At 39.9% G+C, this 59662-nt stretch overlaps 3 protein-coding genes across 4 annotated transcripts; 2 read left to right on the top strand and 1 right to left on the bottom strand.

The window, feature by feature from the left end:
• Positions 1-15132: 15132 nt before the first annotated feature.
• On the top strand, positions 15133-17194 carry LOC115801113 (C-X-C chemokine receptor type 4-like). The gene is made up of 2 exons (XM_030758832.1): positions 15133-15241; positions 15587-17194. Exons 1-2 carry the CDS (start codon positions 15224-15226, stop codon positions 16709-16711), a joined length of 1143 nt encoding a protein of 380 aa, XP_030614692.1. The 5' UTR covers positions 15133-15223; the 3' UTR covers positions 16712-17194.
• A 3330-nt stretch (positions 17195-20524) lies between these two features.
• On the top strand, positions 20525-51010 carry dars1 (aspartyl-tRNA synthetase 1). The gene is made up of 18 exons (XM_030758159.1): positions 20525-20666; positions 23466-23568; positions 26585-26614; positions 26979-27036; positions 29232-29324; positions 30565-30667; positions 35822-35924; positions 36644-36724; positions 38434-38493; positions 41903-42014; positions 43958-44092; positions 45699-45846; positions 48070-48216; positions 48517-48559; positions 49573-49653; positions 49996-50107; positions 50266-50337; positions 50468-51010. Exons 1-18 carry the CDS (start codon positions 20644-20646, stop codon positions 50557-50559), a joined length of 1596 nt encoding a protein of 531 aa, XP_030614019.1. The 5' UTR covers positions 20525-20643; the 3' UTR covers positions 50560-51010.
• Positions 50997-55357, bottom strand: LOC115800672 (protein lifeguard 3-like). Of its 2 annotated transcripts, XM_030758161.1 has the most exons (11): positions 55102-55357; positions 54931-54998; positions 54748-54812; positions 54587-54640; positions 54451-54501; positions 54297-54336; positions 54050-54087; positions 53844-53931; positions 53387-53482; positions 53199-53252; positions 50997-51494 (listed from the first exon to the last, which is right to left on the bottom strand). In XM_030758161.1, exons 1-11 carry the CDS (start codon positions 55355-55357, stop codon positions 51345-51347), a joined length of 960 nt encoding a protein of 319 aa, XP_030614021.1. In that variant the 3' UTR covers positions 50997-51344. The 2 variants fall into 2 exon arrangements, with proteins under 2 accessions (XP_030614021.1, XP_030614020.1); XM_030758160.1 differs by having other exon boundaries at positions 54931-55269.
• Between the last annotated feature and the right edge of the window lie 4305 nt (positions 55358-59662).

Genomic DNA, 59662 nt, shown 5'->3' on the forward strand with positions numbered 1-59662 from the left:
TGGCAAAACATTTTGTCCGGACATTTGCTTGCAGTTTGAAGACCATCTGTTTACGCAAAAGAAAACATAACACGAGTAAACTGCCGTACCGACTTTCCTCACTGCAGATCAATTCGATAAGTTTCCTCTGTGGATAAGTGTGGGTTAGATATACAAATGTTTTGAGAGTTTCAAAGAACAGAAGAGAGACAAGTCGAAGATGGATCAGAGGAGCCGTGAGAGTTATGCATTATATAAGCAAACATAAAATAGATTCTTTTAAAAACTTGATTTATGACATCTTGTTGCCGCAAGTGTTACAAAGCCAGTGTACTATCATTATCTATGTAGGAGAAAAAGAAAAGCCCTGCAGAGGATTTAGAAGCTTGATGATGGAAAAAAACGATCTTTCTTAGTGTATTATGATGGCAGCCGCCGGGCTTTCAAATGCAGTAAATGTTATGAATCATGGAGAATGAGAAATAAGAAAAAGTTGATGTGCTTGGCATACCAGGATGAAATGCAGTAGGTGTTGCGTGAGTCACCATTACCGGAGCTCTGTTGGAGGCCACATACATGGTGAGTAAGATTAATAATACGTCTGAACAAGAGAAAGGTGAGTAAGATCAACTTACAGGTGCTGGAGAAAGGTTGTTTACCTTTGCATTTCATGCTATCAGAGGGCAGGATTATACTCAAAGCATAAGGTTCTCTTAAGAGATCAACATCTTACATGATAAAGTGCTGATCTGATTATAACCACTTAATAATCCTTATTGCCAACTCAGATGTAACCAAGATATTTGCTCAATAATAATGAAATACCATAAGTCATAACTTAGAAATAACTTGGGAGGCCCTCTCTTCTCACAGCAAGAGTGTTAGAAGCCACTGGAGCCTTGGAGTCTGCATGCTCTCCCTTTACCTGCATGGATTCTCTCTAAATACTCTGGCTTCTTCTCATAGTCTTGCATGTCTTTGGACAGCCCTGGCTCTGTCTACAGATATGCATGTTAAGTTAATTGGTTATAGGTGTGATTTATGAGCATGAATAATTGTTTGTCTGTCTGTCGATAGATGGGCCAACACAGACAGACAGACACCCATCCAAGGAGTCCCCCGCCTTTCACTGAATGACAGCTGGGACAGGCTCCAGCACTGCTTCCACTCTGACTTGGATAAGTGCTCAAGGGAATGAATGGCTAGATGGTTTGACATGTAGGTAAATAAAATTTCTTTCTGCAGAAAGATAAATGAACAAATAAATGATTAAATCAATAACACTCTTGTGTCTATGCCCTCCCGCCAAACATAGTTGAAACAATGATGTCAAAACTGGCCGTGGAATAATGACAAAAAGTCAGTCGCAGATAAACACGTTGATGTTGTTCCCACGTATGATAGAGGTCCAGTCAGACAAAGCCAGCACTATTGATGCAATTGTTGCAATGAAGAAATGAAATGCATATGTCTTTGTTTTGTTTCATTTTGTTCAAACTGATAAAAGAACGACCCAAAACCATTTTTGAACACCATTGTTTTTCTTGCTGGAAAGACTAACAAGGACGTCCAATTGGCGTTCATCATGTCAAGTCAACGGGCAGACGTACGTGTCTGATGTCAGCACAACTTTCATTTTGGAACTATTTTTCAGCCAAGACAAGACATCAAGCAACAGCAGCCGGCTGATGGTTATTCAACCTGAAAATTGCACCTAAAGGGCAATTAGTCGAGGTTAGCATGACAGCTTGAAGCAGTGGGAAATTCTAGCCTGGCTCTGTCCAGTGATTAAAATAAATAAAAACCTAACACTCCCTCTAAAGCTGAGTTACTGACACATCAAATACTGTTAGAGTGAACAACTGTGGAGCACGCTGCTCGTTATTAAGGTCAGTTACCTGGGGGGGCTCAAGATTGAGGTGATTATTCTCTATAGGTCACTAAGAGCAGTCCTTTTCACATGGATTGCATTCAGTTCTTACTTACAGCCATCAATTTAAAGTGCGTGCACCAATGATTAATGCATTGGAATTTGTCAAGATTTTGCTGATATTCTGCAAACAAATTTAAAACTCATGTCATTTCAGTGCTTTAAGCCCATATCTTGGCATTTTGGTCTAACAGAGAAGAAGAATTCAAATAATTTTCTTATAAAGATTAGCAATAAATGTTTGACAAACACCACTTAACATGTTTTATTTAAGTAAATTGTCTTAAGTACAGCAGTGAGACAAGTTGCTATGTAAAAACAGGAAGATTTGTACATTTTGTGTGGGCAATGCAGTTTTTAGGAGGATAATGCTCCCCAAAAATGTGTTGGTCCAGCATCAAAAATCAGTAAAGACACTTTATCAGGTTTATTTTCATAGAATTTTAACAATAGTGCTTGTGTCACTTGTATGTAAACCTGTAGACTCTTTATATTGTTATATTGTCTTCCATGGTTTATGCAGTAGATTAAAAAAAAGGCAAAAGACGTGACCTTCAAGGTTCTCTGTAAAACATTTTTGAAAAATGAATGTCACATGTAATCTTGTGACATTCTCCGGAGAGGACATGGAAAGGTTTTTTATGAAGAAATGGGAAGTGATGTTTTTGTTTATTAACATCATATGGTTGAGAAATGTGTGAGACTGCAATACCACATCAGCACTTTTACTCCCAACAAACAAAGCCACAAATTTAACCAGAAAATGCCAAGTCATAGACATGAGACGTGTTTCAAATAAATGACATAATCATCTCTGAAGTTTAAAAGTGTCCTACGTGACAAATCTTAAAACCTTATGGTGATACTTGAAAAGAACTTCTTCTCTACAGCGGTCTGTCTCAGCATCCAATATTCAAAGTCACCTAATTTTGTCAGATAACATATATAACCAGATGGAAGGCTCCCCGGAGGGAGAGGGGCCCTCATTAATTCTATTATGCTGTGTCTACACACACACACAGACACACACACGCATCAGCCTTAGACATAAGCAGCTTGTTGATACCATAGAGAGTAGTTCTTACAGATCTAAAGCTGCCCTGAAGGAAAGAAGCCGTGATGGATCACGCATTGATTTGATTTAAAGTGAGGGTGAAAGCCGATGTCCATGCCCTCTGCCAGAGAGGTGAACCATGATTGAGCAATGGCTGTCCAGAGGGTTCACTCAGGAAACTGTAAGTGGACAGGCTGGACCTGCTGCCAACAATCACCTTTTGTACAAATCAGCTGGAAATGAATTGTTGATTCACAGAGTGGAACAATAAGCGAATTCCAGCTGCAAGCTATTTCACCACACCATCTCTGAGGTGTCACTTCTTGGAGACAAACAGAAAAAATTTTATTATTTTTTTTTAATTGGCAGCCATTAAATATTCAGTGTTTCACATGCAAGGAATGTGCCCAACCCTTACCTGAGATTCTTCTGTTTACACATAATAAAAATTCTGGTGCTGGCTGGGTTACTCGTCTAACGTCTTTTCCACCTACACACAGCGGTGAATCACGGCTTTGAAATCGAAATCTATGTCCTTATCAGCAGTGAAGAGTAAAAGAAAATGCCCACCACACTGAGAGCTGTTGTCTCTTTTGTTCATTTTTCGCACAAAATAGATAAGCTTGTCACACAGAGCTTGCACTGTTGGAAATAGAATTCAAGTCATTTTGTTATAAAGACAAGCAATAAATGTTTGACAAACACCACTTAGCACATTTTATTTAAGTAAATGGTCGTAAGTAGAGCAGTGTAACAAAGTGCTATGTAAATGCTATATATATATATATATATATATATATATATATATATATATATATATATATATATATATATATATATATATATATATATATATATATATATATATATATATATATAATGCACAGTGTATCAGTATGATTATCTATAACTTTTACCATTTACCAGCATTAACTGCATACCATCACATCTTATGATCTTCATAATCTAACATCTAAATCCTAAAGGTGAAGCAAAGAAATTTGGTTACAGTCACTACAAAGCACAAAAATTCCCTCTTGCATTTCAGTGACGTAGAAGCATTCAGCAAAGTGGCAGTAAATAGGAATGATGTGGTTCCACAGAAATGTATGAAGCACTATTGTAGCTGAGCGTATTTTCATTTCACTGCTCGTTGTTTACTTGACGCGTTTCATTTCTGAAACACGCCGTGTTGTTACTCTCATTTCTGCCAGTTGTCAAAAGCTTTTACTGTTCGACATACTTCAGGGAAACCCCTGTGATACACAGGAACTGATGTGATTTGCAGCTGCAATTAGGCTAAAATAAACAGAAGATAAAACAAATGCTTGAAGAAAACAAGACTAAAGAATGTCTGTACTTTCCATAGAGCTTGACTGACTGATAATAACATTGGAAACCTAGTGAAGAGTTCCTTAGCAGCCAAGAGTGGGACAAAATAAACACAGAGATTTAATAGACTATCACGTGAAAAAAAGTCGAGTGTGGAGTTTTCCAGTAGAGTCCAATAAACACTTCAAAATACACAAGGTTTATCTAGGTACAAGACAAAAGTAAACAGTGAATCACAGCAAGACATGACACCAACCGAAACACACATCCTGCCTCACTGTCATACAGATGTTATTGATGATAACCCAGAAGCTTTGTTGACACCCCTGATAATGACACTTTCTGCCACCTGCCTGGGGGCAGTCCTTTCTGGCCACCACAGCTCAAAGCAAATATCTAAGTGTCTCACTGCTTGACAGATAATAATCAGTCTAAACAATATGAGTTCAGAGGAACTTGCTTCCACCTGGGGCCTGAAAAACCTCTGTCTGTCTCCAGAAAAGCAACATTTTATCACATCCTGCTCTTCAAGCTCATGTGCAGTATTGACCTGTTACTAATAATTCACTGCTGTTTGTCAGAAGAAAATGTATTTTGACCACGCGGACCCTCTAACACTGAGGGGAGAGCAGATTAAAATTTTCAAAAAATAAAAAAGAGAGCAAGCACTAAAACAAACATCATCTGTCATATCCTGATCCATAGCCTTCCTGTGGGAATGCGGTGCTATTTGTATGCTGATAAAGTGACCAGTACCTATCCTATATCCTGTCATATACAATTCTGAAGCATGGTACTGCTAAATAATCAAAGTCCAAAGACCGGATGCTGGTCTAGGCACAGCAAATCCAGATGTATTATTTACTCTTTACTTTTGTTTACACAAAAACACAATAATCCTCACAGATTTGGAGCAGTAGGTGGCCGGGGAGGCCCACTATCAGTGGAGGGATCTGTGGTCTTTGCAGTTTTTAGAAAAGAAAAGAATTCAATTGTGCTGAGAAAATAAACCCAAAGGCAGCTGAGCACAAAGATCCTTGACTCCCAAGCGAGCACCTTTAGGAATCAACCGAAGAGTTGGTTTGAGGAGGAAACTATCATAGGGCCGAGGGAGTCCTGAGGGTTGGTATGTTTAGCTATAAATTCTGTTTTTTTTTTTTTTAATTCACAAGGGGCATGCCCAGTCTGCTTTAGTACAAACATGAGTAGAAACAGTGTATGACTCCTTTCAATAACAATATGGTGCTTCTTTCTGAAATAATACACATTTCAAAGTAAGTGCTTCCTTTGTTTCCATATCCTTAGTATTAGCTGAAAAGCTTTGACATCACCAGCACTATGGAAAACACTCAACAATTTCCCCCATGTTTATTTCAGGTGAAACAGGAAAATTGGCACATCATTGGTATTGCTTCACAAGAGGCTCCAATGTGATCGGGAGACTGTGACTCATAAAGTGAGAATGAAATCAGAAAAACAAAAATTTTTTGTTTTTTTAAAACCCACTGCCCTTTCCTGGAGACAGCAGGAAAAAGAACATAAAACAATTATTTGCTTTGTGTTAGCTTCAAGCAGTTAGTGTAGACAGTGTCATTTTTAAGACAGGGTTGTACCATGTGGGCAATGAAGCATCCCTCTGGCCAGTGCTGATATATATTCCTCCAGTGGCGCTTTGTTCTGGTCTGGTGCTGGACACTCGCGCAAGACCTGGGAGTAATGTCACTCATCACAGGAACCTCCGTCCGCTGATACACAAATCCACCTTGTCAGTTTTCCATCACTGGGTTTAAATAATGAATGAAGCCCGTCTTCTTGTGCTGAGTGCTGCTATAAATCAGCACTAAAAGCAAACTGCCAAAGGCAATACAATAGGTTTTACGCATACACAGCCTCTGTGGAAAGGTTAAATGTTTTGTTTTCCCAGAATAATCTGACACTTGGTGATGCTTAAGCTTTGCTATGTTTAGTCTGGTGTTGGCCAGCAAAATTGAATGTCATTTGCTTCACATTTTGCAAATAGACTTTTTTGTGCTTTACCTTTTTTTCTGAAATATTGCAGCACAATGACTAAAAAGCTCCAGCTTTGATTTAAAATTGTGAACAAGCCATTTTGTTTTATGATGTGTGACCTAATTAGTTGCAAATTGTGATAGATTAAAAGTGTAATAGGCTAAAAAAAAAAAATAAACGTGTGCTGGCCAGTGTTTGAGATAAACTGCTGCTAGCATGTAATTTAAAAACAAAAAGATTCTCCTACAACACTTTTGTGGGCATGCAGCAGTGAGTAGCACAGGAGTAGCAGTTGAAAAGGCAGTCTGGCATGGCATCAGGTTTATTCCCTCTTTCCTTTCTGCGGTCACTCGACCCTGGAAAGCTTATCTACTGTCATCTGTCCTATTGTTTCTGCTATCTGAGGTGATCAGGGCTGAGCTGAGCCTCTGTTCACATTTGAGCCCCCCACCCATATCCATGCAGGCCAGATGGAGGACCTTCACCTGCAGGGACCCTGAAAGAACACTTGCTGTGATCTTCTGTGGTATATAAATGGAAAGAGGGCTCCCCCTCAGCGTCTGGAGGAAAAAAGTAACTCAGGGAACTCGTTCGGAAAATGATTTACATTTCTACTACGGCAGGTCTCTGATGTGCTGAGGCAGTAGCTGTTATATAACCTTGTGTCTAAAAATAAAAAAAAAAAACAAAAACCTTGAAAAGAACAGGGTCTTAAATGAATATTAAATGCAAATTAACTGGTTTTAATCATCCACACAAGCAAATTAGAGATTTTTTTAATATTTAACGTTCTTCCACTCATGACAGATAAACTCCACTATAGGCACCGGCAACTTTTTTTTTTAATAGTATTTTAACACTGTTGCAAGGCAAAACCACAGTGGAGACGTTGGTGAAAAAGGAAAAGGAACACTGGTTGCACTTATCATGGACTCATAGAAAACACCCTTCCTATGTAAAAACTGGCTGCATTTCTCAAGCGGCTGTAACTTGCTTTGGATCTGCGCCACATGTGGATAAATTTCTCTTCTAACTGCTTGAGGGCAGTGTCAACCATTTCACTTTTTATTGGTTCGTGCCCTTGTGTCTAATTCTGCAGGGACTCCATGTCAGGACAGGCAGCAGCAGGATTCGGGGTAATCAGCGTGAAAATGTGCTGGAGTAAAAATTGCCTGCTTCCAGTTGTCGCCCACCAACGTTGTCAGACCAGTGGCTGAGGAGTAAGCTTGTTAGTATCATGTAGGAAATACGAAAATAAATCACTTGGGCCTGATATGGAAGGCATAACACTTGTGTATCGCTGTCCTACTGTGACCCCAAATTGACTTCACCACTACAGTCAGAATGATTAACATATTTTAGACTCGCTTTAACCCTCAGAAACAGATATTTGAAGCTTCATTTCAAATCCACTGGGCTAGATTCTACAAACGCTTTCTCTAATTGTGTGCAGACACTCAAAACATTATTGTGCGGATAAGGTTTGGGTGCACAAAGAGATGAAAAAGACAAAAGATTAGAAGTTAACTTCTCTCCAGAGTACTAAACCCATGCTTCCATCCAATCAATTAGTATGGACGTAAATTTGCAATGGAAAGGCTCTCTGCGCACCCTTGCATTTAACACTGAATTCACCAAGTTATCATGACCTTGACTGTTTTGCAACTCCACAGCAAAGTAGGAAGTTCAAGAGGGTGCTTTCCAAAGATAAGGAGCGAGCTTTGTCTTTAAAGTGGCTCTATTGTTCAAACTCAGACCCTTTTCTCAAATACAAACATGGATAGCAAGCAAGCCGGATACTTTTACAACATTTTTGAGGAAATATAATCATTAATATTTCTTTGTGCCAACAAAACTGCCTCCTCTGCCAACGACAGCTACTGCATGCCACTCGAATATGGGAAAACGCTCTTGCGAGGTTACAGTATGATAATTTCTGTAAAATACCTGCTTTTATGATTAAAGTTGTATGATAAGTTGTAGTTTACTGCTGTAATGTTTTGCACACTGAGGCTAGATGCATCTTGTCTTGACACAAGACAAAACCCAAACAATGGCGCAGACAGCAAGAAGGATGAATCTCTTGTCTTGGATGAGAGCTGCCAACCACCCATCCTCCCACAAGCAACCTTCTCCCTTGCACAGACCTTCAAGATTAAGCAAACAAAGAGTACCCTCATAGAGCACTGGCTGATAGATAGATAAAGAAGTTTTGCATTCCAGGGTAAATAATGCATTTAAGTATGTGCAAACATGCAGGAATGCATTCAGATCATATTAAGTCATTTAAAAACACGCACTTCAGTCCTTGTGCATCACAGAGGCCTTCATGGTCTCTTTTCCACAAAATAGATGTAATACTTACTATAGATGATTCATATGGCTCTGAGAGCGTGAATAAGGTCAGGGTAAAAATATCTGATGGAACACCAGTACTCTAATAACTCAAGGATGTTTCTGAAGCACCAAATCCAAGTGCCAATGAAACCCTGCTCTGCAAATATCTAAAAAAAAAATCTCTTCTCTCACTGCTGCATACCCACAAATATGTGAGCCTAAGTACATTTGTAAGCACACACAGTTCTTTGCATGTACAGGGCTGCAGTACACATACACCACATTTCATTTCTCAGACAAGAGATTAAAGGTATTTGAGTTACCAAAACCTTTGGTGTATTTATGGGCAACACCCAAAGTCAGCTTCAATAACAAAGGCTGGATGTTATTTTCTATGTGGTGATTTCAAAAAACGTGAGGGAGATATTTGAGCAGCGCTATCATTATGAAAAATTATCCCATGTCGACTTGCTGAGGGGGGCCGGGATGAGTTGAAACTGGAGGGCTGGTGTTGACTGAATCGCACTGCTCATTCTTCTCTTTATCTCGCTGGCATTCTTCTGCCTCATTTCAATAGCCATTCTTTACTGAAGAGCCCCCTTTGCTGCTGTTCACACTTCTAGTGATTTGTATTCTAAGTAGCTTAGAGAGCTTTTGTATTCTGGTCCGATAGCAATCTGAATCCTCGTGCTGACATGGGAGGCTGTAGATATCCTCCTGGAGCCTAAAAAGGTCTTATTTATTATGAGTAGTGAGATGTGTTTTGTTTAAATCATTAAAAAAAAAAAAAGACAAGCTCTGTGTACACACATATTCCACAAATGATGTAAAGGGCAAACTCTAAAAGAGGAAGGATTGCAGTGAGTGGATCATTTAAATTTGTGTTTACATTTAAAAAAATTAAATAAAAGGATAAGAATTTAATTAATTAAATTCTCAAAAATCACCAAACTGAATGTCAACTAACGTTTGTGTCGCCCATCTGCAGGTTTCTACATACACTGAATATAAAAGATGGATGTCGACAAGAAGGTAGAACCAGTATCACCTAGCATGACCTTGCCAGTATAATTAGAGGTGACATTATTCACTGTGATATTAGAAGGTGTTACAAAATAGGTTTTCACACCACAATACTGTGCAAAAGTATGAGCTACTACTCATTTCTTTATAGTTTTCAACAAAAAAAAGGGGGGGGGGGGTGCAGCAGTCTATTAAAATATGCAAATACACACAGCCTGAACTCTTTTCAGCAAGTTTTCTTGTAATTTCTTTAAGTAGTCTTGAGGAATAGTTCTTGAAGGACATTCAAAGCTCTTCTTTGGAAGTTGGCTGCCTTTTGCTGCATGCTCAGTCTTGATGATCCTAATAATGTTGAGGTCTGGGATCTGCGGAGGCCAGACTGTGACTGATAGTAGTCCATTGTGTGTGTGTGTGTTTTTTTAATGCATTGGCAGGATGTTTGGGACCATTGCCACGTTGAAAAATGGAGCCATTGCCAATCAGAACAGTTTGACAAGATCTCCAACACCACCAGCTGAAATTCATCCCCAAACCATGACAGAGCCTCCACTGTGTTTTGCAGATGGATGTAGACCCTCATTGCTGTATCTCTGTTCTGACCTCCTCTATATATTGATGCTGAATTGAGCCAAAATTTCAAATTTGTCTTCATCACTTTATAAGACCTGATGCCACGCACTGATTTTGAGTCCAGCTCTTGTGTAATTTGGCAAACCTCAGCCTTTTCTTTCTGTTCATTAAAAATGGCTTCTTGACAGCCACCTTTCCATTGAGAACATTTCTGGCAAGGCTTCATGGATCAACTAAAGGGTCAGCTGCATCTCTCAAGTTGTATTTCCTATTTCTTAAGGACATAACTATCATCTCTTCATCTGTGCAAACATCATCTGCTGTAGATGTTTTCATAGAGTCAGCTGAAGAAATGGGAGCAAATAATGTGTTTTGCAACAGGCTGCTAGTAACAAAGTGCCTGAAGGTACAATTGTTTTTTTATTAAGCTGTCTGTTATGTGTAGACAGAACACTGATCTCTTGAGTTAGGTACTTTTTTTATGCTTGAATGATTCATAGATCACTGTTATGTGCTTTAAGAAATAAAAAAATAAAATAAAAAAATCCTCTGAAGATGGTCAGGTACAAGGACTGGACTGAAAATGAGTGCAAAAACAGCCAATGCCCACAAAAAAAAAGGCAGGAGAACTACCGTTTTGCTCAAGATCACCATAAAAAAATAGAAGGAAAGTTTGGCTCCTTGGAAACAAAATATAAAGAAATGGGACATGGCTCAAGACTTTTGCATTGTACATCAGCTAACAGGTTCCAAAAAGGCCATTGCCTGAAGTTAGTTCAGCGGTTAAGAAAATGATTAAGAAAATGATTAAGAAAATGGATGGGTGAAAGCTTAAAGCTGACTGTAATATAATTTAGAGTGTGAGTATCTTAGTACAGCTGACTGGAGAAAAAAGCCAGGGATGACTCTTGTCAGTCACAAAGTCGCCATGATTTAGCACACGCCCTGATTTTTTTTTTTTTATCAATTATCTTTTATTTTTACAGGACCAGGATTTTAAAAATGAATAGCGCTTGAAAGTAGCAACTGAGACCATTAACCTTTTACTGAGGTCACAGACCAAAGAACATTTTCCACTCTATACAATGTGACTTATCTTTGTAACTGTAGGAGTCACCCTTTCCCTATTGGCCATTAGAAAAAATGCATGTTTAAAGCACTTCCCCAAAGGACTCACTTAATCAGCAGGATTAGCAAGATGTGAGATTCGTGAGATTCATGTCACCCAGTTTTACTTGTGACCATGCCAAAATGGTTCATGCCAATCAGCACTCATTCCTGAATGGTTGTTATCAGCTGATACAATTCCCATAGATGTCAGCAATGCCTGCTTATTGAGCCACTTAGCAGGCTCAATGGGCAGGTATCACCTAATTAGATGGCAGTTGTTCTGCCTTGCTAAACAACAATAATGGGTTGGGTATTGGCACTTTCAAGCGGCACATTTTAAAACTGCTTGAAACTAAAGTCTGCATAAGGGCGGGGGGAGGGGGGGGGTGGCATAAGTCCTGGCCCTTATGTGTGAGACTTCAGTTGGAGGCCATAGATATGATTCATGGCCTTAGCCACTGTGATGTCACTGATTGTGTTTTAGAAATTATTGCAAGAGTGAGACTTAAGATAATGTGTTAAAACACATTCTTATACAATGTGAACCATGTCTGTGTTACCAGAGTGAAGACTTGACTGATCTGGGTTGTTTTCTATTTATCACCTATTAGAATGGAATCAGACACCTTCTGGCCAAGTCTATAGGAGTGATTACCATTTATAAAGGTGAAGATATTTATAATAATAAGAGTGTGTGCTTGCTGTTGCTGTTTAAGCCTTTAGGTTTCTGCGTGTTCGTTTCTCGAACAGAAATGACATACAAACAAAACGGAATAAGGAGTCCAAATATTAAATTTAATAAAGCCATTTCAAACAGTTCAGATATCTGGGTCAGACTGCATACCATACTCGTGTGAGATGGCATGAAGTACTGGCACTTTCTAATTGAAGTTACAGTTGTCATATAGTCAGAGCATATCAGTCTTGATTACATCATTTACAAAACAGAATGTGGAAAACAGAGAATTTCAACAACAGGGTGACCTCGAAGTCTCCATTTCTATCATTGTTTAGTCTTCATCAGTGTACAGTCAGAATACAAAGGTCATGATGACACAGAACATTATAAGCTTCTGTATTTTTAATCAGTTAAGTTATTTTCCAGACAAATTTCTCAGGGAAGTAAATGTATGTAAGATATATATAAGTGGCATATACTATGAATATTCCAACAAAGGTCATTCACGTGTGGGATAACAATTTTAGCTAGAAAGCTATTCTTTTAGGTGTCAAGACAGTCATATGAACACAATGATGGTTACTCCTAAAAGACTCATCATAGACGCTGCATCAGTTACTACATCAGAAGTATTTGATCATTTTTGCTCCTCTCCCATCTGAACTGGATTTGCCAACATGGCTCCACTCCACTGACCTGACTGAAAATAGCCAGTGATAGATGATTCATCCCAGTACTTTTCTGAAAGTGTCCCTTAAATAATATAGTTGCGAATGCTGCAGAAGTATGTAAATGTTTTTCAGCTACATAATTTCAAAAACCTGTAAATCCACATCATAAAACACTGGAATATAAAACAGCAACCCGGGAACGTAGCCACAATGTGTATTTTTTCGAAAACCTACAAAAGCTTCAGAAAGAAAAAGACTTCTGAAAAGATCTTCAAAAAGTGAATCATTGGAATTCCCCTCTGTGGTGAAAGTGATTTATGGAATGTAGAAAATTAAATGCTCTGTGTTTTTCAGCACTGAGATGATATCCAGCAGTTCTGCTTGTGGACTGATAACAGAACAACTGTCTGTGTCTGAACGGCTTCGATAAGAGCATCGCACCAATACAGTGGCCTTTCTCTGGGCTGCGGGTTCCCCTTGTTTCCCATCCTCAGGAGTCCAGCTGATCCGAGGACAACAAACAGGATTAATCGACAACAATGCTTCAACACTTAACTATTTTCAACCAATTTAACTTATATCCAGTGATGCGTGATTAAAATGTCTCAGAATACTAAAATGCTGTTTCATTTTTCTTTTCGCTTGTTCACCAAGCTGCGCGATTCACACGCTACAGAAAGTGAAAACGAAAAATGTGCGTCTGTCACCGCTGGGGATTTTAGAAATCTACCAGAGGGACAGAAAAATGCACAAGCCTTGACTTAGTGGCTACTATGTTTGTTACATCAATGTGAGAGATAAGCAGGACAGATTCTTTCCAGGGCACCATGAAAATCCAGCGTTTTTTACACCGGACAGTTTTATTTTAGAGGAACATAATGCCAGTCAGTAAAGGGCAATGCTTCTAAAGAAGTCACGTAGCGCAACAACACAACAAAAATAAATAATAGTTTCAGTCCATCTTTTTTTTTATATAATAGCAGGAATTTTACGAGTCAGACACGACTACAGTATTTTCCAAAAAAAAACTTCCTCATTTTGAGCTTAAATCTTTATTAGAGCTCACTGCCGGTTTTATTCAACTAAAATATGAACTGTGGGGACTTTTTAGGTTGTTATTAAAGGTAATGTGAGAGTGCGAGTGGTTTCGGCTTTTAAACCTTAAACCTGTGCGCGTTTGATAAACCAGGAACAGCCAGTTCAGTGCTGTTATACACAAATTGTTGCTCTGCTTGTTTGAAGGATTAAAAAAAAAAAAAGAACACTGCATGTTTCCCATAATACAAAACAAATGCATTTAGAAAGCCAAAATCGGCCTTTATCACAAGAAGGAGGTCAGTGACGGAGATGAGACTCCCTAAATCTATCACTGCTCTCATATATCAAAGACAAGAATTAGTATTTGGGTGCCACATGGAGGATATTCAGTTTCAAACAACCGCCAGTTCTGCCTCACAGGAGGGTGGGGAGTTTTGTGTTGCCTGGTCCTGTTGTCATTACTTAACTGAGTGGTTTGGTGGAGTCGTGGGAGAGCGAATGCTCTACACATTGAGGCTTGAAAGCCGTTTGGAGAAAAAAAAAAAAAAAAACTCCACATAATAGGGTGTGTGGTTCTTTTTTTTTTTTTTTAATCTACTGGGGGTCATTTAGCACGTTAGAGCGCAGAAATAACAGCACTTGAAATGTGACAGGGTGTGTATAAAGGTGAGGAGAAATTCAGTCCTCTGCACATGAAATCTGTCATCAGACACGGTTGTAAAGTGATTTGTAAAGAGAAATATAAGGGTGGGAGGGGGAGACCCCTAATGACCAGCCTAAATGTCAGAACTCACTTTTCTCTGCCTGAGGAGTGAAGCGCAAAATGTGAGACAGATGATGTGTTACCAGTAAAAGCCCGAGTAATCCTAAAATTGCCCTAATTTCCATATAACACAGCTGCAGGGACTTTTGTATGGACTCTTTTTCCTCTTGTGGTGTCTCTGTAACACTGCGTGATACTCTTTGTATCACACAGTTTTCCAGATTGTCACTGAGAGAGCACAGTTTTTTGACTGAGGAGCTCTTAACTTTTCCACACAACTATTTCCCGATTTTATAAAATTGGTACCAATATATCCTAAAAAAAAAAAAAAAAAAAAAACAAAAAAAAAAAAAAAAAAACACTTTGTTGCGCGTAATCCAAACTTTCTTTCATTAAATATTTTCACAGCTGAAAAATCGATAGTTTATAGGCCTGTACCTTGTCTCCAGATGCGCACTTTAGGTCCGCGCATTTTTATTTTTTTTTAAAAGTACGAGAAAACGTTTTTCGGACCCGGACTTTCAGAAATAACGCCCTTACCACAAGTACAGAAGCTGGATTTATAGCGAACCTCTTTTAGGGACTTTGCGTCCATCCTGCTGTTCCTGCCCCGCCCACTTGTGGGGAGGGGTTAGCAGTATTTATTGGCGTCAGTCTCAAACTCTTAACACATCGTGCTTCTCATGCAAACGCTCACTCACTAGTCCTAAAGTTGGGAGTTAACATCATGGCTGAAAACGAGGAGGTGAGTTTCTTTCTTTCAGTTTTTTTTTTTTTCTAACTTGGCGTGGGATGGTTGTGCTTGTATGTGTGACTGTTTATCTTTTGATTGAGGATGCTTAAATATATTTCATCTTATCCACGTGTTTATAGTCAAGTGAGTCACTGTTTTCAAACTTAAACTCAAACTTTAAAAAAAAAAAAAATATTTAGAGATAAGATGAGCAACTCCAACCTAAGAGAAAATTTGGCAGAAAATATTATAATACATTTATAGTAAATACTATGATGCATTTGTTTTTAAGATAATCTGTGAAAGCAATGCACATGTCCACTTGTGTTTTCTAACTTAATCCTTTTTCTCTTTCAGTTCAACTTTGATTATGAGTTTTTAAACAACTCTTTTGAAAACATATCAGACGGGTCTGGAGACTTAGACATTGATATGCCAGAGATATGTGACAGAGCATTTAGCGACAACTTCAACAAAATCTTCCTACCTACAGTCTATGGAGTAATAGCCATTCTTGGGATAATTGGTAATGGACTAGTTGTTATAGTCATGGGCTACCAGAAAAAAGTCAAAACAATGACGGACAAGTACCGGCTCCATCTCTCTATCGCTGACCTCCTGTTTGTTCTCACTCTGCCCTTTTGGGCCGTGGATGCTGCCAAAAACTGGTACTTTGGAAGTTTCGCCTGTGTGTCTGTGCACATGATCTACACCATCAACCTGTACAGCAGCGTGTTGATTCTGGCCTTCATCAGTCTAGACAGATACTTGGCAGTTGTGCGGGCCACCAACAGCCAAGCCACGAGGAAGCTTCTTGCAAACAGAGTGATCTATGTTGGTGTGTGGCTGCCTGCAACCATACTGACCATACCTGACATGGTGTTTGCCAGGGTGCAGAGTGTGAGCTCTTCAAATATCTTCTTCAAAGAAGAAAGCGAGGACACAGCAGTCTCCAGGACTATCTGCCAGCGCATCTATCCAGCGGAAAGCAGTGTCATATGGACAGTTGTGTTCCGCTTCCAGCACATCCTGGTGGGCTTTGTTCTGCCCGGTTTGGTCATCCTCATCTGCTACTGCATTATCATTACAAAGCTGGCACAAGGCGCAAAGGGCCAGACACTGAAGAAAAAGGCACTGAAGACCACAATCATTCTCATCTTGTGTTTTTTCTGTTGCTGGCTGCCCTACTGTGTCGGCATCTTTTTGGACAACCTTGTGATGCTGAATGTGTTTTCCCCCTCTTGTGAACTGCAGCAAGCACTGGAGAAGTGGATTTCTGTCACTGAGGCATTGGCCTATTTTCACTGCTGCCTAAACCCCATCCTCTATGCTTTCTTGGGAGTTAAGTTTAAGAAATCAGCCAGGAGTGCACTGACAGCGAGCAGCAGATCAAGTCAGAAAGTGACTCTCATGACAAAAAAGCGAGGACCAATTTCATCTGTGTCAACTGAGTCGGAGTCTTCAAGTGTTTTGTCAAGTTAACTGTCAGCCTCAGAGTCTGTGACTTGATACTCTCAGGAGAGACAAAACTAAGCTGTAATTTCAAAGAACTTAATACAAACTGTACAAATGTAAATGAAAGAGTTTTTATACATGAAGATTTTTTTTTTTGTCTTTGTACTGCAATTGTGTAGCTTTTGTGGTTCTTATTTTCTGTATTTTATTTTCTGTGCCTCAGAGCAGATTGTGTCCTCAAGCGACGCCTCATTTCCATTCATTCAGCTTTACAATCAATATCCATTGTCCCGGTTTTTATCTTGCACCCTTTGATGCTGAATCAAAGCTCAGACGCACAGTTCCCTTTCTGTTTTTAGAACCAGTAGCTGCATTTGTGTGTTTGCACTTAATTTAGTGCGATTATCTGAAAGCTATAATTTATTCCTGTCGTTCACACTGGAGTTTTGTAAAATAATTTTGTAAAAAAAAAACTACGAGATGCTTTTTCTTTTTTTTTTTTTTTTTTGTACCAAATTTTGTGTGTTTGTATTGAAAATAAAAGAAACCAATGCTTGTCATAAATATTTTGCGGTATGCCTTTTCACTGGCTTCTCCTCCCCTGTGTGTGTCTGTGTGTGCTTGTATGTGTGCGTGTTGGGGGAGTGTCACACAAATGTCACCACCTGAACTGGCTGAAAAAGCAGGGGGAATGAGCAGACAGGCCCAGTAATTGCAAGAACATCTGTGCACTTTTACATCTTAAGCAGACATGACACAAAAGCTAAACTCTTCAGCTATAATTAGTGCCCATATGGGTTCTTAACAAAGAAAATAATGTGTTAAGGTCTCTTTTGACTTTCTTACGTTTCTCTCACAAGATATACTGCTTTGATCATTTTCAGTCACCTCGGAGAATTAGGTCAGTGACTCATCTTGGTCATTCTCTGATACTGAATGAAGACAATCATATTCAGAAGTCATTTATTTAGTGACAACATAAAACATAAAGATGTGCTTTGAACACACCCACGCCAGTCTTTCTGTTCGGATTCTTTTATCTTCTTTTATCATACTAAACATTTAATCTGGGCGGGATAAAGACAGAGTGGTGCTCAAGCTATAAAAGACAACAATAGATTTAAAGTAGAATGAAGCCATCAGATGGCTGCTGTACAACGCAGCCCTGGCATTTATTCAGTTGATTTCCATGTCTTTACATGTAGAAAAGGTGAGAACTGCTCACATCAAGCTGCTGTGCCATGCAGTGCTGTCATTCATCCATTCAAAGCTTCAGCTGAGATACATTTCCACGTCTTTACATATAAAAAAAGGTGAGAAGTGCTTCCATCCACCCACAAAGTTAATGGGTATTTCGGGGCACTGGTCTCTCACAATAAAGCAGAATTAAACATGAGGCGCTTTTTCATTTGGAAATGTACCTAAATGATCCAGAATTAGCATAAGAGTTTGCTTTCATCACAGAGTGCAGGAAAATACCCTTTACTGTATTCGCATAACACTTCTTGATCTGCATTCCTTGTTGCAGGACTGCGATCATGACAACTATCATACACAAGATTGTGCTCAGGTTGCACAAATCAGGGTTATGCAGAATCCAACTGGATTTACATCAGTTACTGCAGAAGCCTGCACAATGATCAGAGCTTAATGTGACAGTCAAAAAGACGGTTAACAAATACACAAAGGGATTATTGTGCTTTTAAAACAATGCAGAAGGAATTGCCAGGAATATTTTCATATCATCTGTTGATGGGCTTGGCTGATTACATGCTTGGGTGTTTTACCTTTTCAAAAACACTGAGCATCATAATTATAAAATGGATCCATGGATGCTGTTTTTCTCCAGACTGACTAAAGTACCCATTTAAGTGCATAAATTTTAAGTGGTCAACCGCCTCAGGGAATCTGTTCTTGGATGCAGGAAGGTGCCCTTTCATCCATTATTAAAGCCATTATTCTCTCTGTTTGGTGAAAATATACTGTTGAACACCACTGCCGGTTCTGCACTATCACTACTGTGTTCATAAAAACTAAGCCGCTCAAATTTCATTGTAATGATGCTGCAACTGCCAACTCTTTCAAAACATAAATATCCTCCGTGTGAAATGTTGCAAAAATGCAATCTTCTGACATGTGATATATCAGGCAAAACAAACCCATGCAGTGAAGTGCTTCTTGTTTCTTGTTACTTCTGGGTTAGAGGCCAAAGCTGTTGAAATAGTCAGGAAATTGTTTCTATTGGTCATTATCTCTTTGGTTTCCGGTGCAAAGTTTCAAACTGGGACTTCAGGCTATTGTTCAGTCTGTGAAGGGCCTCATTTAACTGCTCCTGTCGAGAGATGTATATAAAAATTATGACTGACATGTCCGGCAAGTGCACGGATCATTTTAAAGGACTAATGCAAGCTAAAAACAAAAAGGAACACAAATGCCACAGGGCAGTTACATGCTCCACTAAAGGTTATGATGTTTTGGTTGAAAAGTGAGCAGCAGGAAGGCTGCTTCCTCCATCAGCAGCTTCTGTGGCCAACAGCCTGAAAAAAAAAGCTTTGATGACACCCCCACTGTCTTCAAGCCACCATCACTCGCTGGGCATAGCCATTCCTGCAAAGGTCATTGGATACCTGGATGCACTTAGTGCACTCAACCAAAGGCGTGAAAGTAATTTCATGGAGTGTCACTTTTAGTGTTCATATGGACGGGTAAAACAGCCCACACATGTGGTCACTTTTGTTGCTTTGTTTGTGTGCATGTTGTGATTGGTGGGCTGAGTTCATTAGTTCAGATGTTATTTTCCTGTATTTTGTCATCTTGTAACCAATGGGTATTATAATGGTGAAGACCATCTACTGTTTATTTATTTATTTACTTTTTACAGAAATAAGGCACCATCAGTTCAAGTTATTCGAGACCACAGCCTTCAATTAGTCAACAACATCCTGCATGCTTTGCATAGTGAATTTCATTTTTTTTTTCCTTCTAGGTGAAAATTTCTGGTTCTGAAGTTCACAAAAACAAGGTTTAAAAATAGTTTTGTTCCAGCAGCCATGAGTCAGATAAATAAATCATAGCTTTGCTACATGATTCTATGTGGACTCTCTATTATTATTACTTATTTATATTTTTTTCTGGGTTTTTTTTTTGTGCTATTTGTATCTGTTGTCTGTGACTGTACTGAAAATGTGCATGTGAGGATGGATGACTCACTACTGCAGACCTCATCCACCTACATGTACAAATGCAATAACCTGAACCTGAAAATAAAAGGTGTGTTCATGATGACACAACATAAAAAAAATTGCTATTTTTTTTTAAAGTGCTACTATTAAGTTTCAAATAAGAGAAAATAAGCTTTCTTAAATATAATATAAAAGACACTTAGATGCACTTCACATGGTGCCTACCTGGATCTAGAACTTACGGCAAGTTGTTCACTTACCAAAGTTATTTTCAGATTTTATTTCCACTGCTATGATTTCCCGCAGTATACAGTGTGAATATTAATAGCATGCTATTTATACCCCCCACCCTCCCCACCCCCCAAAATTTTTTTCTTCGTCTTTCACGGGTTTTTCAAAACTACTTTTTTTTTTTTCATCTCAGTCTGACCATACTGTAGAAAAACAGGAGGGGAAAGGGGACGGGGGGGCTGAATGTAAGCCAGGTGTAGAAAAAGGTCTATTTCCACAATTGCTCCTGATTTAAAGCAATTTCCTTCATTTGTTTATATGTTTTGTCTGCTCCGCGTACCTGCCGGACAAATCACAGTCAGTCGGAACTGTGCAGCACAATTTAGTTTCTAGCCGGAACCCCGAGCATCCGGCATTTTGTGCGCCGTCAAAACAGGTCCCTTCTTTCCGCGCCCGTGCATGCTGCGAACAGCTGATGTGGTGCTCCTCGCTGTCACACAGTCGTGAAACATTTTCTCCCAATTTTTTCCGCGAACATAACTCGACATGACGAAAGAAGAATTGCAGGGGTAAGAATCTAAAGAAGGTGTGAAGCTGCGGCTCAAATCTCGGGGCGCAGAAAGCTTTCACTGCGGTGTGCTAACACGGAGAGCCGCTAGCATTGCCTGAACATAGCAGCAGATTGCATCAGACACTTTAAAGTTTTGATCCTGCGAATAAATAGTTCAGAGTGTTAGCAGTATGAAGCTAAACACAAAATGAACCCATGACTAACTTAACCTGCACACATTACTGTGAAAGTTGCCTTCATGCTGGGTTCGCTGGTGAAAAGTTAAAACATAAGAGGATCTCTTAGGAATGGTGCATGTGTCTTGATGGATTCAAGGAATGATCACCAGCTATTTTGGTATAAGTTTCTTGACAGTTAACTCAAAGCAGGAATGTGAATGAAATAATTTCAAATGTTTAAACAAATCTTTAGCATATTATCTCCCCCATGGAGCCCCTAAAGTCCATTAAGCATTTGTTTTTATTAATCATGTGCACACAAGTTACCAACAACTCCCAAAGCATACAGCTCTAATCTGCAACTGTGGTCACAAATGTACATGCACTCATCCTGTGAATGAATGCAATGTTAATTTGGGGCTTTTAATAATTTCTTTAAACTGCTCTTTTACCAGGGTGTAATACAGCAACTTTAATGACAACAAAAAGTAAGAATTGTTTATTTGTGCTGGCAGTCATTTTTGCGTAGTAATAGACTTCTTGCATTTCTTCTGTGATTTCATGTAATTTATTAATGGCTACCAGTATTATAACCACAATCCCCCTAATCCTAACAGCTTTTAAAGCAATTAAATGACTTGTTGAGTTGTTGAAAATTCATAGAGATGCAAACACAAAATGAGTCTGAAGTGGCATGCTTTGTATTGGCAGTTCTGGTAGGAGTCAGTACTTTATGACTTCTTGTGGGGGCTGTTATCAGATGAATGAGGGGAGTGGTGTAAAGGAAGATGCAGGGAAATTGGGAGAGGCAGTGAAGCAATGAATGAATTTATTCAACACAGGAAGCAATTCACAGTGACATGATTACCAGTGATCGTACAAAGTCAGTGACTTCCTGCAACTTTAAGCAACTGCAGGCGAAAATGCTGCTGGTGCCGAGATAGGTTTTTGTCAACTTTTGAGGGAAGTGATTGGCATGACAACCAATAAGAGCCCAGAATACTGTTGATTGACTTGTCACAGGGTAGTAAATACATTAGGTTACCTAGGCAAGTCGTTAGTAGGTCACCGCAGTAACCCCTAATGTATTTGCTACCAGGGCTTATGGCATTTTGTAGTATCCCACCCACTTTATGTCGCCAGCAATTTCTTTTTGAAGTAGCTGAATATCATTGACTGTCAGTGGTCTCTGGTTGCGACGTTACATCTAGTTGTGGCTGACATTTAAATATAAAATGCTTTCTCCTGCTCTGGTGATATGCTGCACTTTAAACTACTGAGCATCACAAAATGACTGGTAACATTTTGTTTCACATTTACCTGTTCTTACCCACTTGTTAGCCTTTTGTAAGATGGTAATATTAAAAGAGTTATTACAATAATATGTTGCGTTCAGATTTGGCAGCTGTTGGGCACATGCCCTTGTAATTTCATGCATGTGTTAACTGACAGCTGCAAAAAGCTGACTGTACAACATACGGCAGTATGGCTTGTCATTAAATGACATTTGACAAATAGAAAGTCACAGAGTTTGTTGATGTTTGTGGACATCTGCACCCTGGAGCGATCGCACTTGCCTGAATGGGCTGTTGATCCAGTTTAACAAATTCAACCAGTTGGTGGAACATATAAATAATCCAGACCGAGTATATCTTAACCGATCTGCTTCACGCCCTGTTTTCGTCAAATTTCAAAACACATTTCCAGCACAAGAAAGCAGCTCAACAGTAAGTGTGTTTTAGGTTGTTTTTAGACAGATGCAGAGACTCTTTCAGAACTGTCTTTTAAAAGCAGAATCGTATGACTAAGGGTTTTAGGTATAGGTGAGAAACACTGGAATGTGGTGTATCCTGAATTAGCACAAGGCTCGCCACAGGATTCATTGTGTATTTTCCCGTCATTTAATCTAATAGAAAAATACAGTTCTTGCTAAATTATAAAAGATCTTGCTGAAGGTTGTTGGGACATTGGTGTCAATATTAACTTTGGAGCTGGGGGGGTGGGGGTGGGGTTGGGTACGCGTTTGGTCTGAAGTCATAATATGTTGTGATTTCTGTGTCTTGTTTAGACTTTATTGCTATTCATAGTCGGTCTGTGATCCTTGTTATTTCCTGTGACTAAATAGGAGCTGTTCCTTTGTAGCTTGTAAGCTTCCTTCAGGACTAGGCACCTGGTCTCACTCACACACCTGTCATCTTGCCACACGTTTACAGCAGTTAATGGAAAAGTACACAGTTCAGGCATTTTATATGATCTGCTGTCTTATTACTGCTTATTTTTTGCAAATAAAGGCACCTTTACTTTCAGATAAGACTCAAATGTTATCAGAATGTTATCATAATTAAATGATGTGTATTCTCCTGTTTTAGATTTTCAGGCAACCATCTTCTTAAAGCTGTATTGTTTATCCAACTGATTTTATTTCAGACATATCTGCTCTGCCTCTGTTCACACAGGCTCCAATCGTTTTGTTTGAAACAACAATGGGGAATAAAAGTAGTGCATACTTAAAAGCTGGAGGTGGTGATGGTTCAGAATTAATTTTCCCAGGCGGTCAATAACTTCCTCGTGGGATGCACAAGAAATAGGAGGTGGAAGTTGACGGAAATGTTTATGTTGTGTGTTTCTTCCTGTTTCAGGGCAACAGAGGAGGAGCAGCAGGCTCAGTCAAAGAAAGCCCTGAAGAAACAGCAGAAGGAAGCGGAGAAAGCTGCAAAGAAGGCTGAGAAACAGGCCAAAATGGTCAGAGTTTTTTTCTTCTGTTTTGTTGTTTTGCATCCGCCACTTATGTACAGCTGGTAAGGGTGACGTGCTGTTGTGTGGGCATTTAGGGTTCAGCAGGTTTGGTAAACCAATGGGGGGGCAAGAGTCCATTGTTTAAGTATTCCTGTCATTTTGGCTTTGTTTATGTCCAGCCAAACAAAGTGCTATTTTCTTCTACACCAAGTGAAAAGCTCTTTCCTAACATGCTGTTTTAACCATTTTGCACACTAAAGTTCACCTTTAATACTGTGGTTTAAAGATGGGCTCAGGCCTGCCCACCAGGTGTTCTCCATTGTACAGAGCAGTTTTCGGAATCACTCTTTGGGCAGAATAAATTTGCTTTGGTAGACTCTACCAGGGGCTAGTGCCCTGACATCCTCGCTCCTGGGATTACTGAGATGTACAAACCCCTCCACCACAATAATGTAGAGACTCATGGCCAGGAAGAGGTCCCGGTGCAGACCCAGCACATGCTGAAGAGCTTCGATCTCTTGGCTGGCTTGGGGACCCTTTGCTGTGTCTCTGAATGAGCCAAAGGAGGTGGATAATATCGCAAAAAACTTTTCCCTGATAGAAGTATGTGGCATGATCAATATAAAGTCAGAATAACTCATTTCATCTGTATTTTGACAGACAGCACCAAAGGGCAATGACAATGAGTATAGTGTCGCACCAGACTAGTCATGTGGGTAGAACAGAATTAGAGGCAGATCATGCTGGGTTGACACATACAGAATAGGAGGAGCAGTCGGCAGGAGCACATGTGCTAATGTTTGTGCTCCTGCATCTGTACACACCAGTACGTTAGGATCATGAGCGAGATAAAAGATAAAATGACAACAGAAAATGTTAGTGAAAACTTGAACGTCAGCATTACCAAACATTGTTGAAAATAAGGGTCTGGGGAATTTGGTAGCATGGAGACATTTATGGAGACATTTTGTCTATTTAAAGTACAACAAATGAGAAGAGCACACACATCAAACTTATCAACAGGGCAGCAAAGGCAGGTAACACCGGGAGTCGTTTTTATTATTTGAAGCAGTGCCATTCTTGCAGAGTGCACAGTCGTCCATTTATCTGTACAACCAAAATTAATCCTACATCTCTAGTTAGGAGTAAAAAGAAACCTTTTAAGCATGGCATAAATTTATATTATGATATATATCAGTATTGACTGACATAAACAAAATTCTAAGAAATTTTTTTTCCATGTCACCCAGCCCTACAGAATATGGATGGATAGATGGGATACTAGTTCTTTGAGCTTCAAAGATTTTAGTAATCCCTTTTTTCCCCATTGTACCAAGCAGACTCCACACATTTGATGACCCACATGGATCAGTTGTCACTGGGCTTCTGTAATTTCACAGTAACCAGTGAAATCACACATTTATACATATTACACAAACTTATGTAACAGCACCGCAGATATGGGATTTCTACCCCTGTAGATTCAGCTTGTTTTTAACTTTTCTGAATATTTGGGGGATGGCTCTCTTTGAGTTTTCCCTCCGGATGTCCAAGCTGCTGATCTGATAAAAGCAGTAACGTTGTTCTTTGTTACATTTAACAAACCCTGTGCTCTACCATTATTAGTGTTGTGTGAATATGCAGGCGTGAGAAACATAAAAACTTGCAGCTGAACCCACTAAATGGCGAGCAGATATGATGCTGCACATCCTGCCCGGTGTTATCTGAATAAGCTGATAGAGAAGTTGTTTGCTTATTTAAATGTGATTCAGCAGGTCTTCTAACCATGCAGCCTGGGCCTTGAGTAGCCTTTTCTAATTTGTTTCCTCTAATCTTTATTGATGCAGTTTTGACTTCCGGACAGAGTGTTGAATATGTACTTGTAGAAAATGTATATTGAATCAGACTTTGCTTGCTAACTGCAGTTTTGCACTAAAGGACCACCACTGCTTTCACATTCAAATGTATTTTCTGTGAAACCTGTGTAGAAACTGAACAGAAGGAGCTTAAATTTTGAAAAATGTGAATTGGTAACATTTGGCTGATAATGTAAAACATCAGTATCAATATCTGTGGATCCTTAAATTTCTTCCATAGGGCATACCTTTAGAGCAAAAACTGCAGGATGTAAATAAGGGAATCTTTAATGTGCCTTCTACTTTGACACCCTTTGCATAGCTGTATCATGACTGAAGTGCCTGTGATAGTGAAAGCAGCAAAGAATCCTTTCTTCTAGCTGAATTCATCCAGTCAGCGTGTTTCATGGAAGAAGCAGGTGCTGTCACTGTTTAATCCACTGGATATTGCTGCCTCTATCACTGTAGAATAGCAAGCACTGCCTAGGGGAAGAGCTCAAAGCCGAGCTGAATGTTTATTGGGCGTTAGCTGTGTTATTTTCTGCTGTTCACTTCTTTTCTTCCAGCACTTGTCGTTTTTGTGGGGCTGATGGGGCTTGGTTGCTTCACAGCTATATCTGGTTTGCATTCAGTTGATCACAAGCTGTAATATCATCCATCATGTGACTGGATTTTCATATCAAGAATGGGTGATTCCAATTTACTTAACTGCCACTAGATATTTCCATACACCAATAGCAATTTGCATAGAAAATGGAACTGTAAGTTTTCCAAGACTCGATCTCATTGCGCTCTGAGAGTTATTTGCCCAGAAGTCAGCACAGAGATAAAGAATATCTGTTCACTTACACTGTTCTGTTACAAAGCAATATCTCCTGCTGCCATTACTCATTGTCTTTGATGTGTTGGAGCAATGTGTGGACACACTGTGGGTTCTAGGCATCAAGTCTTGGCTCTGGGATTGAGCAGTGGTTTATTATTTGTATTCAAATCCCTGGTACCACAAGATGAAAACTCAATTTACATTCCTGTTGTAACAGAACATTTAAGCTGCCCCATTTTAAGTTGAATGTTTTCAAACTTTTAATTAATGGACAGTCCTCTTGTTGTTATTTCTTAGCTATTTCCAGTGTCCTTTAAGTTGCATTCTCCTCTTTGTTTTTCAGGCTTCTGAACAACAAAGCACAGAAGAAAATGTAAGTGCCTCGTAGAGATCAGAGCACTTGTCCTCCAAAACCAGTTCTCTGCCTCTCTGTCTGACTTTGATTCTTCTTTTGCATTCACACCTTGGCAACAACTTGTATGCAAATACCTGCATGCATGTCTCAGTGTTCCCGTTTTCTGTTCAGCAGTTTTCCATGATAAGCCTCATTATCTGTTGTGTCTGTCTGTTATCTGAGATTTAGGAGACAGGCAGACGTCAGAAGCTTATGAAGTGGCATAACTGTCTCAGAGAACAGAAAATTGACGTGCACGTGTTAACAGAAATGTGCTGTTTTTATGTAATGGTTCAATGAAATTATTTCAACTGCTAAAGATTTCATCATTTTATTCTTTAAGGACTTTGCCAAGGACCGATATGGTGTGTCACCGATGGTTCAGTCCCAACAAAAGCTGGGTTAGTATGGCAGCTCTCTCTTCACTCATCAGTGATTTAAAAAGGGGAATAGATGGGTATTGAAAAAACATGTCTTTTTATTACACTTACATTGCAGTATAGTCCCATTTTCTCTCACATCTACGGATAATTTAATGTTTCAAAAACTTGAAAAAATGGTTAGTAGAACCAGTAGTTGCTTTTTTATTTGAGTAATTCCACACTTCACAGTGTAGAAGTACTCAAAGGGTCATTCCACAGTAACTGGGACAAACAAAAGTTGAAAATTCGATTTGAGAGATTTAGCTGAGAATCTAGTTTTTTGATTGCATATGAGCCAAAATTTCATGAACTGGTAATTAAATGTTGATTACAGCATTTTTTTAATGTCATAAATTATAATAAAGCATCCAAACAGTATCCTGAAAGTCATTATGCTGGGGCTGTCGTCCTTTATAGTCACAGACTATTAACATTTATTACTGCAAATGATACTTCAATTACAATTTTCAAATTGTTCCCTCTGTGACATGCTGAATACTGTGGAATGCCCGCAAAATATGTTTCCATGCCTGCCAGCTTGAAAGCTGACTAACAAGACAAGCCAGGCAGTAGCAGGAACAGTCGGTTGTATCCTAACTGACGTGAATGATATAATGACAGGTTGACATGAAGAGTTATAAGCATATCAGAGATTCGGTTGAGCCTAAGATAATGTAGGAGGGAGTAATGGGCACAGTTTGCATGTTTTATTGTTGTAAATGTCGTCATCTGTAAATATTCGCTTTATAGTGATACAAACAGCTTTATGATATTGATAGCAGATTATTTATATGAGCCTCTCTGGCGTTCCCTGCAGTTCAGTTTCTTTTACAACTTGAGTCTGTACAAAATTTGTCACAGTGAAAGAACGATCTGATTTTTACATTATTTATTCATTGCTTGAAAAATGAATTAACAGTAAGATATCACCATACACACACACACACACACACTAAACACAAAGACTCCATCTAATTTTAAACTGGTGTTATCATGATATTAGAACTTCTAACACTGATCCAGTAGCTTTGGGGGAAAAAAACAAATCTTTATTCAGCAGCATTATTGGTGAGGGAATAATGTTTTAGATCTTTTGTCAATATATAGCAACATGTCAGATAATGAAACGTGTAATGTAATGAAATCAAAATGTAGGATACTTTAAGGACACTGACAAATCAGTGTTGGAAGAAAGAAGTAGCGTAAGATCAGCGATGTTAAAGGTGAAAGAAAAACAGGTTCAGAAAAACAAAACACTAATCAAGATCATTGCCGGTGGCCCAGCTTCACGCTGGGCCCCTGTTTGCGTCATGTTGTATTAAAGACACAAGATTTCAAGTCAGTCATACAGCAGTGACGTAAGTCAGCCTTTTTTTTTTTTTTTTTAGGGAAAGCAGGTTGAGCGTGGCTGCACTGGTATAAACAGAAAACATTTGTGAACTGAGCTGACTTCCCGATCCAGAACTTCCTCAGATGTGCTTTTGTCTGGCTGTCAATCATACTGATTTAACACGATAAGATGAGATAAACAACATGAAAAATGCTTTTGGTGTCGTCTCTTGTCACCATTTAAGTGATACTAGTGATTATCGCGGTAACGTATAAGGTTTGATCCCTGCCTGATAAATGAGGTAGCAGGCAGACCTGTTGATGTCGTCCATCTGTCTGGATGCTCTTTCAGCTCCAGTGGCGGCAAACAAAGTGGTGCCTCCCTCACCTGCATGGCAAGCTCAGCCATGAGGATGGAGCTGGAGGAGGGGGGGAGCTGGAACGTGAGGTGCTTTCATGTGGGTTGACACAGAGTTCTCAGCCAACAGGGCGGCTCTGTTTTCTCTGGCGTAGCCTCAGTGTCTGCCTCCTCTGCTCCCTGATAATGAGGAGTAAGCATGCCTCTGAGTAATACAGGTGAAACTAGAGTCAATTTGTCACAAGATGAGTTAGCTTTCGGCAAGTCTCCTAGTGTTTCTTATTTATTAGGCATGCCTGTAATTTGAGCATTTTACTGTGTGCACTTTTGCACATGCACAAGCATGCTCATCAGCTTTTCTTTCTGCCTTTGGGAGTATGTAGTGAAGAGAGGGGAGGGATTCTTTGCACACAGGTGGGAAAATGGAGCAAGAAAAGTCCTTTGAAGTAATAAAATATTTTTGTGTGTGTGTTTATCTGCGAGCCAGACAGGGAATTGGTCCGAGTCCAAGACCTTACACCAGAGAAAGCTGACCAGCTGATCTGGCTGCGTGCCCGAGTCCACACCAGCCGAGCTAAAGGTGAGATCGCCTCCCTCTTTGTTCACCTTTTGTTTTTCTTTGGTTTGTTTTTTGGCTCAGGGACTTTCTTTTGTGCGAAAGATAAAAACAGCCACAATTGGATGACCTCTCCACTAATCCTCGGTGTATTATACTGAAAAGTTTATAACATCTGCCCTTGGGTCATTTTTTTTCCACAGCTTCTTTCTCTTCAAGATCAAACAGCAATGCAGTTGGCTTTCACTTGGTGTTCCATTTCAAATGATGTAAATGACAGACATCGCTGTCGTTTTAGGTTCAACATTGAAGGCCTGTTACCCAAAAAAGAAATGTAAAGCTTTTATTGCAAGATTATGCACCAAACACTCCGAGAAATTTGAAGAGCCTCTGTCTCCCTTTTCTAAATGATAATTTTTTTTTTTTTTTTTTTAGCACTGTGAGCTCTTACAAAGCAGATTTGTTTTTCCACTCTTTCCTTGTTAAGCAGATTGACAACCCGGGGGTGTTTTTTGATATCATTGTCAGGCTAACTTGTCACTGCCAGCTGGAAGATCAGATAACCTGTCCTCTCTCAGTTCCACATGCAGGCAGCCATTGAGCTTCTCTGTTTGAATACAATAACCCTCTGAGCTTTGTTTGGTTATTGCTCCTCTCCATAAACAGTGAGCCTTTTGCAAATAAACTGGAGCCTCCGTGATGATGGGTTGTTTTTTTTTTTTTTTTTTTTCTTCCATCATTTCCTTTCAAGATAACTTCCAGAGTCAAGAGTCACTTCCTCTCCACTTGTGTCTTCATTCTCTCTGCTCGCTGTAGGATGTCCGTGTGAGCAGAATAACATCCTGAATTGTGTGAGATGAGGTGCATCTGTTGGTGGGATTTTGGCATCACTGTTATTTCTCCCACCCGCCCCCTTCTCACAGGCAACAAACATCAAAGTAGATGGGTGGTCTGATTATCTACTGCCCTCAGTTTTTGTGGCTAACTTGTTTACACTCTTCTTGCGTGTGTATGTTTGATAGGAAGGTAGCAATCAGCCTTTTTCCACACAGTGCTCCTCAAAGACAAGCCTCTGTTTGTAAATGTTTGACACTTCACCTGATCCCTACAGCTGTGAGACACTCATCTTGAGTCACAAGCAGCACTTTTGACTGAACAAACTTACTTTGCTTCAGACAGAGTGCCCAAGGTATTATTCTGACAAGCCTGTTAAGCTTACATTGTAAAAACCCAGCTCTATCTGTTGTTGTTGTTTTGCTTTCAGGGAAGCAATGCTTCTTGGTCTTGCGTCAGCAGCAGTTCAACGTGCAGGCACTGGTCGCAGTGGGAGATCGTGCCAGCAAGCAGATGGTCAAGTTTGCTGCAAAGTGAGTACCAAGACTGGTCTTCCTGTTGGAGAAGGCAGAAACAATGGTGGGAAAAAAACCTGAGCTATAATGGCCCACTGATCCATTTTCACACGTCTGACTGAGGTGGAGGGTGGGGAAATCAATCATTTTTTCACTTGGCAGTAAAAGCTGGCTTTCAACAGGGTGGAATACAGCAGTGGCCTAATGGAGCAGTTCCTGTTGAGATGGCAGATACAGCTCCTTGGATCAGGGGAGGAAGAAATACTTAAGAGCCAAGAATCATTAGTCATGTTAGCAGCCAAACTTTAGCCCATTATTGGTAGTCGATGAATGGACATAACTATCCACGGATGTGCGCTTTATTAAAAGAAACAAAAGGGGTATAGCTGATAATAATGTTACATTAGGCTCACATTAGTGGTTCCCTGTGGGGCTCATTTGAAAAATAAGTTCCTATTGGGGATTTAAATTAACACGGATAAAATGCAACTCGTGATGCAATTTTATGATGCAACACATGTAATTTACTGAAACACACAGTGAATTCATTAAAAAAAAAAAGGCATTTATTTTGCAGTACACCCAGTGCTTAATGAATTTAACAGGGAAGAACTTAATTATCACATAATACTTAAATTGTATCTTTTTAGACATTGCTGAATTAAGCAAATGGTAACACCCACAAATGTAATCTTCCAGACTAAAATGACAGTTAAGCCACTGGATAACACTGATCTTAAGCAATACAGAAATTGCAGTAATGAATGGTTTTCAAAGCGTAACTACTATTCCATTGCACAAGTGATGGCCTTATAGGCTTACAACATATTTAAACCTGTAAGGCTTACAAGTTGACACGAGATGATTTGATTGAAAGCCGCCAAACCTCCCTGGAGTGGTGTTGGGGTCCGTAAGGGTTCAAGGTGACTTCACTGGCAACACCCGCTGTTCAGGCCATTTCTTCCCAGAGTTTTTCTTCCTCTGATCCTTTTGTATTACACCACTAACCACTAAACAAATGTTCATTTCATGTAATGATAACACTGCCATTCTTTTGCTACGCATTTGTTGAAAACTCAAGACTTAAGTAATGAATGTTGGTGTTAATGCACGCAGCTGTCTGAGCCATATGCAAACAAGTCAGAGCTGCTACATGTTTGATGACAGGCAGCATGTGTCTGAATTACCATTTGACACACACACGGTATGTTCATGTTTTTATAAATGAGATCCTTTTGTAAGTTTGTAGCAATGTTGTGAGTTTTATGGGAAATTTAACTGAGGCAGAGGCTCATTTGTCTAATGAGGGCAAGGTCACTACTGCTCAGACTAGAGTCTGGATGTTAACTGACTTGTCTCACTGACCCCACTTTGTAACAAGTGTCACAAACTCCTGACACAGCCACAGTTCCTCTTTATAGTAACTCAGCTGGCCTGCTTCTTGCTGTTGTTGAAATATAGTTTTTTAGCTTTCAAAATGGCACTGGAGACAGGCAAGAAGGGGCCTGCAGTTTCAAATTCTAAGTCATTTCCTATAAGCTATTTAAACCCCTTATAAGTGAAGTGAATGGCATTGATCATCTAGTTACAATTTAATGTTCTGCTAATCCTTGGTGTACTATACTGAAAAGTATATCACATCTGCCCTTGGGTTAAAACAGTAAGCCCCAACAGCAGCAGGGTTCCTAATTAGGTCACTGTCACATTGCTGTAGCTGGGCGTCAGTTTAGCTCACTTGTTGAGGCGACCATATGTCATATGGCTGAAATGCAACAGCCCGGGTTTGAGTCCAAGTCGTGGCCCTTTGCTGCGTATCTTCCTCCATTCTCTTCCTCTCCTTCCTGTCTACTCTTCACTACGAACTATTGAATAAAGGCGAGAAGCCAAAAGATAAAAACTTTAAAAAAGGAAAAGGGTTTAGCCTGACCAGAAAAACTCAACTGATCTCACGGGATGCTCTGAAAAAACAGAATCAGACATCCAGGTGCCAGAAACCTCAGGAGGCCTGTGTTCTGGCGGGTTGAGGTCAGAACTCTGCAGGCCAGTCAAGTTCTTCCACACCAAACCCACTCATCCATGTCTTTATGGACCTTGCTTTGTGCATTGGTGTGCAGTGATGTTGGAACAGGAAGGGGCCATCCCCAAACTGTTTGCAGAACAGTTTGGGGATGGCCAAAATTGTCAAAAATGTCTTGGTATGCTGACGCATTAAGAGTTCCTTTCACTGGAACTAAGGGGGCAAGCCCAACTCCTGATTAACACCCCCACACCATAATCCTTCCTTCACCAAACTTTACACTTGGCACAATGCAACTGCCAAACCCAGACTCGTCCACTTTGTGACTGAGTTGCTGTCGTTCCAAGTCACTGCAAATTTGTTGTAATACCACTAACAGATGACTGGAATATTTAGCAGAGAGAAAGTTTCACGACTGCACAGGTGGCATCCTGTCACGGTACCACGGTGGAATTCACTGAGCTCCTGAGAGCAACCCATTCTTTCACAGATGTTTGTGGAAGCAGTCTGCATGCCTAGGTGCTTGGTTTTTGTACACCTGTGGCCATGGAAGTGATTGGAACACCTGAATTCAATGAGTTGGATGAGTGAGTCAAAATTTTGGCAATATAGTGTATGTAGTGTATAGTGTAAAAATTTAGTCTTTTTGATATATTTTTGTAACCAGTGATTTCTTTTATGCGCAGTACATTCTCAATCTTGTTCTGCAATGTTTTGGTTGAACAGTAGGATTGTTTTGCGGTCCTGCACTACTTGACAACCTAGCACCACAGCAAGTTAAAGTGATGACATCGTTGTCAAGACAACGCTGCCTTACATCAAAACTAAATAATAGCAAAGTTGCACTTCGACTTGCCAAACAGGTCTCCAAACAACACCGCTGTTATGCTTTATCACTAAGAACAGGTGGCACTATCATTCCTGTAGCTTTGTGGCCCACATTTAGTTTCAGACACTGTGGTCTGATGATTGACAAGCTGATTGAGACCCTGGATTACAAGTAAATCCCCTCATAACCGCTCTAAGGGCCGAGATTGCATTGCTAAAAAGTTCCCTTACTTGTATAATATGTCCAAGTGATCATCCTACCATTCACACAGTTTAATTATGCGATCTTCTGTCTATCCTCAACCTTTACTCTGCTCAATTACCTCACAAGTGCTGAGTGAAGAGCAGAGGAGGAATTGCAGCTGAGCTCTGAAAGTGAAATAACATGTCAGCTGTTGGCATTGGTTGGTTTAATTCAATCAGGAATCAGAGCCCTTAGCATTTTTAAATGAAAAAAATATTTTTTCCTGTCTCTAGAAGGAATACCTGTTGTTTTTCTTAAATAACACTTCGTGATGATGTGCTGTGCCTTGATATACACATGTTTGCATTTTAATACTGACTCGCAGGGTACTTAAATCAGCTTAGAGACAGAGTAAGAAGCAATTATGTAAAAGCAACTTATTTATCATGCTTGTTGTGTGATTGGGGAAGGTATGTGTCATCACCTGGCGGTAGTTGCTGCCCGTTGCAAAGATGGTACAATTTCCTGTCCTCCTCTGACAGGAGATCAGAATCATAAACTGTATGTAAAAAGAACAGGCTTTCTTCTTCTTATGCTGATATGAGGACAGAATGAATGATATAGTGACTTACTGTTAGTGTTAAAGATTCTCATTTTTACATCATCATACACATAATAAATCTGAAGTGACCCAAAATTAACTCTGGTAGTTTTGACTCGTGTATAATAGATTAATATATAGCATATAGTGTTGTAAGTTAATGTTAAAGTTAGCTTGGAAGCAGGGTTGTAAAACCAGTCAGCTTGTCCTTCCATTTTTTCAAGCGTTTCCTCTGTTTTCTTCTTGATGTCTTTTTCAGTGTCGAATGAATCTGTTTCTGTTAGTGTGGGCTCAGTGTGTCGCCATTAGACTTCTGTCCTGCGGCGGAGGTTATTAATGTGGGGATTTATTTATCTAGCTGATCTCCGACTTGAGGGGAATGGTTCTGGTGGCAGCTGTCGTGGGGCTGAAGGGACAGCAGTACCCCAGTGTTCAGTCCCTCATTACTGCTTTGTAATGAGAAGGAGTGGAGGATTATAGAGGGTTTCCCATCTGGCTTTGTGCTGTGAGACAGTGGGTGTTGTACCTCAGATGCTGCTTTGGGTTTCAGTGAGGAGCCTGTTCAGGGGCATGCTGCATTGTTTTATAAATGGATTGTAAGAAAATTAAAAAGGGTTCCCCTTGTATGCTGTGGCTGGCAGTAGGGAAATTCTTACCCCAGTTCTCAAAGTCAAACTGTTTTTGTAGTAGAGCTGGGTACTTTCCAGGAGCTCGAGTATGAGGCACGTTTTATCAAAGCTAACAAATTCCCCTTGAGCCCCACTGCTTGTGTTTGTTTACTTTTTGTCCTTTGTGACTGAAATTATTGTGCCAATAAGAAATTTGGGATTGTGCACTTTACTATAATTTATCCTTTCACCTGAGTTTAAAACTGCTGTTGAATTGTTTGAAAAGGAGTTGGGTCTCACGTGGTCTTTATCCCAGAGAAAAAAAAACACACCATCAACAACTAGGTTTGACTTCTCTTTAAGCTTTAAGCATTAAATAAACACCTTTTAACAAATAATGTGATGATAGGAATGTTGTGATGGTACTAAAATTTATTTTAGTGGGTAAAATTGTGAACTGTGATCATTTTTTTTTCTTTTTTCTCTCAGACACACATTTTTCTAAAAATATGAAAAAGATGACGATAAGAACATTTTCTGCCTTGTTGCTGCTGCCTGGTAATTTGAGCCTAACCCATGTAGAATCACATTTATGATGCGTATGAAAAGAGCAGTGGTGGTTCGTTACGCCACAAAAGCCACAAGCTCTTTTGGTATCTCAATTAACCCATAAAAAAAAATGTCAGTTCTGTACTATTCTATTTTTAGACTGATCGGGGGGACAAACTACCACCCAGTCAAAAATCACTCACCCGTATACCCCACGCTATCTTTGTTACACAACACCACAAAAAATGTAAAAACTCATCTGCAAGCACCGTTCATAGTTTAACGGATATGTGGTTTTCACACAGTTGTCTTTCCAAACAGGTCAATTTGTTTTGTAAGTGCTGTGTGTTGCTTACACTGTCCTCCCCCTGAATGTTTCCACCAGCATCACCAAGGAGAGCATCGTAGATGTGGAGGCGACGGTGAGGAAAGTGGAGCCGAAGATCGAGAGCTGTTCCCAGCAGGACGTCGAGCTTCACGTTGAAAGGGTTGGCACTTTGACTACAGTCCTTAATGGGCAGTTCTTAGCAGACAAACATGTAAACAGAGAGAGTTGCTTTTAAAGCCCCTAATGTCTCCTACAAGTTTAAATAAAAACACCAAAGAGGGTATATTTTGGCTCCCAGCACATGCAGTGCTTATGCACCCAGACAATGGAGCATCCATAATTCATGTCATTCACGCAGGTACCAAACAGTCTTTTACAGTAGTCACTGAAAATTTAACTCTTCCTTTAAACTCTTGACTTAACACAGTATCTGAACATTATGTATATCAAAACATCCAATGTGGGTTAATAATTCAGTTCAGGTTTATTTATATAGCAACAAAATGTAACAAAGGCTCACCTCAAGGCTCTTTTGTACTTTTTGTACTATACTAGCTTTGCTTGATGTAGTGACTAAATCAGATTCTGAGGTAAAGAACAAATTTTTCTCTGATAGTTTGTCCAATGTAAATGAGAAACCCAACAGCACAAAACAGCAGTTGTCAGACTTTGTTAGCAGCACAGAAACCCATCAGTTGATTTTCTCACACATTGATGAGGTTTTAACAGATGCAGCTCACTCCCTTTCATTTTCACCTTCTTCGCCTGTTTCTTGAGTCCAGGGACTTTCCATTGTCTCAGAATCGAATGAAAACACCAGTGGTTTATCACACTTTTTAATTTCATGTTTTTTTTTTGTTTTGTTTTTTCCCTTCTCAGATTTTTGTCATCAGCCAGGCAGAGCCTCGTCTTCCGCTGCAGCTGGAGGATGCTGTCAGACCTGAAGGAGAGGGAGAAGAGGTGAGGATGAATGTGGGGATGGATGAGGGGCCGTGAAAAGCGTACTTCACTCAAAATCCAAGTACAGAGTACAGGCCAAGTAATTATTATTCATTTGAAAATTATTGGTAGCATAACGTAGCATTTTAGGCAATCTAAAAACTTCTGAAATCAGCCTCTCATTGTAAAAAAACAAAACCTGACAGTTACTGTGTGTGTGAGTCCTTTGACTGTCATGGAGTACACAGATAGTTTTGGTTTAACTACACAATGAATATAAAATAATTACCAATTACGTCAGTATTTATCTGAATCCTTTATATCGAAAGCAAAATTAAAGCACATTCATGCTGTGATCTAACTCCACTCTTTCAGCGAGGCTGTTTTCAGTTAGGAGGATGGAGATTTGTGTTTTTGGCAGAGTCAAGGATTGGCTGATTAAACCTAATCACCTTGTTTGAATCACCCTCCTCATGCAAATGGTGATTTCATCGCACAGTGTTTATAGGAGCCGGCTGCCAGTGTTGAGGGAGTTCTCTGAATTCCAATTAAGGAATTGTGCAGCGATGCAGAATCATTTAGGAAAATCATGAAGCATTTAAAAAGCCATTCTTTTTTCCTAGCTGCAGTTTAGTTGGTTGTAAATAAATGTTCAACTTTGAGGCTGTTGTTTCAGCGGTGTAAAAGGATGGCTGAACAGCAATTCAACTCAGTGTGGTTGGCTCTGTTTCTTGATTCAAGTAAAAAAAAAAAAAGATTATTCTACTGTAGAGGATCAGCTACAGTCCCCAAATTTGTACAAGTGGAAATGTTGAATATTTGAGTAAGAATATTCTGGATGAAGTTGTTGAATCAGCATAATGTGTAATAACAGATAACGTTTTTTTCTGTAGTTTTAGATCCAGTGTATCCACTATCAAATTATACATATACTATTGTACATGTGTGCAAATTAATGAGTCTCTCCAATACCAAAGACAGCTGAGGGCCCATCCATGTTTATCCAGTAAGCCGATATCTGCAGCTGCAGCAGCATCTCAGGTGTTTTCTGTTGGGATTCAGCATGTCAGTCACACACTTGTAGCAACACCTGCTTTCCCCAGAGACTCTAGCCTCAACAGCCATTTCTGTCTAACTGTCTGCCCATCTAACACTTTTGTCCCTCTGCGTGGGGCTGTTTGGAGCAGGATGTGGCTACACAGGCTATTAGCTCAAACCCCTGTGGTCCTCTCAGGAAGCCTGACATCCACAACCCCGGGAGGAGTGGTTCCTCCTGCGATGAAACATTTACTTTTTCAGTTGTTACCTTTTTCCTTTTCTTTATATTCTTTTTGTCCTGTTGTCCCACATTGCAGGTGTCTTTTATTGCACTTGACTCTATAGTAATTATTGAGCTAACTAGCTGGATGTTCTGTAAGTGTTTAAGCTGCAGGTGCATGGGAGTTGTGTATTGTTCCCAGGAAGGTTTTTGCAGGCTGATTGCATTGTTTTTGATTTTTAAGTTGCCAATAGCTTTAGAGCTAAAGATTTCTTGTATTTCACATTCTGTTATATATTCTTCCTTGTGAGGTTTGAAAAGCCTCTAGAAATGCTTGCATAACACTGACAGCAAACACGCCTGTGTGAAGAGCAGGAATTGAATAGTAATGATTTTTAGTATTTCATAGGCTGAGGGGTTTTGGTGAGGTGAACATGTTTTTATGCGTGTGTATGTGTGTGTTTGTTCTCAGGAAGGCAGAGCAACTGTTAACCAGGACACCAGGCTGGACAACAGGGTGATTGATCTCAGGGTAAGTTTCTACCAGCTCAAGGAAGGCCATCTGAGGGCAAATTGCTGCATATGATTCAAAATCTCCATTTGGTTTGATCTATCTAATCTTGCAGTTGATTTATAATGATGGAAAAAAATTCTTAGATATTTAAATCCTTAAGTTTTTAAGCTTCTCTTTTAAGGTTAGATATTCACAGACTATTTAAATAAATGAATAATGCCAGAAGCCTTCTGACTAGGATGCCTTCTGGGTTCCTCCTAAGCAAGATGCTTCAGGCGTGTCCCACCAGAAGGAGCTCCCAGGCCAGACCCAGGACACAGCAGAGAGATTATGTCTCTCAGTTGGCTTAAGAATGCCTCAGTGTCTCCCTGGAAGAATTGGAGAGGGAAGCCTGGGCCCCTCTGCTTAAAGTGCAGTCCCTGTGTCCCAGGCTTGGCACAAAATTGATGGATTTTTAAAAAAATAGTTTAATTAGTGCCTTTTGTTACCATTATAACAATTAATGTTGCATCTTGCATTCTGTCTTAGTACTGGAGACTTCTACCACCCATTTTATGCAGTTAGGAGAATGCAAAATATTTGTGAAGGAATAGCAAACAAACTCATAAACTAGCCTGTTTAAAAAAAAAAAAACAACACCCAAAAAAAAAAAAACCAGTGCACCTCTAAAGTGAAAAAGAAAAGGCTCTGATTTAGTGGGCTGATGGTATGAATCTTATGCAGTGCTGGGAGGATGTGCTAAACTTATGCGAGCAGCAGAAGACACTAAGCCGCAGAGTGTCTCATTGTTTTGATATGTTCCTCCCACATGGAAGATACGACTGGCAGGAAGGCAGCAACACCACAGCACAGAGCCACTTTGTTCACAAGCTTCACAACAACACCTGCCTCTGCAACACTATGCACTTTAAGCTCATGGACTAGGGTCTGTCATCGGTTTTGCTCTTAAGAGCCCACTGAAGCTGTAAAGTGCTTCCCACAGTGGCAAACGCTTCAGAAGGGAACCATAAAACACTGCTAATAATTATATAGCTCACATGAAACTCCATTTCTATCTTGAACATTTTTAAAGTTTAAAAGTTTGTTATTTTTAGGTTTAAAAGAGAGCTGGACTTGCAGACAATTTCTGGACAGTCATCCAGACACGATGGCTGATGTTTAATGGAGTCTAAACAAATCCTCTAACAGCAGTGCTCACGTGACCTCAGGCTTCAAAATATGTAAGAAATGCGACTGCATATGAGCAGTGCTCCAAGCTCAAGTATACTTCAGGTTAGTTTTAGGACTCTAACTAATGGTCAGTTATTTTGTGATTAATCACAGTATTTGGTGTATCAAAACTGATACACTGTGCTCCAGGTTACCTACACTGTATTGCCAAAAGTATTCACTCAACCATCCAAATCATTTAATTCGGGTGTTCCAATCGCTTCCATGGCCACAGTTGTGAAATTTCCTCGTTACTAAATATTCCACAGTCAACTGTTCGTGGTATTAAACAAATTTGGAGCGACTTGGAACCACAGCATCTCAGCCACAAAGTGAAAGGCCACGTTAAACCACAGAGTGGGGTCAGTGGATCCTGAGGCGCATATTGCAAGGAGGTCGCCAACTTTCTGCAGTCAATCACTGCAGACCGCCAAACTTCATGTGGCCTCAGATTAGCTCAAGAACAGCTCCTGAGCAGTTTCAGCAGTGTGACAGTGACCTAATGATGGACGCCGCTGCTGTTTTGACCCAAGGGTGATAAACTTTTCAGTGTAGTACACCAAGGATTAGCAGAACATTGAATTGTAACTAGATGATCAACTTCACTTGTCAGGGGTTTAAATGTTGAGGCTTATAGGAAATTATTCACAGTTTGAAACTGCAGGCCCCTTATTTCCTGTCTTCACTGCCATATTGAAGGCTAAAACACTATATTTTTAACAACAGCAATAAGCAGGCCAGAATGACAGCCTCCATCTCTTCATCAAATTTCAAATGTGACCGTTGGGGACAGAAAGTCAGGGCAGCATCAGTTATGTTTCATCAAAATGGGACCAAACATTTTGAAGAAAGCTTTTCTGACTGACTTCAATAAGAGTGTCTCCATCATAGCTGTTGTGCAAAAGCAAATTTCATAATACAGATTTATGCATTTCAGGTTCCTTTAGGAATTCTAGGCAATAATCTGACTACGAGATACTTGAAAAGTATGCATATGGATATGTTAACAGTGATGCTGGCATTAAATTGTGGTCAGCCTACAAGCAGGTGTATCGACAGCCTCTGGTTATGACAGTCAGCCCATGATTGGGTGCTGGTAAATGTTTAAACTTTTGAATTTGGGCTTTGAAACCTGTCTGTGGTAGGAATTCACCGCAGCTGGGTTTCAAAGAGGTGTGAGAGGTATATCAGATTCAGGTATATTTTATGAGGCCCCTCACCATCAGAAGAACTGTCAGTTTCAGGATAGTAACTGCCACCCACCAGCCCATCCACTGTTAACGCCTACTCACTGCAGACATGCTGTAAACAGGAAGACCTTTCTAATTTTTAAATTAGGTCTTGCACAGTCTGGTTTTTTTTTAGGTTGGTGTTCTGAGGTTTATTACTGGGTACAGCCCAATGTGAGATACGTGACGCAAATGAGTCATAGGAGGTGCGAGCGTAGAATGGATTATTTGCTTCAATGCATTTTTATAGGGGCTGGTAAAAGTGTTTTGAGCAGGAAAGTTTTGTATTTTTCTTCACTTCTTCTTTCTGCCAAGTATCCAGATTGCGAGTGAAGGAAAAGTTTCAGCCAGACAACCCTGAAGCATTGTCTGCAGATTAATGAGCTTTCCAGTATTTAGACATGATCATATTTCGAGTCTGCCGGCTGTTAGTCAGACGAAGCCTATTCAGACCTGGACAGGCACTAGAGATGGGAAAGAGGGGGAATGTGAAGCGCTTTAATTAACGCAGACCTGTGCGTTATGTATTGAAAAGACCCGGGTCTGACTTCACGATGATGTATGGTAACTGGAGTTGAAAACCAGAGAAGCTCAATTGTAGAAATGCTGTGGTCATTTTGATGAGTCAGTCAGTCTTTGTGAGTGTTCACTGATGATTTGATGTGCTCTGTTGCCCAACTGTTGCACTTTTGGGGTTTTATAACTTGAGGTTTTTACAGTAACCTCTTCACAACAGTTTCAGTCCTCACCTTGGTTTCAGTATTTATATTAATAATGAAGAGTTTTGAGTTCCAGTGGGTCTTGCGGGGTTTGAATGCGCGTCTTGCCGTTGCCAACAAGAAATTGTCACACCCTTCACTCAGACAGGAGAGCCATGGAAAAAAAAACTGCCAGTCTTGTTTTCACACATCTGTTATGGTTGTGTAATAAAGCAAATGAATCATAGCAACTGTTGTGATAGTGTTTATTTTTGTGTATCCCTCTGAAAGACAACCACCAGCCAGGCCATCTTCCGCCTTCAGTCAGGTGTGTGCCAGCTCTTCAGAGACACACTCACCAAAAAGGGCTTTGTGGAGATCCAGACGCCGAAAATCATATCAGGTAAAAAAAAAAAGAAAAAACAATACTCCGCCACACTGGCACGTGGGAAAACTGAGACTAGCATACACTGAATCATTTTTGATTAGATGTTTCAGTAGGAGCATGCTTGTTTTCGTATCACCACCCACAGGTGGCTCGTGAGTCATTGTGACAGTTGTAAAGTTGACTTCCTCTGCAGCCTGTTGTAGACTACAATTCAAGTCAAGAACAAAATATAAAGTTCAGTTAAAGCTCATGAAACACTTAGAAATTAAAACAAAAAAGAAAAGGAGCAAAACAAACAAAAAGAAGTCATGCACATCTCTGCTAAGGAGACAACAGACAATAAGGTATTAGGGAGAATTTCACTGTTTCAGACCTATGAGGATTTTAATCCAGACCACTGGGAATTTTGATGCATCGACCAGCTCTCACGTCAGCCTCTCTGCTTTCACATTTCCACACAGCGCCCTTCTAATTTGACAGGAGAGGCTTTCCTTAAGATCGTTCCCAAAAGACCTCATCTCACTTTAGTGAAGAAAAGGAAGACTGAAAGGAAAAACTTAGAATTCAGACAGACATCTTCTCACCAATATTCAAGAGAAAGAGTTATTGGAGCTTTCATTAAATGGCTTCTCTGTTATCCAGGCTTTATTTTGTTCAGCATTAACCCTCGAATACGAAGAATGTTGGGTGATTTTTCTTTTTCACCCACATGAAAGTGAGAGTGATAGTGAAGTGAAAACTCACATTGGTGTTGTAGGGTTAACTCAAAGTGGAGGCTCCACATGCTTTTACACACGTTTAAAACTTTCCCTAAAGTGAATTAAAGCGCAGTCTTATATTGTACTCTTCAGCATCCCACATTCCTCACGTGTTTTAAATGAACTGTGGCGAAACCTCCACGCTCTCACTTCCTCTTTTCTTAAAGAGCCAATGATGGTGGCTTTTCCTCCCACAATAAATTCAAAAGTGGCGCGTTTTAATTTTGGCGCCACCCATGAATCAACATGCTACTTTTTTACAAAACCACATCTTCCTGTGTGCCACCACCCATAGTGCACGCTGTGAACAATTTGTACTACATGTACACCCCCACCCACAGCATGAAAATATGAGATAAAGCTGTCTGACGTATTTGTCACATAGGAGGCAGCAGATAAGTTATATAAGTCTGGGCCAGGATGTACTGAGAATGATGTTTGTTTTGAAAAAACTTGCCCAGCAGTCATATTGTTTTTATTTGATTAATGAAGGGGAAAAATAAAAAAAGCTTTTCTAGTGAGCAGGTCAAAAAGTGGGGCCTTTATTGACTTCAGCAGATGCGTAGTATTCATAGTGGTGCGTAGTGGCTGTCTTTCTGAGCCTTTTACTTTTGTCCTATTAAAGTTCCTGACAGAGATCACAGGGATGACTTGAGTTTCTAAGCACACGTCTTTGTCTGGAACAAGCAGACCATCTCTCATCATCTCCCTGGATACACTTTTCTTTGCTAGTGATGGTCATAAATACAGCAAACCACTGCACTCATGGTATCACAGCGTCACTAATCTAACAGTAAGGAATTTAATACACAAAATGAGCAAACAAAAACACAGAACAGTTCCTGTAGCAGTTTCAAATTAAAATTCCAAGGGTTTTAGTGGACAGTAAGCCTTTATTTCTTACGAATACCTTTACTGTGAAAATTTTTTTTTTTTTTTTTTACACTGGCCTCTGTTTGGGGGTCAGCTTCTGTGCCTGTCATCTCTCCAGCCGTTATCAGAAGCCTGGTCTTTAACTGAATGATGGCATTTATTTGTCAGGGAAAAAAAATGTGTGCTAAATAGTTCCAACTGCCACTCAACAGTAAATAGGAAATATATATCATAAAGTGGACTGGTTGAAGCAGGACACTTTCATTTCTTTACTGTAGTAGCTTCCTTTGTCATTAATGGTCACCGCTTTTCTTTGTCCATTTGTAGCTGCCAGTGAAGGCGGAGCTAACGTCTTCACAGTGTCTTACTTTAAAACCAGCGCCTATCTGGCCCAGTCTCCCCAGCTCTACAAGCAGATGTGCATCTGCGCCGACTTTGACAAGGTCTTTTGTGTAGGTCCAGGTAAGCCCCTCCCACCAATATGTCACCTTATGCACTGGCAAACAGAAAAAGGAGCAGCAAGAGTGTAATGAAAAATTTAGACCCTATTGACTGAGAACGGTTTTAAAATGTCACTAAATGCATTTAGATTGTTAAACTTTAACAGACTTCCCTCTGTTGCTTTTATTGTGTCAAAACTGTTGTAGAGCTTAGCGTGTTATTGACTTAATGGGACTTGTAAAAGACTTTATAGATCCAAGTTTCAAGGAAATCCAAGCAAACACTGCCACCATCTGATTATCTGAGAAAACTCTGCCTTCATCTGATTGTGTGTGTAAAGAATTTAGCCTATACATAGTCAGACACAAGTCGACACTTGTGTCTGACTTTTATTCAATACTGGATTCCCGCCCAAGATTGAATAAAACATCTGGGAGAAAGATGCACGTTCAGTATTCTACTGACTGGACTGAGGTTTTTGTTTTCTTCTGTGTAACACCACAGAGAAATCAAAGGGCTTAAGGTCATTACTGCTTCTAAGGCAACAATGTCCTCACCACTGTTGCCTTAGTTACAGACTCAGTGATTCAGCATGTAAGGAGAAATGGGATCAACACTCCTCAAAATCCCAGTGGCAAAACTGCAACTATGTTTAAATTTAGCTTCTACAACGATGTTACCGCTGTCTAAAATCAACTGAAAAAGGGCCACCAGGGAAGAAACAGAGGTCAGCATGAAGCTCGTCTTTCTTACAGAGAAGCAAATATCTCTGTTTATGCTTAAAATCATTTTAGGTTTCCAGTTTGTTCAAATATGTGCAGGGGTCAGACAAGTAGTTCTTTACAGGTCTTAGACTAACACTCTGTGAATACAAAAACAGGAATATGCATATAAACTTTGTTTCAGACACACTTGAATAAAACTTTATATGCATGGTTGTGTTTTATAAATCTCCATCATTGTGAAATTATGTGCAGGAACACATGCATGATTTAAGCCAAACTATGTAGATGCAGAAACACATTTAATCAGCTGTGTCTGTGTCTTTTTTAGCACTTTTATCAGTCTGTAGACCTGTACATGCAGAGAATGGGGGGAAAAAACCCCAAAACTCTCCAACACTGAAGTATCTATCCTCGTTTATGACCATTAACTCCCACTAAATGAAAATAGCAGCCATGATGTTATTAATTCACCATACAAGTACTTGTAAAGTACTCTGCTTTAGAATAGTGCAGTAATCTGAAGTAATTTTGTGCTAGCAGCATTCATACAGAGTTTATAAAGTACATTTCAATCAAGTAAACAGTGAAAATGACAGTAAGGAGAAAGAGCCCACATTTTGCAATGATATTAACATGAACTTTTCCATTGAGAAAACTGCTTTTCACTGACAGTGTGCTCATCAACACGTCCTTGTTTCATGAAGTTTTACGTGATAACGAGTCAAAAGCCAGATTGTAAGCTTGATGAGCCTTTATATGGACTGCTGGTTTGTGAGACGTCCAAATGTACATTTAGGAATTTAGAGCACAATGAAAACGACGTGTGCAGAAACTTTGCTTTGCTTCTGCTGCACTGCAGTTTGTTTTGTTTCAGCACTGATATTAAATCTGCATCATTTCAGTTTTCAGGGCGGAAGACTCCAACACTCACCGTCACCTGACCGAGTTTGTGGGTCTGGATATTGAGATGGCTTTCCGCTACCATTACCACGAAGTGATCGACTCTATCACTGACACCATGGTGCAGATCTTCAAGGGCTTGAGAGACAAGTGAGATATATATTTGTCAGTGAGTTGAGGTGAAAGATGAGCTAAAAACTGTTGGACATGTGTGTCGCAGTTTTGTACTTGACATGTGAGCTGAATATTGACAGGATCAGTTCTGTTGTGAACATTTTGTGGATAGCAAAATGTCAAAGTGTGTATGTCTAAGTAAAACTATTTAATTGCTAAATCTAGATTAATTAAATGTCATCACATATGGCTGTGTGGTTGGATGAATGTCAGCAATTTCCACTTCAACTGTTAAGTGAACTGCCAGCAAGACGATGTTAGGATGTGGTTTTATTGCCTCCTAGTGGTGTAAATCAGTACAGCAGGCATTAAGAGCTTCAATAGCAGATGTTTGACTAAAAGAAGAATACTGAGTGAAACTTTCTGGAGTCATGTAGATGTCAGGGGTTTCTAGACTTATTTATTCCAGTGAAAAACATACGGGGGGTTGTACTGAATCATTGAGCATTGATCTATTACAGATCACACTTTATTCTATCTTCACAAGGCTTTTATTATAAAGTAAATCCCCCAGGGAAGAACTGTATTAAGTCAGTGGAACACTGAGTTGGGTGTCAGCCAGCTTAATTTAAATTCCCTTTTTAATGTCTATGACGTTAGTTAGTTTCAGGTTGTGACCGCTGTTCCTCTTTCTCAGGGTAGTTTGACTTTTTAGCCTTTGTTCTCATGACTTTCCAGACTGTTCCTCTTGACGTAGGAAAGTATTTTGAATGTGTTGTGGTCTTTTGTTCCAGCACTTGAAGCACGGATGACTTTGTCTCTTTCGAGTTCTGTTTGTCATCTCCTGTTACTTTGATGATTTATAATAGTGATAATTGTCAGGTGTTCTAATTGTGATACAAGAAAGTAAAAAGACATTAGGACAATATAGTTAAAAACTGGACAAGAAAATAAAGACTCGGATAATAAATGTGGGCTGTGACAATTATATGAACAACCAAATGAATCTGGCATTTGTCTGTATGTGAACAGGAATTCTGTGTCCCTCAATAGTAGGTTGTAGTTTGTGTTTGTGTACTTACAGTACTGTGCAGAAGTGTTGCATGACCCCTCATTTCTTAATGTTTTGCTCAGAAAATGGGAAGTGGGTTTTGTGATTTATTGAAACGTGCAAACATACATGGAAAAATATTCTATAAGGCAAAACAAGCTTGAAAGTCAGTATTTGGTCAGTATCTGGCATGATCGCCTGAACTTTCGTGGAATCTCTTTCAGCAGTCTTCAGGAAGAGTTCTCGAGGATTCTTGAAGGACATTTTGCTCCACTGTGTTTTACAGATGGCTGTAGACCCTCACCGTTTTACCTCTCCTGACCTCCTCCTTACATATTTACAATGATTTGAGCCAAAAATTTCTAATTTGGATTCATCGCATCAGGAGGCCTTTTTCTACTGATTTTCAGTCCAGTTCATGTGTAATTTGTCGTACCTCAGCCATCGCTTCCTGTTTCCCTTCCTTAAGAATGGCTTCTTGACAGCCGTCTTTCTGATGAGGCTTCAGTGAACAGTAAATGGATCAAAGGCTTCTCTCAGGTCCCAGTTTAGGTCTGTTACTGTTCGTCTGCTGTGGATAGGTTTTTTTTCTTTTTTTTTTAAAGCCTTGTCCAGTTTATTAACACTGCACACAGTGCTGAGATATGCCAAGTTTTCGGCTAATGGTTCTTTGGGAATCACCCTGGTGCAAAATTACTATTTTATATCCATCAACCTGTCTTATCTTTGTATTTTTTTTTAAATAGATTCAACTAAAGAAATGGGAACAAATAATGGGTTCTTGCAACAGGCTGCTATTAACAAAGTGCCCAAAGATACAATTTCAAATTGGTTCAACACTGGTTCATCCTTTGAGTTAGAAGCCTTATTTTTAAATGCTTGAATTATTCATAGGTCAGTCTTAAATGGCTCAACGAACCAAAAATAATCGTCTGAAAGTGGTCAGGTAAAAATGAGAGAACAAGCAGCTAATATCCAAACAAAAACGTGGAAACAAAATGTGAAGAAATCAGAGGTGACTCAAGACTTTTGCACAGTAATGTGAGTATATTTACACAGACATAAATTATGATTATAACATTAAACTTGGTGTAAGTTTAGGTTAGAAGATTAGTGGTCTGGTTAAGTTTAGCAGCAAATGAACTACTGTCAGCGTGATGTCCTCTCAGCACTATGGAAACACAGCTATACATGTGCCTCTGTGTCAGCTTCCAGACAGAGATTCAGACGGTGAATAAGCAGTTCCCAAGTGAGCCTTTCAAATTCCTGGAGCCCACTCTGAGGCTGGAGTACACCGAGGCCGTGGCCATGCTGCGTGAGGCCGGGGTTGAGATGGGTGATGAGGAAGACCTCAGGTTAGAATACATCACACAGCCTTTGCTCTACATCCAGCTCATCTCATCAGATGATTCCATTTGATAAAAGCAGAAGTAAAAAATTTGACATGTGCTTAAAGAGAGGATGTGAAAGATCACTGCTGGTGTTTAAGTAATCCTTGTGATCAAAGCTGTGATCTGCAGTACAGTTGGAGCATAAAAATTAACATGAGTAATAATTATAAAATATTCACTTTATTGTAATCAGTTAAAATAGCACATAAACAATGTGAGATGCAGCTATCCATGTTAAAGTAAATGTGTTTTTTTGTTTTTTAGTACACCCAATGAAAAGCTGCTTGGCCGTCTCGTCAAGGAAAAGGTGTGTTGAGAAATGTATTTCACTCATTAAATATCAGACTGTAAAGATATAAATGTCCATCCATCCATCCGCACATCCTGTTAAGGGTCGCGGGGGGGCTGGAGCCTATCCCAGCTGTCATAGGGCGAGAGGCAGGGTACACCCTGAACAGGTCGCCAGCCTGTTGCAGGGCCAACACAGAGGGACAGACAACCTTTCACACTCACATTCATGCTCTCATTCACACCTATGGGCAATTTAGATTAGCCAATTAACCTAACCCCAGTAAGTGCATGTCTTTGGAAAGTGGGAGGAAACCGGAGTACCCGGAGGAAACCCACGCAAGCACGGGGAGAACATGCAAACTCCACACAGAGAGGGAGAGGCCTGGGCCAAGGTGGAATCGAACCCAGGCCTTCCAGATGGTATTCTAACTGTGAGGCAGCAGTGCTAACCACTACGCCACCGTGCTGCCCAGATATAAATGTGACATAATCAAATACTGTCTGCTAACATTTTTGTGTAAGATAAAAACCCATGTGGGATTTTTAAGTAGTAAAAAGCCAGTTTGCATATTAGAACTCCAGAACCTTGACAGACCAGCTGTTGGTCTTCTTCAGAATTCTTCCAAAAAAAAAAAAAAAGCCAAATCGAGCCACTGAGTTAGGCATCACGTCTGAACTGCAGTAGATTTCCATGTGACACTGGCAGAGACAGAGTGTAGGCCTTTGACAGGTGAAGGAAACAGCACATCATTTATCTTCAAGCTGGTGTTTTAGAATATGTAGTGACCACAAACAAAAGGTTCATTTCAATTCAATTCAGGTTCATTTATGTAGTGTAATCACAACACAAATCACAACATCAGTTACCTTGAGGCACTCTATACTGTAAAGTAAAGACCCTACCGTGTTCTGGAGAAATACTTTATTATTCAAGCCCACTGTTACATGAAGAAGAGGATACACACGTCTTTATTAGTACCCTAGTATGCAGCTGTTGACTCTCTCAACCCTCTTTTATTTTTCCTACAGTATGATACCGACTTCTATGTGCTCGATAAGTACCCGCTGGCTGTTAGGCCGTTTTACACGATGCCTGATCCAAACGACCCTGTAAGTCCTTTCACACACAAATACACCAACCTGTTAAACTAGAACTGTGGCCCGTGTAGAAAACTTAATGCAAAAATTTTTAATACTATCTTTGTAAATTTCAGTTGTCACATCTGTGTTTCTGTTAATATTTGGCTTTAAGAATTGAAATCTTCCTTTCCTCATCTTTCTATCATAAACATTACTGTTACTTGGGTTTTGTGTCAGTGTTACCTCGTGTGGGTCACAATTTCAGCACTGTCAGCTTGCAGGCTTTTAACTTTCCAAGTCTTTTTTTGTTTCTTCCTGTTATTATCACATGTGAGGAAAACCTGATTCTTGAGCTTGTTTATTTTTGTCTAGAAATATTCCAATTCTTATGATATGTTCATGAGAGGAGAAGAGATCCTCTCTGGAGCTCAGAGAGTCCATGATGCTCAGCTTCTGACAGAAAGGGCCATCCATCACCAGATTGGTAAGAGGAAGAGATGTTTCTGTTTGCGGAGCACAGAGTGAATTTCAAATAATTTGTCTCCCTCTATTGGCAACCAGCGGAACAACACCAGAAAATGTATTGAATTTATTTATTTTTTTTTTAACTGTGCCTCTTTTTTTTTTTTTTTAATTCTATAGATCTGGAGAAGATCAAGGCATACATTGACTCCTTCCGCTATGGCGCCCCCCCACATGGTGGCGGAGGCATTGGTAAGAAATATGTTTTCTTGGGGAATCTGCAGGAATGTTTTTTTTTTTTTTTTTTTGTCATCAGAGTGACTTTGGATCTGGATGCTTTGTAAAAATTTTAACAAAGTGATGGAGATGTCACCTTTCACAGGTCTGGAGAGAGTCTGCATGCTCTACCTGGGTCTCCACAATGTGCGACAGACCTCCATGTTCCCACGTGACCCTAAGCGCCTGACACCTTGAACCTTCCAGTGTGGACAACTAGAATGCTGGTGATGGGAAACAATACTGTCTAATACTATAATAATCAGGAAATGCAGAGCGTATAGGATCTAGTGCCACCACTGACATGAGAGAAGAAAACAGTTTTAACAGCAGGGTATAATTTATTGATTGGTGTGCATCATTTACTAACAACAAATAGAAACATCAATGAGAACAAAGGAAATGGCCAGTGATTAAAGACCGTTCCTAGAAAGCTCTACTCACACACTTCATTTTTAATCAATGAGTTGGTATTTGTCTAGGTTTTCTCTTTGGAGAGATTAAAAGTACTTTACAACAGATCTTAGACCCTCTTACTACCAGCACAGATGTTTGACTAATGATTGTGGTGTCCAGCAGTATGACTACAAATACACAACCTTTGTAAGTCTAAACACTGACAATAAAAAAAGTGTTAATCTGTAAATGACTTTGGTCCCCTTTTTTTGAGGCAGAATCACTTAAGGAGGTTCAGTAGAAGTAATAGTTGAGACTACTACACTCTTTAACATGCACATATTAAATATTCATATTAACTTAGAACTATATAAATGTGCAAAGCTTAAGTGACTCTTCATTCACACTTGGTAAGTGCAAGCTTTGCAGCTGCAGTCCTGCTACATACAGTCCAACAAAGTGCTCGAGTGTTACTGATGTAGAAAATAAGTAATAACCATTCTGATTTACACACGTATACACAGTTTGCTTAATGTCTATCAGCAAATACAGTATACACTAAGTCCAAACTCTTGACAATCACTGGTTTATTCAGTCGCAGCTCCACTGACTTGAAGGATGAACAGGAAGATGTGAACAATATCAACATAAAGAGAAAGTGCTCCATAGACGTACTCCTCTGGGCTGATGGCCAACTCCCGATTTCCAATGAGAAGCTGGGTGTTGTACGTTAAAAACTAGAATAGGTGAAGAGGAGGACAAAGTTTGTAACAAAGAAAAGATGATTTTTTTTTTTTCCCTGTTTGGGTTGTATAGAGAGCAGTATGGAGGTGCAAACCAGCTGGATTAAACTATTAAATACTTAACTCCAAAAAAAACTGCTGGTCAGTCACACTGTGCGTCTTTTGTAAACAGATGTACAAACAAATACAAGGAAAAACTTACATCCTATATCGGCACGTGTGAGGCTACAACTATACTAGTGGCTCTATGATTCTGTACCTTTTAGTGTATTACCATGTTAATACTAAACAGAAAATAAAGCTGAGGCTGACAGGAATAGCAAAAGATCTCTCTCTATCTCTATCTCTCTCTCTCTATATATATCTCTCGATCTCTCGATCTCTCTCATATAAATTTATTTGTGACATTTCAGTCAGAGCAGCATATGTGGAACTCATGTTAGTGTTAAACTGATAAAATGTCCTTAAAAAACACTTGATCATTACAGTTAAACTTTAGGAAGATCAGTCTGTCCACTTAGGAAACAAGACATTGTGAATCCATATCACCTGCGTCTCTAATCAGACCAGGTTTACACTGAGCACGTGTGAAAGAAGTGAAAGTGTGGAGATACTGTGGCAAATGTTTCGCTGCCTGCAACATCACCTACCAATTCTGTTCTCTGAATGCCAGTTGAGCTGCACAACACTGGTCTCTAAGCTCAGACCTCACTGACGAACATTTTGGTCAGAAACATGCACAAGTACCCCACTGGAGGTTATTACAGGGCTCTGGCAGTGCTTTTCCTGTTTGTCCTGCACAAAGTAACAGGTTAAGTTCCTGCTGCTGGGTTGATTCCCATCTATGGCCTTGTCTAGCTCTCCTCGTGTAACAGGCCTGTTGGCACAGCAAACGTTCTTGCAGTGGCATGCCTTCCCAGAGGAGCTGATCTACTTCCGCAGCCTGAATGAGCTGCAAGTACTAACTTATTCTTTCAAATAGTGACAAGTGACCCAGCAAAAAGCCAAACTATAGAAAAAATCCATCAGGAGGGATAAGGAGGCCACTAACTGCAAAACCCTTCCCTTTTAGGGGTTGTTTTGTTGTTGCCTCTCCAGTGCAACTGTTGTCACACTCATGGGATTCACAGTAGTTTTCGCTTCCTAACTGGGCATATTGATATACCTGAAGTTAACAGACTGTGTTATACTGTAAAGATTGAGTGTTCCCTTCATTTTTTGAGCTGTGCAGTTTTTGAAATTTTCCTTTCTGGGTCAAAGTGGCAGACAGAATGACGTCTCTGCCACCGTTCCTGTAGCATTGTTAAAAATATGAAAATTTCCATGATATGCATTGATCATGTTCCACATCCCCAGAGAGTGAACCGTGTCCATTCTGGGATTCTGGACATGCTAGTCTTTCCTTTTCCACCACTCTCCCACTGAAGTGTGTTAACCAAAGGCAAATGACATAAACAGGTCGACTGAGCATTTTCACAGTTCTAGAATGAATAAAAGTTTTTATTTGATAGACCAACCAAAAACAAGACAAATATGATCTAATGCTCTAGAAATAGCATCCTATCAGCACATTATTTAGGTCTACTAAATAACTGTGTATTTTGCAGTGTAAGGACTTTTAATGCCTCTTGCTATTCAACAGCAGACTCATAATACCAAGCTGAAAAACTGTCCCAATTTGTGTCAGTGTAGACTCACCAGAGTGTAAACGATGGCTCCAATTGCAGCGTAGAGCATATGCAGCCAGGGGACCTGTTGAGTGACATAAGAAAGGCCTCTGAATGTGAAATCAGTCACAGAGATACACCCTTGGGAGCTGCTGTTCCTCACGTAAAGAAACACGAGTAAAGAGAATAAATTAAAGGACTTGACCAGAGCGGACTCACATATTGGAAGCTGAGGACGATGGCTGTAACAATCCCAATGATCATGAGCAGAACAGCCGCAATACAGATGAATCCCCCGCAGGAGGTGAAGTCCACCTGTGATGAGAAGCAAGTCATTAAGGGGATGAAAGTGAAGTTGATATGCTTCAAACTACATGAAAGAGGAGCGAGACTAATGTGAAAGAGGATCAGAATAAGGTGAAAGAGAAATGTGTGAGTGTGTGTGAGAGAGAGAGAGAGAAATGTAGCAGCCAAAAAAGTAACTTGTGTATCTCGAGTTGCATCAGACAGAGAAGTTGGATTCACATCTTATCCCAAAATGTTATAAATATTTAAAGGATTTCAGTACCCCATTGTAATGCAAGACAAAGGAGTTCTTTTACACCGACAACAAAGACATCCTCTGACAAGCCACAGGCTACTGAGCTACAGCGAGACAGTTTACGTCTCCATGTACCTTGGTTTGGAAGCAGAAGACTGTCACAGCCACACAGACTAATGCTGTTACTCCCATGGCGATAAACACTGCTTTGGTTTCATAATAGCTGTGAAGGATACATGTAGTGATTAAAACAAAAAGGAACGTATATACCACAGTGTACATCAGTGTCAAAATGAGCTGTTTTGGTGTTGCTTGTATGAACCCAAAAAAAACAAACAAACCTCGAAATTGCTCCAGCCATGTAAGACAAGGCAAGAGTCTGCAAGATCAAACATGAATACAGTGTCTTAAATGTCAGTTTTACCACTTTTCAGAGATCTCTCTTTCCTACTGGCTGCCTTTACATTTTCAGACTTCAACTCGAATTCAGTCTCACAATATTCTTATATTTCTGCCCATATGTATCTGCTGCAGCACTGGCAATGTTGTTGTCTGAGTGTGCTGTTTGGTGTAATAAACAATACTTACAAATACTCCAAGCAGCACAAGATTCCATGGAAAACGCCTCCTAAACAAAAAAAGAAGGTGAATATTTTTTTAAAAGTACAGAAAACATAAGCATCACTGGCTATAACTGCAGCAGTAATAAAACTATTTCCCCAGCTTATTTGGCCTTGCTTACCTTGGCTCTTTGCAGCAGATGAGAATGCAGTAAACCACAAAATAAACCACACTATGGAGAGATTCATCACTATGAATATTATATATATATATAAGAATACATAAAACTGTGTTTTTGTTTCTTGAAAGTAACTCACAAAGATGCCCAGTAGATACCAGGGTATTGAATGACAAACATCCTTACTGGGTCACTGTGAAAGCAGATATATGGCATCACCAAAGGGCAGACTCTCTTACCCTTCATCAGCTGCATTAATTGACAAGATGGAATAATGTATTGGGACAAACAGAGACTTACACAAATGTAAAGACAGCAACAACTGAGAAGGTGACGGCAAGCTGTGCGGATAAAATTAAGTAAACCTGCCCACAAATAAAAAAACAAACAAAAAAAAAACCATTAGATTTGATGGAGATTAGATCAGCAGGATTGTTACTGGTATTCTGAGTAAGGTAACAATACACAGTCACAAACTCTCACCTTTCTAATGAAGGCATGCCGAACAGATGTGCTTTCCCACTGGGTGCTGAAAAAATCGTCCATCTCTCCTGCAGAATTGGGAATAGTCAAGTGGTAATTTATCCTTATTACACCTAATCTAAATTTATTGCAGGGTGTGATTACTTCAAGACTGTGCCACTCGCTCAGAACCTGGGTTGGAGGCAGGCAGTCCAGCACACAGAGTCGGTATTGTGGTGGGCATCCCAGCTGGAGGGAAGCCAGGGCCTTGACACATGCTGGCTGGTGGGTAGACACACCCTTGGTCCCAGTAGCCAGGACTGGGACTGTAAGATGGAGGTGGGGGAAGAGGGGAGCCATGCTGTGGCTGGCAGGAGCAGTTATCACATTTAGGATGATGTAGTGCTTGCTCATAGGGGGGAGGACTGTCAATTTTAGATGTCATCATTTTTCTGGACTAACCTAAAGAAAGAAAGTAGTACAAAGTTACATCAGACTTCTATCTTTTCAGTATCCACTATTTATTGTTGACTTTCCATTGTCACAATTAAAATCTTATTATATTGCATTGTATATTACAGTATTGTACAGCATTGTTTAAACAAGGTTCTGTGGTATTATCTCCTGAAAAGTCACGCCTGTGTACTTCAAATACTATGCCTCAAATAACACATGGATAATGAAAAAAAATTAAGTTTGTATGTAAATTATAGCATAATCTAAATTATGTGGTCACCGTACTTTTATTTAGGGTAACCACAAGTCCACACAAGTCCACAGCATTATCATCTATTTTTCTGTGTCCCACATACTGAGGCAATGTCACACATTTTGATTGATTCTGTGGTTCTCAAAATCAACACTGAATGACAGTTTCCTAAAGTCTGGCTCTTTTCCAGGGACTATGATGAAAATAGGGAAGGCGGTCTCCCCAGGATCTCCCAGTGGCCACAGGGTTGTTTTGGCCTGCTGTGAACTTTCAGCAGGTTTATGCACCACACTGAAACCACGCAGGTCTACCACATCAAAGACATGCATAAATGTGCACATGCAGCCTCTCTCTCTCTCTCTCTCTCTGCAAGGCAGCCAACATGAACCAGGTAATATTAGACACGTCCAGATAAAAAAGGAAAGATGGAGGGGAGAGGGAGAGAATTAAAAAGAGATGCAGGTAAGTGCCTAAAAATAAGTGCCAGTCAGGAGCAGGTCAGTCTAAACTCTGTGTGTGTGTGTGTGTGTGTGTGTGTGGTGTGCTCTATGTGGTGTGATCATAGTAAATTTTCATTGTTGCAGGCACAGCCGTGGCAGATCTTAGAAAGCTCAGAATTCAGAATATTTAAAAATTTAATTTTGATGCTTTTCATGCCGTTATTCTCATAACTGGATGTTTTTTTGCTTAGCTTTTGTACTGTAATGTTACAGACTCTCTCAGTCTCCTTATACTTGTTTAAGTGTAACTCACTTGCTAATTAAAAATTAATTTGACTAATATAAATATTTTAAATTAAACTGAATACTTTTGTTTGTGGTAACTGGGCCATGTGTAATGGAATTCTAATATTGTGAAAGCCTTAAACAGCTGGTAGGGTTAGCCCAGAGTCTGGTGGTTTGCATGAACAGAGATGAAATTAGATGATGTCCCAGACTGAATTATAGTCTCAGTCAGCTCCTGGTTATGTTTCAGTATATAGTTCTGTAAGACACATTTAAATAACTTAAATATTATTGTGTCTGGAAGGCACAGTCAAGCTATTTGTTCACATTTGTTGCTTGATAAAATATAGGAAGGGTATAAGAGTAGAAACCACTGCGTGTTATTCTGTTTAATCAAGGAAAGGATAGAGTGTATATGGACACTTGGGGGCAAAGGAAATGTCTAGGAAAGTTCCTTAATCTAAATCTATTACTTTTCTCCTTTCAATAGCCAAACCTCAGCTCACACCCAATTTCATTTATTCTTTTAAAGTACCCGCAAGTGCAGTCAAAGTCCTTTTCAGCAGCCGGTCTGTTCTATTTTTCCCTGTATTTTTTGTATGTAGTCTAGTCAGATTGGTTGCTTATGAAAAACTATAATGCACTTTTAAGAATTATTATTATAGAAAGAGGGAATACACAAGTGAAAGCAATCTGTTGTGTGTTGTGAACAATAAATCTAAGCCTAAATAGTCTATTGTGTGCTATTTTTAAAAGCCAGTTATACCTTATATCAAAATTTTATACTACCACAGCACTGCATATTGTGTACCACACAAATAATCTCTTTGGCCCACTTTTGGTTTGTTGGGATCTGGTCACTTTCAGTGTAAATGAAAACGCACACACACACACAAAATAAAACTAACTAAAAGGTTACTTACCTTGTGCTTTGAGCCTGAGATGGGTGCACTGTACCCTTCAGTCCTCTCCTTGGAGAATTGCAGTCGTGCACAACCGGAGGATGTCCTCCTTTGTAATTGGATATGTTCACTGAAACGCACACTGTTACTGCTGCTCTCAGTAAGCAGAGGCTGGTTTCTCATGTGGCCTCCTGTTCAAAACGAGGCCACATGAGCCAAAATTACCAAAATACAAACTACTGGTTGTACCTCTCTCTACAATTAGTTAAATACCAATGTTTCCATGTTACCTAGTCAGTTTTTATATTTTGTCTAAGGATAATTCTAATTTGTTTTTAGACTGAGCCAAATGCTGTTAAATACTACACTGCTCCAAAAAATAAAGGGAACACTTAAACAACACAATATAACTCCAAGTAAATCAAACTTCTGTGAAATCAAACTGTCCACTTAGGAAGCAACATTGATTGACAATCAATTTCACATGCTGTTGTGCAAATGGAATAGACAACAGGTGGAAATTATTGGCAATTAGCAAGACACACTCAATAAAGGAGTGGTTCTGTAGGTGGGGACCACAGACCACTTCTCAGTACCTATGCTTTCTGGCTGATGTTTTGGTCACTTTTGACTGTTGGTGGTGCTTTCACACTTGTGGTAGCATGAGACGGACTCTACAACCCACACAAGTGGCTCAGGTAGTGCATCTCATCCAGGATGGCACATCAGTGCGAGCTGTGGCAAGGTTTGCTGTGTCTGTCAGCGTAGTGTCCAGAGGCTGGAGGCGCTACCAGGAGACAGGCCAGTACACCAGGAGACGTGGAGGAGGCCGTAGGAGGGCAACAACCCAGCAGCAGGACCACTACCTCCGCCTTTGTGCAAGGAGGAACAGGAGGAGCACTGCCAGAGCCCTGCAAAATGACCTCCAGCAGGCCACAAATGTGCATGTGTCTGCACAAACAGTTAGAAACCAACTCCATGAAGATGGTATGAGGGCCCGACTTCCACAGATGGGGGTTGTGCTCACAGCCCAACACCGTGCAGGACGCTTGGCATTTGCCAGAGAACACCAGGATTGGCAAATTCGCCACTGGCACCCTGTGCTCTTCACAGATGAAAGCAGGTTCACACTGAGCACATGTGACAGACGTGACAGAGTCTGGAGACGCCTTGGAGAGCGATCTGCTGCCTGCAACATCCTTCAGCATGACCGGTTTGGCAGTGGGTCAGTAATGGTGTGGGGTGGCATTTCTTTGGAGGGCCGCACAGCCCTCCATGTGCTCGCCAGAGGGAGCATGACTGCCATTAGGTACTGGGATGAGATCCTCAAACCCCTTGTGAGACCATATGCTGGTGCGGTTGGCCCTGGGTTCCTCCTAATGCAGGACAATGCTAGACCTCGTGTCTGGAGTGTGTCAGCAGTTCCTGCAAGATGAAGGCATTGAAGCTATGGACTGGCCTGCCCGTTCCCCAGACCTGAATCCGATTGAGCACATCTGGGACATCATGTCTCGCTCCACCCACCAACGTCACATTGCACCACAGACTGTCCAGGAGTTGGCGGATGCTTTAGTCCAGGTCTGGGAGGAGATCCCTCAGGAGACCATCTATCACCTCATCAGGAGCATGCCCAGGTGTTGTAGGGAGGTCATACAGGCACGTGGAGGCCACACACAGTACTGAGCCTCATTCTGACTTGTTTTAAGGACATTACATTAAAGTTGGATCAGCCTGTAGTGTGTTTTTCCACTTTAATTTTGTGTGTGACTCCAAATCCAGGCCTCCATTGGTTAATAAATTTGATTTCCATTAATGATTTTTGTGATTTTTGTTGTCAGCACATTCAACTTTGTACAGAACAAAGTATTCAATGAGAATATTTCATTCATTCAGATCTAGGATGTGTTATTTAAGTGTTCCCTTTATTTATTTATTTTCTTTTTTTTGAGCAGTGTATTTCCAGTTTTGCAATACAGCCTGTAAACAAATGTAGCCCACTGTGCTGAGGTCCTAAAATTAGAACTTTGATCATCTACGTACAAGTATTAATGTGTTTTTGCTGTATTACAGAAATTATTAGAGTCAAATCTTTAAAATTAAATCATAAAGTTACAATTATCACAGATAGGCAGTTATTAAACATTTACATCAGAAAAATATGTTAGAAAAAAAAGCCTTCCTTAGCACAGTGCATTTGGGTGTAATGGGGGAAAACACTGAGTATTTTTGTAATTTCATGCATGTTGAAGTTTGCGTTCAATGCTTTCTGACAAACCTGTGTTATTTTTCTATACTTACCAAGTAGTTGTGTTATCTAAACCTGACAGAAAATAGTATATGAACAGTATGGAAATATATGAAATATCATCTGCCATAAAGTGATAAATAAATCACAACATCGTGAACGAGATTAATCA

Source organism: Archocentrus centrarchus, chromosome 21 (genome assembly GCF_007364275.1).
Source record: "Archocentrus centrarchus isolate MPI-CPG fArcCen1 chromosome 21, fArcCen1, whole genome shotgun sequence".
Taxonomy (NCBI): domain Eukaryota; kingdom Metazoa; phylum Chordata; class Actinopteri; order Cichliformes; family Cichlidae; genus Archocentrus; species Archocentrus centrarchus.

What these genes read in the sequence shown, in the direction of transcription:
- dars1 (XM_030758159.1), top strand. Translation starts at nt 20,644, where the DNA reads ATGACGAAAGAAGAATTGCAGGG. An exon ending in CCACACCAGCCGAGCTAAAG is followed by an intron (nt 29,325 to 30,564) that starts GTGAGATCGCCT and finishes TTTTGCTTTCAG; the next exon opens with GGAAGCAATGCTTCTTGGTC. An exon ending in GACGCCGAAAATCATATCAG is followed by an intron (nt 42,015 to 43,957) that starts GTAAAAAAAAAA and finishes GTCCATTTGTAG; the next exon opens with CTGCCAGTGAAGGCGGAGCT.
- LOC115800672 (XM_030758160.1), bottom strand. Translation starts at nt 55,269, where the DNA reads ATGGCTCCCCTCTTCCCCCACCTCCATCTTACAGTCCCAGTCCTGGCT. An exon ending in GGCATGCCTTCATTAGAAAG is followed by an intron (nt 54,813 to 54,930) that starts GTGAGAGTTTGT and finishes ATTTGTGGGCAG; the next exon opens with GTTTACTTAATTTTATCCGC. An exon ending in GAGCCATCGTTTACACTCTG is followed by an intron (nt 51,495 to 53,198) that starts GTGAGTCTACAC and finishes CACCTATTCTAG; the next exon opens with TTTTTAACGTACAACACCCA.